Source organism: Durio zibethinus, chromosome 5, assembly GCF_047325235.1.
Source record: "Durio zibethinus cultivar Kanyao isolate XHJ-2024 chromosome 5, ASM4732523v1, whole genome shotgun sequence".
Classification (NCBI taxonomy): domain Eukaryota; kingdom Viridiplantae; phylum Streptophyta; class Magnoliopsida; order Malvales; family Malvaceae; genus Durio; species Durio zibethinus.
The window spans coordinates 31,683,277-31,753,243 of record NC_143166.1 but is presented as its reverse complement, the minus strand read 5'-3'; the positions used below and the strand labels follow the sequence as shown (position 1 = coordinate 31,753,243).

Genomic DNA, 69,967 nt, shown 5'->3' with positions numbered 1-69,967 from the left:
TATTTTTCAAAAATTAACAAATACAATATTTTTAAAATAAAAAATACAGTTTTTGTTTAAAAAATGATATTTCTAAGATAAATATACAGTTTTTGTTGTAAACATAAAAAAATATTTTTTAAAATTCAACAAAAATGATGTTTTCGATATAAAAAAACACTCTTTGTTAAAAAGATGATATTTCTAAGACAAAACGCAGTTTTTATTGAAAATAAAAAAAAATTCAGAATTCAACTAAAATAATGTTTTTAAGATAGAAAACGTAATTTTTGTTAAAAAGATCACATTTTTAAGATAAAAACACTTTTTTTTTTTGTTAAAAACATGTAGAAAATATTTTCAAATTTTAATAAAGATGATATTTTTAAAATAAAAACACATTTTTTGTTGAAAAGATAATGTTTCTAAGATAAAAACATAGTCTTTGTTTAAAAATAAAAAAATATTTTTTAGAATTTAATAAAAACAATGTTTATAAGATAAAACATAATTTTATTTTGAAAAAATTACTTTTCTAATATAAAAAACATAGTTTTTATTTAAAATATGAAAAAAAAATATTTTTACTTAATAATTTACAGATAAAATTTAAAATACATTTATTTAATATTATTACATATAAAATTTGTTCTGAAAGCCCTCGAAAGAGATGGTATCCAACCCCCACATCAACCTTATCACAAAAGTCGATGCCCATGTTTTTTCTGTATAGAGACAATCGATATTAGGATAAAAATTAAATTTATAAGATTATATTTGTTGAAAATAAAAAAAATATTTTTCAAAATTGTTTAGTTTTAACAATAATAACATATTATTCACAAATTACGTGTTATTCACATGTCAATATTATAAAAGTTATGTACTATTAAAAGATAATATAATAAAAAAATTTATTAAGTAATCTTACAATTTTATGAACTAAATACAAAAATTTTACATTCCTTAAATTAACAAAATTTAAGAATCACAAATTTATTTTCAATATCAATTTTCTTCTAAATCATTTTCACTTTCAAAATCTAAGAATCCACGAGTCGAATGTTTCCTAAAAAGTATTTGGATATGATAGTGTTAATATATATGGTGCTGGGACCAGAGGGGGAGTCCTTCGAGAGCAAATGCAGCAGCAGTTGTTGCCATGGCCCCCAAAGCAATCAGAAATGGAGGCCCCAAGCCACTGTCAACTGGCCTTGCATTGCACATCATTTACGTGAACCAAATAATTGTGCCAAGTCCTTCTTGCTACATCGCTTCTGTTATATAGTTAATGTCGATACTACCCAATCGGCATCCAATGTTTTGGCAGTGGTATCTCCATGAAATGCCAAAATCATAAACAATGTCGCCCAAGCCTATGTAAAATAACCTTATCTTGAATTTGTACAATTTGCTTCATTATTGTGGGAACATGTCATGTTAGTCATCTAACTCTATTCAAGTAAAACTTTTGGAATAAAAGAAAAGAAAGAGGTAAAAAAAATTTTGTTAGAAACATTGGTCCTATGTTACCACATTGATACATTGAAAAATTTTAATCCAACTATCCAAGTCCTTTTTTACCACATTGGCACCACTTTAATAATGAATGTTTCAATGATTCGAAATTATGAATTACTTGTATATGTGACAGATTAGGCATCTATCTACCTTATATGAGTTGTTTGAATATAACGGATTAATTTTGATGATATAAAGATGGATGGACTATATTTTTTTTTTGTCTTAAATTTATCGAGATTTGGTATTTATTTTAAATTTTGACTAATTCAAAATCAAATCGGGTCAAATCTTAAAAAAAAAAAAAATTTTTTTAAATTTATTTTTTTCATTTATAAAACTCGAGATTAAAACGTTACTTAAAAAAAATCAAATTTCTTATCACTCGAGTTAACAAACATTGATGATTTGACTATATTTATTACGAGATAATATCCCTTTTGAGAGCTCAAAATTTGAATTCACAATTTTATCTTTAAAAAGCGGTGCTGTGACAGATGGAGAACAGTGATCCTTATTTATAAAATTACAATTCAATCTCTAATTATTAGATGCGGAATTATATTTTCTTCAACACTTATCCTCTAATCAAATGTATTCGATTTTGTGTTTCTTGAGAAGCAATACGGTTTCTTATAGATAGCGTCGTTGTTATGAACAAATGAATACCGTTGATACAAGGATTGCCTGCTCTTAAGATTAAAACTTTTTTAAACCTGATTTATTATACGGTCCAAAAACACTATGAGGCCTGCCTGAGCAATAGGACATTGCATCACTCATAAAAGCTCAGCAACAGCTCATCGGTGAGATTGACTTGTTTGATTAATAAACAAGCCTATCTAACATACTAAATGAACTGATCCAACTTGTTCATGACCACTTGGTTTGTTACCTAGCTTACTACTGCCATGTCCCCGAGAATAATGGAACTCCATTAAACCTTGACCTAAAAAATCCCCAAAAGGCCACCTTATTGAATAATATCTTCAATGAGGTCCAAGACTACACTTAATATATTTTTGGTTTTGGACTAATGTAATAAAAAAAACCCTAAACTTTACCACTCTACTTCAACAAATTTTTATATTTTATTACATTCAAATAAATTTTTAATTTTTAATTTATATCTAAATAAATTTTTAAAATTTAATTTGTATTCAAATAATTTTTAAATTTTTAATTAATATTTAAAGAAGCTTTTAACATAAATCAATTTTTTATTTAAAATAAAGATTTATTTGAATATAAATTAAAAAAAATTATTTTAATTCAATAAAAATATAAACACTTATTTAAAATATGAAATAATTTAAAGATTTTTTTTAATATTTTAGCATTTGTTTTTCATATTTAGAAAGAGATATCTCAAGTTAATTGCGCAGCACTAGCTCAAATAGTATGGATATTGTACAGATACTTAAATTTTAATATAGCTGAGAAGTGGTGATGGAGACAAGAAGCATTCAATGTAGAAATAATGATAAAGAACATGGTTATGGCTGAAGGGATGGGTGGTCCTTGGAAGGGTAAACTCAAAGTGCCGATGGCTCTCTTATTTCACCCTTTTCCCTACTTCTTAAAGCGGTAAAATTTATTGCTATGCCATGTAGAGCTGGCTCAAGAGTCCCTTTCCATGGTCAGAGAAAAGGACAATTGGAGTTTTTGATGCTTCCAGGGTCAGCCATGTACCAAAACCTGTGAAACTTGGCTGTCCCCCCTGCAAGTATGTCTGCTTCTCAGACAAAGATTTGAGTATCTTTTGGCAGGCTAAGGTGAACCAACCACAACCAGCTAAAATTTCAAAGAAGGCTACAAAATTTCAAACAGAGTCTCGTACAATAAGGTTTTATAACTATGTTCATGTTATTTGACCTACTTCTTCTCTTTTAGTAGATATGCTTTTTAGTGAACCATGAACGTGGATTTCGATGACAGTATAGATCAGATCATTTTCCGACAAAAACTTAACCATAAAAAGACAAGGAAATCTCCAAGCCATGAAATTCTATTGCCCAACCGTTCTACTCAAAAGCTTTTAAGCAATTATTCTTGGCAAGATAATTTTGTACGGTACAACGATTATGAAAATTCTGATGGCAAAAAGCAAGGGGAGTCCCTACTCATTTATTAAAATGACATTAAAGCATAAAATAGGCCCTTCGTGATTAACAATTCTGGATTATAGAGATGCCAGTAACTGTGCTTCTTTTGGTTACATATGGATGGTAAGAAAACTGCAGTAAAGAGCTGTTGAATGAACTTCCCTTAGCTCATGGTAAGAAATGTAGTGACCTCTATTTTCCTTGAGTTAAATTTACAGGATATGTTTTCACTCATGCATGTCTCCTTTGCCGTCACTTATTGTAATAAATTTGCAGTAACATCATGTTTGTCACTCTCACAATCTATTAGCAGTTCATTGCTACTATACTCAATTAGTTAGAATGTCAAAATCCCAACTGACCACAACACTACAAAATAGATTTTTAAATTTCAGCCATGGTTATAAAAGCTCACAGACAGAATTTGATCCTCCCAATATCTCCAGAAGAAGGCACAATAAGGAAGAGGCTTAAACACAAAATGAATTACGCCAACTGATGAGAAAAGCACCCAAAGAGGTAGCAATGGAGTTGGAGATGATGGAGACATCACATTTCTAGTTTTGTTTGATATAAAACTAGCTACATATCTGGTAGGCAGTGAGATGGTGGCTTTGGCCATGCCTGGTTTCCATGATGGCAAGAACTTTGGACCACCTTTTTTTTTTACTAAATTGAAGTCGAACCCGTGACTGTCTTTCACAGTTCATTGAAAGTACACTACACGCATGAACCAAAATGCATGAAGAATTAATCAGAGAAACATAGTATTTGAATGTTAAAGAAACTGATAGAAATTACTGATTTTGGCAGAAACAAGGCCATGCATTCTTTGAGTCGTAAAAATCTTGGGTTTGAGTTCCATTGAGCCACTGCTTTTCTACAAAAAAACCAAAAATCCAGTGTTGTTTTATGAAATTGTTTTTTTTTTTTCAATACAAATAAGTGGTGGATTAAACGATGTACCACTAATGAGATAAATTTGTTGAAAAATAAAATTCGAGTGATTGAAGCGGTACAATGCCTGGTGATTGGCATGGTGTCTATCGGTAGTGTACTTGATGGAAAAATCGTCAGATCTTCCCCTCGGATGTCACGGGTGTTCAGCATTCCCATTTCCACCACACCATTTGGCTACGGGCCTAGACTTTTTCTGAGCCTGGACCGGTGCGTGCTCCATGACAATTTAATCATGCATGTCAATTCTCGTGACTTAATGATTTTACAAATTTGCAGGGAAGTCAATCATATAAAAATCCATTGGTCTCCTGCCTGGACCCGCTTAAAGTGCTCTGGACAGGAAGAATATATTACTAATATTAATATACGAACTGTTCAGCACAAATCACGATTATGTATTCCCAAATGATAAAAGAAAACACTGTATCCCAAATTTTGGGCTCCCATCTGAAAATCGAATGCCAAATGGTTTGTACACCATCAAGGCCCATCCTTGTCTGATACTGGGGCTTGACCCCGTTGGTTTGCGGGGTGTATATTTCCGTAGCCCAGCTCCTGCAAAGCACCTGGGTCCAGGGGTCCTTGAAAGGAAAATTAAACCGAATAAATATCAAAAGAAGCTGGCCCATCATTACAACCGGAAAATCTTCACAACTCGAAAGAGCCAAGACCTCCTTCATTTTTTCTGCCAAGGAAAATGGCCATTCTGTAGCTATTTAGCTTACAGAATAACTGCTGAACGGAAAGAGGTGAACCCTAAAATGCAGAAACATAAATAGGCTGATAGTTTGAACAAAGTAAAAGCACACGCTAAATAATTTGTCAGTCCATACTTCACAGGCTTTTAAGTTTAAAAAATAGATGGCATATGTGATGACAAGTTTCACGAAGAAAAACAAATAGTCAATTCTTTGCTACAAGCGGATCATCCTCCTCGCATATGGGCACCTAGTTCACCAAACTGATCATCAGCTTCCACAGTATCCTCAGACAGGCGAACTGCATCCAGCTTCTGTTTGAGGATTTCTATAGCATTAAGTACCAACTGAGAAGCTTTAATTGCACCAGTGGATTCAACAGTAAAGATGAAACTGTCTTCTTTGGCATATATCTCCACAAGCCCTGGCTTGCCCATAGCTTCAGCTTTCTTGATCACTTCATCATCATAGGTATATGCCTCTGGATCAACCACCACAACCTGTCTTCAAAAAATTCATAGTTAGCAACAGCAGCAGTGAAATAGAATAATGGCTTCCAATACAGGGACTCAAACAATGTTATTCAAAAAACATGAAGCATTCGACACTCAATCAAGTCAGAGTGGCCATCAACAGAAAATATGACAATAAAATAAGCCTCTAACCTGCAAACTATTTCCTAAATACTTCAACAACGTAACAGGCATAATAATTACTAAATACGAGATTGTATAATCCAATAATTCTAATAAAAACAAGAAAATCCTGATCTTCAACATCATTGTAGCAGTGCAGGAGGGCAATTAAACAAAAGGCTACATATAATGTAGTTTGACAGCTCACTTTGTTAGCCTATGAGATAAGAACAGCGTGGGAATAGCAGCCCTACTACAAAGATAGAAACCCCATTCCAGAACCGAAGTTCAACTTCCATCAATATCCTCATGATGCACAAAATTAAAGATACATCATAGGAACTTTTGTAAGAAACATATCCAAGATATCACACTGCTAAAACACATATATATTTGTTCAACTCATTCAAACTTGTAACTTAGAAAGGAAGTAGATGATGTAGTTAGTAATTCTAATATCCTATTCAAAAGATGAAATTAATCAAAACCAACAATTTCTTTAACAGTTTAGAACCTAGTTTGATAGCCATACAGAGCAAATCTCAGTTTATTAGAATTAATGTAATTGTGAAAAAAGAAAAAGAGAACCTGTTGAGTATTAGGATCAATGTCAAAGACTCTAGTAGGACTACTCTCGACAAAGCTTTGCTTCTCCTCAAGTGTCAAGGTTTCCATCAAATCTTCATTGATATGAATCTCAGCTTCATACATGAAAGTCACAGTCGCAGCAGGTGACCATTTCGCATGATCTTTCCCTATCCCTTTCCTCGCAATAGCCCTCAGCCTCAATTCTTGCCCCCGCCGCAACTTCACAATGATAATCCCCCTGAAAATAAACAGTTATTTTCTACAAGTCTCTAACCTTAAAAGGGTAATGCAATATAAATGAGTAATTTACAATTTTACCCCCAAAAACCTTAAATACCTTTGCTCAGAGGAATCGTAGCCAGCGGAGTCGGTGAAATCGACGGGAACAACCGTATGATCGGAACTGTACAGATCCTTGCTGGTAACATCGAGGGTTTGATCGTTCATGCATTTGGCACGAAGATGGAACTCGACGGAGCAGAACTCGCACTGGCCGTCACCGTCGCAAGCGTCACAGTCACGCGAGAAACGCATAGACATGGCGCGTTCGCTGGTGAGAGGGATGAGCCCAAGGCGATGGGCGATGAACTCGTCATTAAGGACGGAGGAGTTGACCTCGATTTCGACGAGGTCGATTGCTATGGTGGGGACCTCGGCAATCATGACGCGGCGGAGGGCGTTGGCCATGGAGGCGTCAGTGTCGCGAAGCTCGAATTTCGCGTAGTCGTCCTTCAGTTCGCGAATTTTGACCTTGGGGAATCGCTGGTAGGAAACTCCTTCCATTTTTCGATTATTTTTATCTTTCTTCTTTTTGATTGGATGGGTTTTTGTCTCTGCACCTCAGAACCCTAAAATGGATGAGAGAAAGACAAGCTTTGTCGAAGCGAAGGGCAACTGATGGGAGCGCATAAAACCCAATAGGGGGGCTTTTGCTTGTTTGCAGTGTCGGCTTGTTATTGGCTTATTCATTGGAGAACGAAGCGGCGTCGTATCTTGTTTAGCTAACATCTACGGACAAAACTTACATAAAATTATTTAGTAGGAATTTGTGAAAATTTTTTAAAAAATAATTTAATAAAAAATTTAAACTAATAAATTGATAAAATTTAATATAAAAATCAATAATATATAAAAAATTATTTATAATTCAAATTTGATGATACTTATTTAACGACAAAAATTTGATGATACTTAATAACAATTTTATTAAAAATATTATCTAAAAATATATATAAATTTATTAAATTTGTTTCAAAATTTACATACTTAATCTATGTAATGAGATCAAATTTAATTTTTAATTTTAATTTAATCATTCTTTAAAAAAAAATTTATGAATTTCATCTAAAAAATTTGATCTAAATATTTCTCTAATACTAGTGCAGTACTTAAACTCACTGCAAATTAAGTTTTTTTTTGTTGTTTTTTTTTAATTTTTAAATAAAATATGAAAAAAATATAAATAAAAAATAAATTGTAAAAAGTAAAGAAAATAAAAGTAAAACAAAAACTAGATTTATATATTTGGAACTTATAATTTAATTTAATTGATCTATACAATTTAAAATTTAAAATTTAATATATATAATTTCTTCTCTTTTTCTTAAAATAAAATCTTTTTTATAACAAAAATACATATTTTCAAATTAATACGACGTTGGACACTACTAACATTTCTACATCTAGAAATACTATATTATGTATAAAAAAATCTTGACCAGCAGAGAATTAAATCTTCTGTTTTTTTATTAAATTCAACGTCAATAGTAATAAAAATAGCAGTAAGAAATGCAGTAGTAATAGGGTATTGGCGTTGTGTTTTCCCTTTGAGCATGTTTACATTTTTTTCTTATTTACTAATTATTCAATTCAATTTATAATACTAATTGCCAACCATTAGTCTATCTCTTGCAAACAACTCCTCGCCCGTCAATTCCACTGCCACAGCTTAATCCTGGCATCTCCCAACTATTCAAAGAATCATGTTCATTGATTCCAGTGAACCGAGCAACAGCACAGTCTGGGGCAAACAGGCTTGAAGCGTGAAAATCTCTGTACCCTCCCATTACCGGCATTTTTGCACCAATGTTTAGGTGACTCACGTAGCCAGGCTTATAAGTTTGTCCCAACACGCCATTCACTTCGTCACTCAAAGAGTAGAATTTGAATCCAAGATCAAGATGAGCAAAACAGTCTTCTTTTGTTATGCCATAGTTGTGAATCCTGGAATCTTCTTCAGTGATTGGAACCACCTTGGCTGTGATCTTGAAGTTCCCTTCAACTTCAACAATAATGTTGTTAGCGTCACCAGCTCTGGTGATAGAGACAATCGGAACATTTAGAGATTGCCACTTGGCGCCTTCGGTTTCTGGGAGAATAACAGGTTCTCCATCAAAGGTGAGGCTGAGGCGGTCGATGGAGTCATCCCATGTCAAGGTTTTCAGGGCACCAAGGAAGAGTTGGTACTTGTCAAAAAGGATGACAATGGATTGCACCCAAGTGAAGTCTCTCTTCATGTTTTCATTTCGCTTGCCAATGAAGTGGCCATTAATGTGTAAGTTGGAGTCAGAAACAAGGCAAAAGTCTTGGTCTTTCTTGCCATGGAAGTAGAAGGTGGTGCCGTCGCCACCTATGAATCGAGGGTCCTGGCACACTGCTCCTGACCTATCACACTCTGCCATAAGCAAAACATAGGGGTTAGAACAATTGTCAAGATATACATTGAAAATAATAGTGATGACGCACAAACAAAAATTTCTATAAATCCATTATAATACTTTCACGGTTTCAAACAAATACTGAAAAAATAAGCAATGCCCTAAAGAGCATTACATTTATGTAGTTTAAGGAAATGGTTATTATGGATATATTAGTACGGATTGATCATATATGAGTGGGTATGTATGTTTTCTCTGCAATTATGATGAGGTGCATTTAAAACTTACCGCAAACAGGCTTGCAAGTGACGCAATCAACCTCACATCCACCGGGACAAGAGCTGGGGCATGCATGCTTCATGTTAAAACATTGAGGGTAGTTTTTGTTCTTGCATTTGACAGTCTTAGGTGAGATATATGAAGGAGGACTCTGTGACTGAGTGGGAGGATATGTGGGAGTTGGAGGTGGAGGAGGGTTCTCTGATTTTGTGGGTGGAGATGGAGGAGGATTATGTGACTGAGGGGGCGAAGATGGTGGGGATGGAGGAGGATTCTGATATTTTGTAGGAGCAGATGCTGGAGATGGAGGAGTATTCTGTGGTTCTGTTGGAAGAGATGGTGGAGGGGTGTAAGTAGTCGGTGGAGTTGAAGAAGATGGAGGAGGGTAAGTAGCCGGTGGTGCTGCAGTAGGAGCGGGAGTGTTGTTATCATCGCCTGGAGGAGAGTCAGGAACTGATGGTGCCTTAGTAGGAGCGGAAGCGTTGTCACCATCGTCCGGAGGAGAAATAGAAACTGATGGAGGACCTGAGGTGCCGTCGGCACATATAGGTTTGCAAGAAACACAATCAACTGTGCATTCCCCATCAGGGCAAAACTTTGGGCATACATGCTCTAGGTTATAGCAGTACTTGTATTTCTTGATCATGCATCTTGCACGGCTCAGGTTGTTGGCAATTCCTGGTGGAGTTGCCCCAGCTATAGCAAGCAAAACAAAGAGGAGAATCGGCAAAAGGTGCATTTTTGGTTGAGCCATTGAGGCCATCATCAAGCTGAACCAATCTTGAATTTATTCCTAAATGGTTGAAACTTCAATGGCTTGTTATTTTATGAAATTGTCATTGCCAATGATCACCCCTTTTATAGACTTTCATTTGGAGAATTAATGAAGTCCAAAGTTCCTAATATTTCGGATCGCCATTTTTCGTTAAGTGAACCTTTTTCATGCTTCTTCAGCAAGTCAACCAAAAGGCCAAAAAAATAAGTCGGCAAGTCAGCTCAATTATATTAATTTCGATTTTGTTGCTTTGGCTATAAATATGGCATCACTTAACCGCGAAGGGGGAGAGGACACTTCCAGCAAATGCTGCCTTACATCACCTATATTATTTTCAACATTACAAAGTCAAACCAAAATGAGAAAAAAAAAACACAGAATTACATTACTAACTGAAGCATCAAGCTTTCACCCGAACAGCTGATCTAAGGTAAGAAAACAATTTAAAATATCTCAAGGGTTAGAGCACAATAAACCAAAATATAGATAGAGGTTGTATGTGAGGAAGTTTTACCGGGGGGCACTTTTCTTGTTCTAATGGTCATCTATGTTTAACCTAATAATCGGTAGACTAACCTTTACAACCAATGTATTCTTGTAGTTGTAGTTTCCTCTGTTGTTTTAAGCATGATTTCGGCCAATGAAGTTTTGGCTTAGTGCTAAAGAAGAGGTCCTAGAATTCTGAAATTTTAAGGTTTAAGTCTTGCTGTTTTTGTGAGTTTGATTATTTAATTGTCATAATTTATTAATTGATTATTTTGGAATTATAATTCGATTATAATGTAATAATTGATTATTTAATTAATTATATGGTTCAATATTTGATTATGAGTATAATTTAAAAAAAAAAAAACGTAATTCCTTAGCAAATCAGCTTTTCTTTGATCTGATTATCAACCAAGTCAAGAAAAAAAGAAAAACTGCCTTTGGTTACCTCTACGGTGTACTTTTATACAAATTATCAAAATCTTATCTGATTAAAAGTTTTTCATTCAATTGATGTTGTTCAATTATTTAAATTAGAAAGTATTCTTATTTATTTTAAAATTTTTAATTTACTTTTATTTCGTGTCTCTATCTATTTAATTCATCTAAAGAAGTCATTATGTGCTTAAATTTTAAACCCTCTCATACCCACATCTTTCAAAGATGTGTTCAGCATTATGATGTTAATGTGTAGGGAGCAAAAGCATGACCAATACAAGTATACTGATAAAAAATTAAAAAAAAAAGTACTGGTTATCTAATTAATCAGTCTCTAAGCTAGGGCGAAAGGTAGGAATTTGAAAAAGAAAGACAAGGCATTCCTTACCTAAGATTAGGAAAAATTTGTCACATGACTGTTATATCAGCATTTTTATCTTAGATGAAATCAGCATTATTCGTTGGGATATTTAATCTGCAGCCACTTCCATCCCCCAACAGATTTTATTTGATGATACCATACTATAAACCATCCTATCAAGAGTAGCTCAGTAGTTCATGCCTGTCAACCGTAGAGCAGAGCAGCTCCTTGAGCATGGATTATCAATCTTCTTGCACTTTCATGGGTAATTCATTTAATTTATAGAAGCATTTCATTTCTATGTTTATGGTGATTGCCCCAGTGTAGGATCGAAGATATTAAGGAGTAGTTTGGATAATTCATTCAACATGTGCTCAATAAACACCAGCTCAGCTTAGGGTCTTGACAGCAAGAGCAACAACAGAGTACAGTTGACTGGTATGATATTCACTTGCCAATTGAAAAAATGAAATTGCTCGACTAATTGTCTGGTATTTTTCTTCTTCTTGAAGCCTAAACATGTCAATCCCGTTGAGTCTCTTACCATTAGCCTACGATTTGTACGTAAAACATGTTTCTTGCTAAAACATGTACGTGGGATAAAATGTTCTACGAAAATAAAATTTGAAAATCTAATTATGAAATTTTCATTTATAGATATCCAATTGTGAAAAGTAATATAATTTAGATTAAAATTAAACATAAACCTATTTTTAAAATATATCAGTGCTTTTTTAAAATTTAAAAGCTTTTTTTTTTCTATGAAATTTTTAAGTATTGATGGAGAATGGACAATATCTGGTGATAGATCATGGCAAACAAATTTATTTTTAATATCTGGTGAGAGGAATATATATTGCAGGACAAAAAAACAATGGGTTTGCTAAAGGCAATTTCCTTACAAAAACTGAAGCAATGATTTGCTGTTGGGATGACAAAACAAAGCACATGCCACAATCTCCGCATGGTTTGTTCGATTCAATTCAACCTTTGTTTTTTGTTTTTTTTTTTTTTTTTTGCATTTGTATGTCTTCCCAAAAAGATTTCGTCAGCATTTGTCTACTATTCTATGTACTTACATTGTTCTGGGCATTTTCCTGATGGAAATCAAGGGAAAAAGAAAAATCAAAGAAGAATTTGAAGATTGAAGCCATCACATTCGGCTCAAAAAATTCCGTGCAGATTAAAGGCCTATAAACCGTAGAATACAAATTTTCCTTGGATTGCAAAAAGGCCTAAGAAGGTAAAAAAGATAATCCCGTTGCAGGCTGAGGCTCCTGGTGCTGGGTTTTAGACTTTGAGTTGGCTCTTTTTCTCCCAGCTATCTTCTTTGTAGTTCAATAATCAAATGCTAAAACCTTAACTTTGGTTCCTCCATTCTAAGAATAACTTTTTCAAACATGGGGAAACCAAGCTCACGGTGAATATTTTTTCTTGTGTTTTTTGTATTTCTTTTTATATTATCTTCCCTGATTAATCTTTTAAACTTGGGGTTTCTGCAATATTGCAATTTTCCTCTTCTTTTTTGGCAGACCAGATTCTTCTTCTAAATCCGATAAAAGTTTGAAAAGAAGGTCCAGTTCTATGCCAGTGAGTTTAAACTCTTTTTTATCTAATTTTTCAATCAAATTTATGTTATATGTAAACCTAATAGTTTCATTTGTTTTCTATATGCAGAGGTTAAAGATTCTGTTGCCTCCTTGACTGCCGTGAAGGACATAACAAAGGTGACAAGAGTCTTACTGGCAAACATTTTTTTTTAATTTGTTTACCCTTAGAACTATAGGCTACTAAGCAAATCTAAATGTATTATTCTGTGGGACTTTGATTCAATGCATGAATTTTTTATAATCTCAGTGTTTAGTGCATAATAATATCTAAAGCATGCTATGGAAAATTGTTTTGAGCTAATATGGATGGATTCATTTGGTGCAATTACCTTTCACTTTTGCCTCATATCTGTGCATTTTATGTCAATTATGTTATATGTTATTGGGATATATAAATTTAAATGATATGGTTCTTTTCTTTTTTAAACTTTGCAACTGAGATATGCAATTTTAAACTTTTATAGCATTTGTAATTAGAATGTTGCCACACTCAGATAACAGTATGATTGTAGCAACATTACTATTGGAATGGTTGGTTTTGATGATCGGAAGTAGAAAAATGAGAAAAAAAAAAAAGAGAGCTTTGTTCTTCGTAGGCAAGATGATGAATTCTTTGGAATTCTAACATGCTTTATAGAGTACGACCTGAGTTCTGTTGGATCAGCTGTGAAATGTGGATTTGTGGTGGGGTTGGGAAGGAAGAGGGGCTTGGGAGAGGTGACTTGGTGGCAATAAATCTTGTCAAATTTCTTCCACTGACATTATTTTGAGGATAGAAGTAAATGTTTCCCCTAACTAAAGCAATGGCATCAGTGATGCCTTTGGCATTGCTCTCTTCTATTTTGGGTTAGAAAATGAATGAAGATGTACACTCTTATTTTGGAGTTAAGAGTTTGCTAATGAAGCCCTTGTCTCCTACCAGAAGAAGAAGCTTCAAAGCCGACAGAAGAAATTGAAAGCATATGATCTGTCTGCCCTGTCAGAGTTTCTTCCTGAGTTGAAAGCTCCCAAACAACCAACTACTGCAGCTGATTTCAAGCTCAATTGCAAATCTAGGCAACGATAAATGTGCGTGCTTCGATTCTGTGATTCTATCTTGTTATAATGCTCGATTTTCTCCTGCAATAAAATACCTGATTTTAATGAATGAATTCTTATCAGATTGAAAGAGGGAAAACAATTGAGTGCAGTTCTTAAGCATCCAGCTTTCCAAGCTGATCCACTGGCTCCCATTCATCAACGCTTACAGAGCACACAGCCTGTTTTAGATGAAAAACCAACGAAAAGAACCAAAAATGGTGGGAAGAAAAAAAAGAGTAAAACATCAAAGGCTTCATCCGGACCTCAATCCATGGATATAATTGCTGGGCTTTCCTTCATCAGCTTTCAATTTGTTTGCATTGAGTTGCTCAAAGTTTGTTCTTAATTCTTTCTATCTTGACCTCGTTGAAAATTTTTAACCCTTTCTTCCCCTTCCTGAAGCGTAATGTACTTCACCATTCTCTTTTTTATACGAATGTGTTCTAACTCTTTAGACTCTTCAATATAGAATACTAAATGAAAATAGGAGAAATTTTGGTGAATTATCTAATTGCTGCTTGTATATATATCTTCAATTTATTATTTACGGATGAAAATTAAATTTGATAATTTATATATTTATATAGTATAAAATATTAAAATTTATATTTTTATATTATATTTTATATAAAAATTTTGTATCATAATTCATATTTATATGAAAATATAAAATTTTTTTAATTTTATTAAATATATATAATTATGATTAAAATTTTAAATTATATTATTTTATATTTTATTTTTATATTATATTTATATCATATTATTATATTATATTTTAAATTATCTTTCTCTGCTGAAAATAACCCTATAATCTGTGAATATAGATGCTTAAATAAAAAGGCCCAACCCGCATTTTATTTCCTTCGGAATTTTGTTTTATAAATTGTTCAAGTCGGATTCCATCTTTTTTTTTTTTCTATGTTTGGGTTCCATTTAGATTCCATTGCATTGGATCCTTTTTGGGGACAATTGCACTGTGATGCATTTAAATAGCACATCGCTGAACACTTGAGGTTCCTCCCAGAGCAGTCGACTGCCCTTCGATAATACATAAAAAGTCCAAGGTTAAAAGGTTTTTTTTTAAATCATGCAAAATTTAAAAAGAAAAGAAAAGGATTCTTAGGATATCTAGACAGGACACGTGATCAACTTCCAACTCACAAATATGTCTGGTCCTCTTCCAATGACCAGTGTCCAGAAAGATTGGATTAGAGGCGGTGTGGCGCCACTCCAATTCCCCTCAAACAGTCAAACTCATCCAAACATGGCCTTGGCTCAAGTCTCTGCTTCTCTCTCTTTTTCCATTCACGGTACTCTCTCAATCTTGTCCATTGACATTGCTTATTAAAAAGTCTGTATTGCAATTTTCACGAAGTACAAATTACGTTGCAGATATCTGTCTCATCAGCTCACCAAGAACCCATACAATTTCTCGTTTACCCATATCGAGTTTTTCACGAAGCGGCTCCACTTTTGCCACTGGTTCCCGTCTCTGTAGGCAAATCTGAATTTTTTCATAGTTTATGAATATATTGTTTTTCTATGCTGTGGGTTTTGTCTTTTTCCTTCGTGATAAATGCTATAGTTAAACCAAAAACTTGGGTTTTTAATGCAAATATTGGGCACTCTTTGAATTTGTTTGAAACAATTGTACTTCGTAAATGGAAGTGGGGTTTTATGGGTGTGTTTTATTGATCCGTCTATTGCAAAGGACAGTGTGAAATGTGATTTATTAGGAGCAGCAGACTATGGTTTAATTGCGAAATATGCATTGGAAAGGAATAGTTTTTGGACTAGCAGAAAAACTACTTTTAATTTTTTTCTGTTGTTCTTTGCTTATGGTTGTTCAGTTATGATTCAATATTATAGTCTAGCTGTTTTGTTGATATTTAGATGCCTCCTGGTTCCATTATTGCTTTGTCATTTTCTTTGCCTAGATTCCCAAATTCGGCTGGCAAGATTGATTCGTATAAACATTTAGTGTTTTGATCTTTCCTTTTTACCATTTTATGCACTGTTTGGTTTTGGTTGATGAAATTTTATACGAAGATATGATTCTATTCCATTTGTTACCCAAACTTTCAAAGCTTCCTTCCTTTGGATTCATGTTCTTGCAACTAAAGGAGCCCAATGTTTAATCTGAAATTAGTAGAGTGAAAGATAGTGCATGCTTTTGCCCGCAGTGATAAGGAGAACATCTAACCAGAGGAAGCCCGCATGTAAAGCAACACCAGTTTCCATTAAATGTGAGCAAAGCACCAAGGAGGGCAACAGTTTGGATGTATGGCTAGGCAGACTTGCAATGGTTGGCTTTGCAGTGGCTATTACTGTTGAAATATCAACCGGCAAGGGACTTTTGGAGGTATAATCCAACGCGCCTTTGTTTTCTCATTTCTATATGTATGTTAGGACAAACTACCATGTTAAAACGCGTTTCCCTTGGTCTTGCAGAATTTTGGCCTCACAACCCCGTTGCCGACGGTAGCCTTGGCGGTGACAGCGTTGGTTGGTGTTTTGACAGCTATTTTCATCTTCCAGTCCGCCTCTAGAAGTTGATCACTGGTGAGGTCTTAGAATTTATCATCGTGAAGATGTTTACAGCTGCAATTTAATTTGTTCATTGACAGTAATTCATCTGTCTTGCCAACAAAAGGATATGTTTAAGATTGTACAAGAAATTCTTCTTTAAGTTTCCTTGAATGCCTTCCTCTCGTGGTGGTTCTTTTACTCTGTTTCATATAATTTTCTGTTTTTTACAGTGATGGTAAAGCCCTAAAACAAAATTGGTTCAATCTTTCTGTATTTTAATGGCTCATTTCTGACATAGGAAATGCTTCTATATCTCATTTATTAATACAGGCTTTAGCAGTATATCTTTTTAGAATAGGAAAAAAAAACAGTTTTATTGAGTAAAAGATTTCTTTTGACGCAAATAACATTCAGAAATGCTAAACAGCCCTCTTACTTTAACCTGTTCGGGTTGAAAGGAGGTGTTGCGAATAAAGTCTGACAATTACCAAGCAAAGCACATCCATGAAATCGGATGCAAATCTGAATCAAACTTAACTCAATAATAAACGCACTCGTTGCAAAGCTCAATTATTCCTTCTTTCCCCTTGCCCTAAAGATACGACAGAACGCACTCTGACAATTTTCAAAACTGAGCATCACAATGTCGTAAAATGCCAACCCAACCCAATGAAAAAAAGATGCGGTAATTATGCAGCCACCCTACAACTTAAGGAAAACAAACTCTTCAATGGCAGGTACATCACCAATCCTCTTTAAAGATTCTTTACTAGGTTGCTCGTCTACTCCTATGGCCATCACTGCTTGCTTCCTTGGAGCAATCCTCCCAACACTCATGAAGTTCACATTCACATTCTCCTCGCCCAAAATACTTCCTACCTTACCAATCATACCAGGCTGATCAACCTGTCTGCAAAGTATAATACTACCCTCTAAGCTCACATCCACTCCAAACGAACCCACCTTAGTCAAATGGGGAATTCCATCCTTCACCCGTCCTTCAACCTTAATCTCACCAGTCACTGAGATGGCGCTTGCAAATTTTGATTCGACATTGGCAATCTGAACTTGAATGGACTCTAGTGGATTCTCAGATAAACCATCTAAAAGGATCCGTTCCTCTGTAATCCGCAGCCCTCTCTGTTTAGCAGTGTAATCAGCATTAACTAGGTTCACAAAAACACTGGTAATGGGCTCAATTATGCCCTTGGTGATCATTGCACGGAGCAACCTTGTATCAAGGTCGTCAGGGGCTCTAGAGGAAGCATATGATACTTTCACATTTTTAACACCACTTCCACCAGCTACCAATTGGACAGCCAGCCTCCCAAGTTTCTCAGCAAGTTCAACATATGGTTTCAACTCTGTTAGAACCTGCGGGAGAACAGATGAGAGAAACAACAATCATGAATTACTAGTGCATAAAGAAGAGAAACTAAAGGTTATCAACAGGAAAGAAATGAAGAAAAATAGATGGCAAAACTACAAGTCATTGTACCTCTGCAGGAACCATTGGTGCATTGACTGCAGTTGCAGCAAGCTCCCCTTTCAAGGCTCCAACAACAGCTTCAGCTATTTCAATAGCCACTCCTTCCTGAAAAACATACCAATGCTTCATTTGATAGTCTCATTCGGAAACAAATGAAACATGGATATAGGCATCAAACAATTAATTCACCTGAGCCTCAATTGTACTAGCACCAAGATGTGGAGTGACAGTAACCCTCTCATGCTGCACCAACTTGCTGTCCTGTTGTGGTGGCTCCTCAGTGAAAACATCAAGAGCAGCCTGAGCTACAATTCCAGCATCCAATGCCCTCACAAGAGCCTCTTCATCAATCACTCCCCCACGAGCAACATTGACAATACGAACACCTTTCTTCATCCTAGCAAATGTCTCATCATTGAGCAACTTAGAAGTAGCAGGGGTGAGAGGCATGTGTAAAGAGATAAAATCTGCGGTCGCAATGGCTTCATCAAAGCTCACTAGCTCTACCCCTATAGCTCGAGCACGATCAGCCGGGGCATAAGGATCATGAGCAATAACATGCATGCCAAGTCCCTTGGCTCGCCGAGCTACTTCTGATCCAACCTTTCCGAAACCCAAGATAGCAAGTGTTTTTCCAACAAGGGATACACCCACATATTTGTTCCGCTGCCACTTCTCTACATCATAAAAATATGCATTGGTGATTCCCTCAGGCTTGAATCAACGGAACCAATTACTCACAAATTATAGATCCACATATATTCACCGAAAACATTTCCCATATTTAATCATAGCAAAAAGAAAATCTAAAAATAAAATTGAGATTTAACCAATCCACAAAGAATATAAAAAGTTACAAAAAAATAAAAAATAAAAATCAGTTCTCACCAGCCTTGACGGAAGCATCAGCCTGAGCCACGTTTCTAGCCATAGCAGCCAAGAGCGCGATCCCGTGCTCAGCTGCCGCAACGGTATTAGCAGTAGGCGCATTGACAACCAAACAACCATGCTCGGTGGCGGCAGCCAGATCCACATTATCAATCCCAACACCAGCTCTCCCAACTACCTTCAATCTCCCACCAGAAGATTCAAACACCTCGCGGTTCACTTTTGTTCCGCTGCGCACAATCAAGGCATCGCAAAGCGAGATCTTGGTGCAGAGCTCTTCGGGAGAGAGGTTATAAGAGCAGTCCACGTTTGCGAACTGCTTGAGCAGCGTTAAACCCGCTTCGCCAAGTTTTTCGGCAACGAGTACTGTGGGTTTGTTGGAGAAAGAGGCAGCGGAAGCGGTTATGATTAATAGGCGGCGTTGCGGTTGGGAGCGAGAAAAACGAAGATTGTTAAGAGAGGTGGCGGAAAAAGCGGAAGGAAGGCGGGATTTAGAGGTAAGGGAAAGGGATGGGTTTTTTAGAGTTGGGGTTTTGAGAGAAGCCATGGTCGACATGCGCAGAGGTGAGATTGACGAGGTTTTCTTGCAGAAGATGCAGCAAGCGAGGGAAGAGAAGAGGGACAGTGTGGAATTAATATTTTGGTAGGTTTGCTGGATACAACGAAGGGAGTCAGAAGGGTTGCACGCGCACGCGCACGCGCTTATCCGTGGAGCGGGAAAGTGGGAGCGTGTAACTACGCCAAGTGGATGAGACTGGGGGATTATAATTATTTTTTCCAATGAACATTACCAAAAATAGCTTGGCGTACGTGGTATATTTAATGCAATATTGAACACTTTTCCCTATTATATATTTTTTAACTCTATTTAATTTTTTTATCATGTCATTTTTTACTTTTGAGGTCAATTACCGTAACTTATCTATATCATTATCATTTATTACTAGAATGAAATTGAAGCAGTCCTAGAAAATATTAGTGAAAAGTGAAAACAGGTAGGCATTCACTTTCACATTTATTGAAAACATTTTAAAATTTTCATGGAATAATATATAAATTAGAGTCATCATTAATCAAACCCACCAATCCAAATCCTAACCACCTTTGGCAATTCCTTGATAAACAAATTAAGCTCGCTTGGTTCAACATTTACACGTAAAATTATATTGGCTTAACATATTATTTAGGGTTTATTTAGATAAATATTGAGATTAATTTTAATAAAATTAAAATTAATAATTATTATTATAATTATAATTAAAAAACTTATAATAAATAAATTTTATTAAAATTAAATTTTAAATTTAATTAATAATATAATAAATTTAATTATATCATTCTAAAAATATGATGAAATCCAAATCTTCACTTATCATGTCAACAAGCAGGACTTAGAAGTATGATAATGCGTTTTAGGGTTGGTGGAAGAAAATTGATGCACTGACCACGTTCTTTGAAGTCGCGTGTGTGGTAGTTGCGTGAAACTTGCAAGGTAACTGGAATATGCTGGAGCAAGAGTAAGCCAGGCAGAATCCTTGATAAGATTCAATCATCCAGCTACCTGAAATTGAGTCGATACAATAAAAAATTTAAATTTAAATTTAATTTTTAATTTGAATCTCGATATTCGATTCGAATTCGATTGAATTTTAATTTTTTAATTCAAGCTTAATTCGTGATCAAAATTAAATTATTTGAACTCGCTTGATTAAACTTGATTAATATGTTAAAATAAGCTCGATTCTTATATTCAATAAAAATTTGATTATTTGTGCTCGAGCTCAAACTCAAATTTGAGATATTTTATTAATTAAAATAATAATAAAAATTTAAATATAAAAACTTGATTAGACTTGTGAATTACTCGAGTCTGAGTATAAAAATATTAAAACTCGACTCGATCGATAAATCAAATTACTTAAATTCAAGCTCGATTCAAAAATAATTTAACTGAATTTAAATTTTATTAGAATTGAACCCAAATAATTTATGAGTATTAATGTATAATTTACAACTCTGAGACCGAAGTTAAGAAAAACCTGATAAAATCTACTTGGCCTCTCTAAAAATGCCACAACCTAATGTAAAAAGAGATCTTTTAAGTTTTTGATTCTTTCTGCTCCGCATACAGCAGTCAAATCTTTGGTTTTTTTTCTACCATGCCATTTAATTAAAAGTTTTGTCTCCATGATTTTAGATTTTTAAGTTTTATGTTTAAATTTTATTTAATTATATAATGTTTATTAGATATTAATTTGATTTGTTTTATTAATTTTGTTTTTTCCATATTAAAAATTATTTAGTTGCAATTTTTAATTTACATGTAATTTCATTACAAAAAATTAAAAATACTTGTTTTATGACAGATTATCTCAATTTGTATTAACTTTAATTTTTAAAATAAAAAACATAAAGTAACAATGAAATTAAGTAATACATTTGATTATTTTATCAAAAACAATCTACTATTGTAATATAAAATTAATTTTTATTTCAATTCTGTATTAAAAAAATCTGCTATCTCAAGATTTTAACAAGTCATTATACTCTTCTGTCAATTGAAAATTGAAAGAACAGCCAGCTTCCTTAGATGACATCAAACCAAAGCATGTAAAAAGATTATGAGTTCACATTACGCTTCCTTATATGATTATCACAAATCCAATCAGAACTGAGAGTCGACTTCAATAGATAGCAAAATTCGAATTTAACTCACATTTCTCAAATTCATAATTTGGGCTCTCATGCTTCATCTTCAAGATCCCTAGCTAGATGGAAAGGCAGATGATGGCAAACATCCAGAGGCACAGTGGAGCAAATAGAAAACTACGAGTTCAATATCAAAGAAGCAAATGGAACAACAAGATAATGAAACCTTGGGATTAGGTACTTTGGATTTCACACTCCCTTGGATTGGAGTCAAGCAAGGGAAGATGATTGTGATGGAGCAGCATTACAATGGATAAGAAAAGCATCAGCCAACATGTGCCCCAACTTAGCCTGGGCCTCAGTTGTTAAGTGAAGGTGATCCTCTTTGAGAGTCAACCCTTTGGCATCCACACATACTACATTTGGCAGGTTGATCCCCATCTGTGCTTCCCTCACTTTCTCCATGTACCTCCCATCCCCCGATGCAATTGCAACCTGCAAATTATGCAGTATTATTAAAATTCGTAACTCATTCCAACACTTGATTCAATGATATACATAGTTGATAAATAATGCGAACCTGAATTACTGGAAGCGAAGGCAAGCCCAGATCCTCACGCACATTATGAATCAACCTCTCCATATTTCCCTTATAGGCTTCAGCATCGTGCTGCGACGACGTATCGCTCTCCCCTTGGTACCAAAGCACAGCCTTGATCTCCCCTTTACTCTTCAAGCTCTCTTTGGTTCTCTTCAGCATACTCTCATACAAATGTTGCCCACGAGCCCATTCTTTGATGGCGGTGCCACCCACGGCGCACGGCACCAGGCCCACGCAGTCGCTCCCCAGCTGCTCCCTCACAGCATTGGCGAACGACATTCCGGGGCCCACTCCGCAGATCTTGCGGGTATCAATGTCGTAGTGAAGCGGCTCTCGCGCCTGCTCCCACTTGAGCTTGGAGCTGAGGCGGAGGATGGAAGGGTGCGGCTGACAGTCTAGTGGGACGACGCCGTCCCAGTGGTGGTGCTTGGAGACGCCGCCTCGACCAGCCATGTTGCTTTGGCCTGAGAGGATGAAAATGTGTTTGGGAGTTGGGGAGGATTGATCTTGTTCTGGAACAGGGATGTCTGTCTCCATGGTTTCTGGAATTTGGATTTTTTAAGATTTGGTTTAGTTGGGCACTTGAATTTTGAAGGAAAATGATGATGCACTGGACGGCAGTTTGCCGTTTGCGTAATATCAGCGCAGTTTCCAAAAGGGGCCTGTTTGGGAAACTATTTTTTTAATTTAGGTTTTAGCGTAGGTTTGGAATACATCGCACTACCCGGTGGGGGTGCAATTTTTACAAAAAGTAGAGTCCATAGTGGTTTTTAAATCCAAACGTATTTGGTGATGCGAATTAAATTTTACTATTTGTTTATTGAAGGTTGAAGGTATAAATGAAATGGATCGAATTTAAATTAATAAAATTTTAATTTTAATTTTAATTTTAATTTTAAATTTTAAATTTTGATTAATTTAATTAAATTTATTTTTATAATTTAAATTTAATTTGAAATAAAAATCAAATTATTTGAACTCATTTAATTAATATATAAAAATAAATTTAATTTTTATATTCGATAAAAGTTTAATTATCATACTTAAATCCAATCTTAAGTTTAAGATATTTTATTAATTAAAATATATTAAAATATAAAAATTGATTAAATTTATGAGTTATTTAAATCGAATATAAAATTGTTCAAATTCAATTTGATCAATAAGTTTAGATAATCGAACCCAAATTTTATTTAAAAATAATCGAGTTGAATTTAAATTTTATTTGAATCGAATTCAAATAATTTATAAGTATTAATATATTATTTATACCCTTACTTTGAAGCTTCATTCTGCCACAATTGCAATTACGCTTTTCATTTCTTTCATTTAACTATTATTAGCTTTTAACATTTTATTTTTTTAACTTATAATGTATTTTTATTAATTTAATATAAAACTAAAATTTATTATATAATAAATTAATTTTATTATATAATAAATTAAAAATATTTTTGAATTATTTATTGAAACTATTATTTGATTTTTAAACAATTTAATAATTTTTAATTATTTATTAATTTGATAAATATTAAATAATTTAATATTTTTATTATATACTACTTTTAATCAATGTTCTTAACAACCGTTTTTTATTTTCATTATAATTTATCTCACTATTATATTTATTTTTATATATAAATGTATATCTCATTTTTAATTTTAATTTTACTACTATAATAATTAATTTTATTTTCATCATTATTTTTAATCTCATCGAAGTTAATCTTACCATTCATCTAAATAACTATTACTTATTGTTTGGGTTTTGGATTCTAGATTACGTATTTGGAACGGTTCATAGCACAAATCAATCCAATTTAGTTCCTCTGATCTATACACAAAAGAGAAATATTTTTTTCTTCAATTCTAATGTTGTTGAGTTTGATTCTCACATATGAAAATGTTTCAATTCTAATGGGTATAGTGTTCAACCACCATTGAAAACATTATGAGAAGCAACCAAATCCATTTAACGTCAGATTATAAAATTAATAAAGAATTTACTGACAGGAGAGACCCGTTAAGCAGATTTGTGGACACATTCTATACCTCAACTGAATTGAAACCGCTAGGTATTTACTTGAGAAATAGTTACCCCTTAAAGAAACAATAGTTAAGTTCCGCAAACGAGTCAAATGTTTAGGTACCTTCCTGGCCAAGGCATTGTCGGAGAGATTCAGGAGCTGAAGACTAATCATGCCACTAATGGACTCAGGCAACCGACCAGAAATTACATTACCAGACGAAGAGAGTACCTGAAGCTCAGTTGAGTTAAAGATAGAGCTTGGCAAAGTTCCATTAAAAATGTTGCTTGAGAGATCCAATTGGCGAAGGTGCTGCATGTGGCCAAGGTCTGCTAAAAATGAACCAAGAAGATGGTTGTTTGGGAAGACCAAGCTGGTTACCCTGAACATGTCTGGTGCTCCTGGAATGCCAATTTTAGTGCAGGTCACTCCATTCCGTGCACATGGCATTTCATCATCATAGTTCCAGCTTCGCAAGACTGATAATGGGTCACCGAGGATGGAATATTTGAAAAAAAGTAAAATGACCCTATAAGTGTTAGGAAAATGGGTCTAGCCCCATGTAATTGATTTTAGACCAATCAAAGGTCATGAACTTTGGTCTTTCTTTTTACATAAAGTCCTAGCTACTTAATAAAAATAGGTGAGATTGTTTTAAAGTAGTGTCACAAACCAAGAAGAGAAAGAAGAAAAACCAGGAAAAGTAAAGAGAAAAAAAGAGAAGAAAAAGTTGGTTGAACAGAAGTTTATCTATGATCCGATTGAGCTGAAACTTTGTCAGTAGATTTATGATTCAAAGTTCTACATTTTAAACGGTGAAGATCGTGTTTAAAGCTCTCTGGGAATAAATCTAGGGTGTATTTGTTTAGTCACTTATTTAGTGAGATTTCTCTAATTGTCTCTCTAGTTGTTGATTAGCTTTAGTTTTAGCTAGAGAAGAACTTAGTATATCTATTATTTGATAGTAGTAATTTTTTTCGTGATCCGTAATTTTTTTCTCTGCACTAAAGGGTTTTTCACATAAATCTTAGTGTGCTTTATTTTTTCCTGCATTGTTGATTATTGATTGTTATATATTACTATGGGTTTATTGTAATATATTACTTCTGTATTGTTATGTATATTACTTCAGGCCCAATAAATGATATCAGAGTAAGGGTTATTTTTAAGACAACGATACAAAAGTAGCTCAAAACAGAAGTAAATTTTATTTGAGAGCATGGAGGTTGATACAAGTTTTATGATAAAATTGATAATATCAAATTATTCAATTTGAAAGCCTATGATGGAAGATCATTTATACTGATAAGATTTGTATAAACTAGTATTGGGTGATTCGACTAAACCAACAGATATGAAAGATAAAAGCTAAAAAAAATTAGGCAAAAATATGCTGGCTATAATCAGAAAATAGGTTAATATCAACGTATTTCATCATGTAGCGTAAAAGACAGATGCCCACATTATTTAAAAAAAATTGGCAACATTGTATGAGAAAAAAATAGGTATGAATAAAGTTATACTTGTTAAAAAGCTTACAATTTTATAGTACACGGATGGACGATCGATTACAGAGTACTTAAGTGATTTTTAAGATATATTTAATAGGATAACTACTATAGAGCTTAAGATGGATTATGAAATAAAGGTATTATTTTTTTTGAGTTCATTGTCAGACAGTTGGAATACTTTAGTTGTGACTGTTCTTAATTCAATTCCTGATTGCAATGTGACATTAGAGATGGTAAAAGACAGTATGCTTGATGAAAAAGTAAGGCAAAAAGATATAGCCTTGAGAATCAAGCTCTGGTCATAGAGAATAGGAGTAGAAACATCGATAGAGGTTAGAACTCAAAAGGTCATAGTAAGTCTAAACATTGATTCAAGTCCAGAGATAAAATGAAGTGTTTTCACTGTGGTAAGGTAGGTCATATAAAATGACACTATAAAATTTTAAAGCAAGAGTGAAAAGATGAGAAAGGCAAGAGTTCATATGATGACAATGTTGTAGCAGTCAATTCAGATAGTGATTCAGTTACTTTGATTTATACACATGGTGATTGTAATCATGTTGGTGATCTTGGCATTAAGTGGATAGTTGACATAGGAGTGACATATCATTGTGTTTTGAATAGAGAGTTGCTTACAACTTACAAAGTAAGAGATTTTGATTATACCAAGATAAAAAATAAAAGTGTGTCACAGATTATTTAGATTGATGATATTATTATATAAACTAGTACAGACTGCTTGTTGACTTTGAGGGATGTCAAACACATTTCAAATATGATAATGAACTTACTTGCTATTAATGTCCTTGATAAAAAGGGATATAAGAGTCGATAAAAGAATGAGCAATGAAAACTTCTCAAAGGATCTATAGTAATTGTAAGGAAAAAATTATGCTGCATAATGTATAAGACATGGATGCAATTGAATAACTATTAGGTAAATGCTGTTGAGAATAATGCTTCAGCAAACTTATGGCACAAGAAGCTGGCACACATGAACGAGAAGGGGTTACAAGTTTTGGCAAAACAATTTTTCATTTCTTTGACTAAAGTATGTCTCTCGATTCATGTGATCATTTTTTGTTTGATAAGCATCGTAGAGTTTTTTTCATAAGAGTTCTCAAAGAAAAGAAAATAAATTAGAATTGATTTATTTTGATGTATGTGATTCTATTGAAGTTGAGTCATTAGATGGTAGCAGATATTTTGTTACTTTTATTAATGATGCTTCACATAAGACTTGGGTGTATATGTTAAAATACAAAAGTCAGGTACTACAATATTTTTAAAATTTTCATACTATGATGAAAAGGATGACAGAATTATCTTTTAAGTGTATTCGGACTGATAATGGTAAGGAATACACATTCAAAGACTTTGAAGAGTATTATTCAAAGTATGGGATCAAGTATGAGATGACAAAACCTGAAACACCACAGCATAATGGTGTAGCCAAAATGATGAACCACACCATTATGAAAAAAGTCATATATATGTTGAAGATGATAAAATTACCAAAGCTATTATGGGGTAAAGCAATCAACACAGATTGTTATTTGCTTAACAGATCTCCATCAGTTTTTTTAAGCTTTGACATTTTAGAAAGAGTGTAGACAGAGAAAGATGCTTCATACTGTCATTTGAAAGTTTTTGAGTGTAAAACATTCATACATGTGCCAAAAAAGTAAAAGTCAAAGCTTGATAGTAAAATCACATAGTGTGTGTTTATGAGATATGGTGATAAGGAATTTGGCTACAGGGTATGAGATCCAGTGAAGAAAAAGAGGGTCAAAATCAGATATGTGATCTTTCATGAAAAAGAAACCATAACAGACTTTGAAAAAAATAAAAAGACTACATGGATTACTGTTGAGTGTGATGTTTCAATATTGACAAAAGTTTCACAAGAAAGAGCCATAAATGATAGAAATGAGTAAAAAACAAAACTTGAAGATATGAATGAGCCAGCCACAGTTAGTAATGAGCTAGATACAATCAATTTTAAGCAAAAAAAGTAATCCTATCTACTTAAAAGTGTTAAGCAGAGGGAGCTACCTTCGGTATTAAGTGATGTAGAGTCTTAGCCTAAAAGATCTACTAGAGAGCGTAGGCTATCTACCAGGTATCTAAATTTAGATTTTATTTTAGTTACTAGTAAGGAGGAGTCAGAGAACTTTCAAGATATGTAGACTACTCCAGATATAAAGCACCGGTTAAAAATAATGAAAGAAAAGATTGAGTCATTATGAAAAAATGATACTTATAATCTTGTTAAACTTTCAAAAAAGAAGAGACCATTGAAGAATAAATAGGTGTTCAAGTTAAAAAAAGATGGTGACAAACTAGTGAGGTACAAAGCTCGTTTGGTGGTAAAAGGTTTTTCTTAAAAAAAGTACAATTTTGATGAGATCTTTGCTCCAGTTGTAAAAATGAGTTTCATTCGAGTGGTACTGAGATTAGCAGTTAGTTTGAATTTTGAGCTTAAGCGACTTGATGTTAAAATTGCATTCTTGCATAATGACCTGAAGGAAGATATTTATACGAATTAGCCTGAGAGTTTTGAAGTGAAAGGGAAAGAGCACTTAGTTTATAAATTAAAAAAAAATTGTATGGCTTGAAACAAGCTCCGTAATAGTGGTACAAGAAGTTTTATTCTTTTATGGTGAGTCATAGCATAAGAAAACAGCAACAGATCCTTGTGTGTATGTCAAAAAAAATTTTGATGGTAACTTCATCATTCTCTTATTATATGTTGATGATATGTTGATTGTAGGACAAGATACTAGTATGGTTTGCAGGTTGAAAGAATAATTGTCTAAGTCTTTTGACATGAAAGATTTAAGTCTAACAAAGTAGATTCATGGTATGGACATTATCTAGGATAGGAGAGCTGAAAAGTTGTGATTATCACAGGAAAAGTATGTTGAACGAGTGTTTAGTATATTCAATATGCTAAATCAATTAGTAGTCTACTTGTCAACTATTGTTATTTGAGTAAAAAATCTTATCCAGTGTCTAAGGAAGAGCAACTAGCTATGTATAGTATTCTTTATTCTTTTACAGTTGACTCTTTAATGTATCTTATGATTTGTACACGACCTGACATTACTCATGCAGTTGGTATAGTGAGCTGATTTCTCTTTAATCCGAAAAAAGTTCACTAGGAAGCAGTGAAATAAATTTTTAGATTTTTGAGGAGTACCTAAAAAATGTACTTGAGTTATATAGTTTCACAACCAGTTCTAGAAAGATTTATTGATGCTGGCATGGTAGATGATATTGATGGTAGAAAATCTACTTCAGGGTATTTGTTCACTTTTATAGGAGGAGCTGTGTCTTGGTAGTCTAAATTGTAGAAGTGTGTTGCTTTGTCAATTACAAAGGTTGAATATATTGCAACAACCGAAGTAGGTAAAGAAATACTTTGGATGAAACGTTTTCTTCTTAAATTGAGGTTAAATCAGAAAGAGTATGTGGTATTTTGTGATAATCAAAGTATTTTAGATTTAAGTAAGAATACCGTGTACCATGCTAAAACAAAGCACATTGATGTTAGATATCGTTGGTTACATTCAGTGATTGAGAAACAGTAGATGCTATTAAAAAAAATTTATACTGATAAGAATGTAGTAGATATATTAACTAAGATACTTCTCAGAGAAAAGCTTAAGCTATGCAGTAACTTGATCGAAATGAGTTCTTTAGCCAAGGTAAGTTCCAAATGAAACTGCTATGGTGCTAAATCTCCTTCTAATGGTGCTAGAAGGAGAGATTGTTAGGAAAATGGGATCCAACCCCATGTAATTGATTTTGGACAAATCAAAGGTCATAGGCCATGGTTTTTCTTTTTACACAAGCCCTAGCTACTTAATAAAAAGATGTGAGGTTGTTTTAAGGTGGTGTCATGAACCAAGAAGAGAAAGAAGAAAAGCTAAAAAAAGTAGGAAAAAAAAAAAGAGAGAGTTTGTTAGATGAAAGTCGATCCATGGTCCAATTGAGTTGAAACTTTATCAGCGGGTTTATGATTCAGAGTTCTATATTTTGAACGGTAAAGATCAGGTTTGAAGCTTTCTAGGAACAAATCCATGATATATTTATTGAGTCACTTATTTGGTGAGATTTCTCCAATTGTCTCTCTAGTTGTTGATTAGATCTAGTTTTAGCTAGAGAAGAACTTTATATATCTATTATTTGATAGTGGAGATTTTTCTGATAATTCATGATTTTTTCCTTTACATTGGAGAGTTTTTCACATAAATTTTAGTGTGCTTTATTTTTTTTCTGCATTGTTGATTGTTATCTATTATTATGGGTTTATTGTAATATATTATTTTTGCATTGTTGTGTTTATTGCTTGAGACCCAATAATAAGTGCTGATAGCTATTCAAGGAACTAGAAGAGGAAAAAATTGAAGAAGAAAGGTGAAGCATTGGAAATGCTCCTGTTCAAACCCAAGGATCTTTCTTCGTGAGATGATTTTGCATCTAAGCTACATATTCATCTTAAGCCAAGGAAGCAAAGAAGGAGAGAGAGATGGTGACGCACTCAGCTAGACTGGTTTTGTTTACCAAATCTATGATGAGGATTTTAGAATCAAAGGTCGAGCAGCTGCTAAAAAAGAGATAAGAAATGGGTAGAGAGTAAAAGCATGCCACTGATTCAATGAATGGAACCCAACTAAACAGCAGAGTTGATAGTAATGGGCACTAAATTGAAGGAAAAGTTGGTTTTTTTTTCTTTTTCTTTTTTTTTTTTTTGCAGAAAAACAAAGAATCTGCTCTTACTGGAAGTGGAGTTGATATAATGATGAATGGAATTAGCTTATTATTGTATAGATAATAAAAGTGGCTGACATTTTACCGCCTCGACTTTAAGTAAACTGAGTTTTTGCTGCTTATAATTAGGGAAGACAAGGCCGAGAGATGAATCTCCTATCTGGTACTAAGAGACAGCCAAGTGAGTCGAGGTCCATCAGGATGCAGAGGATCCCTTGGACTCTCCATTTTTGTGCTGGTTTCCAACTCTTACCGTAGGATAATGTTTAGTTCAATGCATATAATTCTACATCCTCCATGAAAGAAGCCAAGGTCCACTTCAACAATTCCAAAAAACTAAATAAGAAGACAGGGGGTAAGGCTAAGGACTAAGGACTAAGGAGCTTAGGGATGTGAAATAGGTAAAATTATTGGGACTAAAGTGCAAAAAAGGGAAATAGGGGGAAAGGGAAAGATCAAATTTCGACCATCACTTTTTCTCCACGTGAAAGTTGTCTTTTGTTAAAAAAGGACTAACCGACATCTACCACGGGCGATTCTCGGCATTGAATCAAGAAAAATTTTATCAAATCAAGAGGATTGGTAGCATTCTGGTTCAGGTCTGCTGTGATGAACATCTCTAATTGGTCTACTTTCCAATCATTCTAAAACTAACCTTATTAACACTCGAAATTTTGTAACTTCCTCAGCCAATCTACTCCTCATTCTCTACCTTCTTCCTTTCACAATGGTTGCAACTAATCTCATTTCATTATAAAGAACAATAATCCCCCATTTGAAAAAAGTGGGTTATGATCAATCTCACTGCATAAAAGTTACCCCTTCTTAGTTTCTGAATGTGCTTTTCTCCATCTGTTTGGAAACTAAGAAGTTTATGCAACACAACAAAACTTCCTCGGCCCCAAGAAGAGGGAAAGAGAGAAATCAAAAACTGGTCTGCTTAGGTAATACTTTGAACTTCAGCCAACATTATAGAAAATTCAAGTGGTCTTGGTTGATGAAGTTTTGTGTTCCATCTGCATCCAGAAATCAGAAAAGGTAAAGGCTATGGATGCCTGAATAGAACAAGTTTCCCCCAATTCCCCAACGTTTAAACCTTCATGGCAAACATCATGGGATGATCCGTGAATCATTTGCAGATTTTACCTGTCCTCATACTGAGCAACATTAGTCCCAATTCCATCGCTAGCTGCATTTCCCAAATGGCATGAAAATTTTAAGTTGTTTAAAACTTGTTGATTTTGTTAACAATTTGCTCCAATTCTAAGGTTGTTGCACTGTCGCCAGCAATTTTGACAAGAATCTGTCCTAATCTTTTCCTGGCTGTTTAGCATTTTTTTGTTCAATGATATATGTAACCAATATACAGCCTAGAAGTACCGATATTTTACTCTCTAAAAATGAGATACAATCCTCGAATTAACTTTTAAGCAAAATCTTGTGGGTGAATTCACATGCATATATCTACTACGGGCACCAGGGACTTCATAATTTTGTACTGTGAAAGTCCTTGTCCAACTGAACCTGCCGTGGCTCCTTTTTCATCATTCGCTGACCGAATTCATCTTACGCATTAACTCTTCTTTTTAATTAATTTAAATATAAGTTTGTTTTGAGTAATAAAGAGCTTGATTATTTTTAAATAAAATTTTAATTTTAAATTTTAGAAATAAAAAATATTTTGAAAAAGTTTATTTTTTACTAAATCTGAATCGATTCAACTTTTAGATTAATCAAAATTTAAAAATGATAATAAAAAATTAAAATATTTCAGATAAAAATATATATAATATATAAACATTTTGTATTTAATTTTTTTAATTTTATAAACGAATTATTAAAATGCATAAAAAAGTTAATTTAAAAAAAATATGGAAACAGCTTGCTAACCCGAGTTAATAATTGCATCGTCTAGGAGAAAAACAAGTAGTTTCCATTCTATATCAAGCAACCTAGTACAAACAAGCGAAACTACAAATCAGTTTAGCCAACTCTGCCCCGCTCCCACCTCCCAACCGACGCTCTCCAAGCACCATCTAATCATCATGCAAACGCAATTGCTGCCGGCAACTCGAGTCGGCATTTGTGCGGTGGCGGTGGGTCCCCTCCACCCTCATCGTCACCGACCACCTATCACTCTCTCTAGTCCAAAGTTTCCCACTTCACTCAAAACTTTGAAACCGAAGCCTCTATCTCCCCCCTTCGCTTCCTACGATCCTCTCAATGTTAAAAGATTTAAGCTTTTTTTAAGCAAGGTCTCTTCTTCCTCAGTTTCACCGAGTTTTGCCTCCCCTAATGATGATACTGACAAGGCAAAGCTCGCCCAGGTACTCCTCCCCTCACTTTCGTTTTCTTAATCTCAGATTTTACCCTTTTAACTAATAATTTTTATTGGGTTTGACTAATTTGGTGGTGAAGTTTCAACTTTATTGAATTGGGTTTATGCTCTTTGGTTTAACTTGGTCAAATTTGCCTGATATATTATCTTCTAACCTCATTGTTCATGTAATCAGTGACATCAAAATACAGATAACAGCTACGGCATTAGAACTAATAGAAATGTTATGGGTTAATTTGGATTGTTTAATGGGGTTTTAGTTTTAGTGGACTGTAAATGAAGGTGTTTTTAGGGATGAGTTATAAGGATTTTGAAATGAAATGGTGCAGGTTTCGAAGAGGTTAGAAAGCACGTCGAGGTACTTTAAGCGATTGGGCAATTTTGGGTTTTGGGCACAGCTAGTATGCACTGTGGTATCAGCGGTGATACTCTCATTTTCTGTTGTTATTACTGGGAAAATCAAATCACCTGCTACTTTTTATGCTACTGCTGGTGGAATTGTGGCTGCATTCATATCAGTTTTTTGGTCGTTTGGGTATATTCGGCTTTCCGAGAAACTCAAAAGAACTGCTAATGATCCTTCAAAGGTAGTTTGAGTTATGAGGGTGTTAACAGTTTATATGTTTGTTGTTATATTTAAGTCCTAGGAGAAAGACTTACATATCTGAATTTTATCTATGTGTTGTTCTTAATCTTCTTATGTTACCATTCGTTATTTTTTAGGATGAATGTGGTACGTGAACCTGATTGATTATGTGTTATATATCCAGCTATGCATTTCCCTTAGACACGTGATCATTTTAAGGACAGAATACTGAGAGTTAAAGGGGAGCAATTGTTCCAATATTCTTTGTCATCACTTTCTAGACAGTTAAGTTTTTTCTTGAGAGTACTCTCATATAATAGGCACAAATTGTGTTATGTTACCTAGATGTTTAATTATCATAACATTTCATATTTGAAGTAAATAAATTGGCCCTCGCTCAAAATAATTAAGCTGGATAACTTTATTCATTTCTTCTCGTTTTTGGTTTATTCTTAATCTAGTTTGTGTAATCTGCACAGAGGAAGTTCATCAGCTTACTTGGAAGTAAAGGGTGACATTTCTTAGACAACTTAGACAAGCTATAATAATTCACTTCTTTTCCTGTTTCTTGTGCTTCATTTTATAATTGAACAATGTCTAATCCTGTTAACAAAGGATTTCTTATGCTTCATATGAGAAATAAGCTGTACAAGGATTGGCATGAAGACAAAGGACAGAGTTGGTTTGCCTCAAAAGGAGCATTATTTTTGCTAATGTTCAAATCACTTGGAAAAGTAAATAGTTTAACCACTTCTCCTCAACAGTCATTGGTATCCATGAGAGACAGCTGCTAAAATTTGGAATTTCAGTGTTTTATTTCCTGGTTTCTGTCACCACATTTTCTTCCTTCAATTCGAATTGTAGTGATTCATTTGAGTTTGATCTAGATTAATCTGCTTATTATGTGTAGGTCTGCTTTTGAGTTTGGAAGATTAGATTATGGTTAGATATATGCCCAAATTCAGGGCTTATTTGGGCTTTTGATTAATGCTTGTTGATTTATTCAATTTCCAATAAATCCTAATTTTTCCCTTGGGCTTTCAGGCTCCTCCTCGTGCTGATGTTGTGAAAAGCTTGAAAAATGGCATAGTTCTGAATCTTCTGGGAATGGGTGCTGCTATTCTTGGCATGCAAGCAACAGTCGGCTCACTAGTCGCCAAGGCTCTTACTTCCTCCACAAATCCTTATTACCAAGGAATTTCTCCTGGTTATAGTCCAGTTCTTGCATTGGATGTATTTTTGGTGCAGGTACTTAATCCAATTTGAGCCTTCTAATAGAATATCATTTATATTTAACTGAATTAGACTCATGTTTGAGAAATTGGGACTTTAGTTACTTCATTAGTTCGACCCCCTACACACCTCTTCCTCTTCCTCTTCCTCTTCCTCTTCCTCTTCCTCTAACAGGAGAAGAAAGAAATTGGGAATTGAAAGGAAGAGGAGCCCATCCCCTAAAAAATATGAAATTCCCGTTTTTCAGTTAACAATCAATATCTAAAAGAACCTGCAAGCAATGTATATGTAGTTTTGTATGTAAAGAGTGATATAGACTAGGCCTGTCAGATTTATAGCAACCAATTGCAGATGCCTTAAAGAACATGGTTCTCCGTATAGAGGTATAAATGCATGTAAAGTTAGAGCTTGCAGGTCTCTATACGTTTACTACACATAAATTTAAAGTTTGCTTTTTCAGTCTGATATTGATATTCATGGTTTCACAAACTGAGGAACACTTATGCTCATGAGGTTGCAATTATTCTACTGGGTTCTTGATTCATAGTCAACTGAATTGAAAGATGTCATGACTCATAACTAACAGCCAACATAAGACTTATTGATCAAAGACAAACTTGTAATGAGAAATAGCCTTGGTTATTGCATGCTCTTATGAATCTCTTGCTCATGCAGGCATCAGCTAACACTATCCTTTCTCATTTTCTGGGGCTTGTGTTCTCACTGGAACTGTTGCGCTCAGTGACATTACCTCCTTCAGACGGTATTCCAATTCCCAGGGTCGCATAAATTCTACTTTTCTTGGTAAATATCATGAATTTGAAGCTTCTGTTGGAACATGATTTTGTAGCCATAATTGTTGAAATTCAGAATAGTTTAATTCCATTTTACAAGCCGTTTGACAGGTGTTTCAATTCTAAGATCTGACAGCCCTTTTACAAATAGTCTTTGGATTTTTTTTAATGAGTTGATATCATGAATTGTCCCTAAACTAGAGTCGAATGTTCAATGTGATACTTAAACTTTAAAATTTTCTAATGTAGTTTTTGAACTATCAATATGTTGACTATTGTGATACTTATTTCTAACATGACTAACTTTAAATAATGATATATGATGAACAAACAATTTTTCAAATATTATATTAATTAACAGATTTATAATTCCGACATCATATTACAAAATTTTAAAGTTTAGGTATCAAATTAAATATTTTACTGTAATTTAAAAACATTAATTCTTTTTTAATAAATACATTATACAGCATGAGACAATGATTTAGTCAGAGGCTGTGTTTTCATTGGGAAAGAGGAATATTATTTCTTGACTGAAGTCGTGATAACCTACAATCAACCATCACGGTTCTAAGTAACATGTTAGAGAATTTTAAAATTGAATATTTTATTATAATTTAAGAATTATTTATGACATTAATTCTTTTTCAATAAATACATTATGCTGCATGAGACAATGATTTATTCAGAGGTCGTGTTTTCATCGGGGAAGAGGAATATTCTTTCTTGACTGAGTTTGTGATGAACTTCAACCAACCATCAAGGTTGGTCAATCCTTTAGCATAGTCATTGTCTGAAAGGTGTTTTCCTAAAGCTTACTTCTTTTTAAAGTATTGCTAGGAGTTAGTACTCTAAAGGAAAGAAAAGCAAGCCTTTGGAAAACAGGTTTCTTGAATCCAATCTTTTACTCTATGAGGACAAAACGGTATACCATGACAGCCAGGAAATTCACCTCAATTGCAGGGGTTTAATTATGCAAACAAAAAATGCCAACATTGGACCAATCCGATTTCTCTTAGAAAATAAAATAAAACAAGCACCGCACAAGAATTCTACATCTCCGAGCAAAAAGATATCAAAAGCTTCACATCTTGAAAAACCAATCCTATGCCCCTGGTCACACTTAACCACCTGATCACCCTGTATAAAATTAAGTACATATGCTTTAGTGAGAGAGATACAGAGGCAACAAGTGAATCCAAACAAGACAATTGGCTTTAACAATTTAACATTTTTTCTTACAAATGCCGCAACCAAAACAACTAGTTTAATCTGTGTCGATGTTTATCACATCAAAGGTCTCAAAACTTGACTACCTTTTCTGGCAAAACATGAAACATTATAAGCCTAGATGACTTCCTGTTTAAATTATTCAATTTTGAAACAATGAAAGTACATGATTCTCACTTCGTGCACACTGCACCCGAATCATAGAAGCAACGTATGCTAAGAATCATTGGACTGAAGAGTCAATTCAGAACTTACCAAATTATGACCACAGACTAGCTCCTGGTTAAATGTTACTAGTCACATTAAGTTTATAATCTCTACTCAGCCCTCAAAACAGGACCTGTCAGAGGCTGATTGTTTGCTATCAGCAAGTCATGGTTTGATCAAAGCTCCCTTGGATAGGTTTTCCAAATGGGTAAACTGACTTTTTGGCTAAGTTTGCTCAAGGTGACATTACTGTTTTATCATATAGGGTCCACATCCCAAATTCAATACATAACATGGATAATTTTTAAGACCAGAATGATATATTCTACATCTAAAACTTTCATATTTTGGAAAGCATGTCTTCTGATATTTGGATGATGAACCGTTTTGCCAGGCATTAGTTCAGTATAAAGCAAATTATTGCATGTATAATAGGCTAAAATCTCTTTGATCAATCCTTGTTCATACTTGATTCCATAAAATCCAAAATTCCGAATAAGATGCCCTCTTGACAGTATGTCCATGAGCGCCAAACCAAGAACATATTGCAGGTTTGAAATGAGTAAGCATTGCAAAACAACTTCAACCAGCTTAGAGTTATCTAGATGCTTGAAACTATTTTGTACATTTAGCAGATCCAATTGAATGAGATTAAAATGCATTCATTGACTTAATAGAACAACATCCAATTAAAGAAACCAGTTCAGCATTAGTAAAACGAATGCATTTTAAAATAGGGCTTCAAGGAAAAACAGGATTGAAATCACATGCAGCGAACTACCAATTTTAAGATCAGGCATTATGCATAAATTAGCAATCAATTATAGGAGGAAGAAATCCAGGTAGGTAAATCATGAACAGCCCCAAATGAAGCATAAACCTAAACAACATGAACAACTATAACCTTAAATTGTAACAGAGCAATATCTTCCCCTAAAAGGTGAATCTAGACAGCAAACCATGCTTGAGGGATGAAACATTAGAGGATCATTAAATCCTTAATATATGCTAATTCTCTGATTTGGCCATTACATAACCTTTTCTGTGACTGATCACTAAATATGCATTTATTGGAGCCATATTTACTATGTGGTATATTCAATCAGTTCAACATAGAATAATTAAATGGTTGAATAACCCAAATTAACGCAACCCAAACAATGCCCAAAATGCTTGCATCTTGGTCATGAAACAGAAATCTTCCTGATTGTCACTGGTTTCATACCTTCACTTCTCACTAGTATGCACACAAAGAAGACCAAGCTCAACTCAGTATACATAAGAACAACCAGACTACAATGTCTCGTTGTTGGTATGTCTAGTTCCTTCTAATTGGAGCCAAGTTCACAGGACCAAGGTCGGAGCATAAATATCAAGTAAAAATTTGTTCATTGTGTTGCTGCTTCATCATTTTCTGAGTCTCCTTCATCATCCGAAGACTCTTCCTTCTTATTTTCTTCTCCCTCAGCACTCGATTTCATCTTCTTCTCCTTTTTCCTTTGCTTTTTCTTTTGGCGTTTCAGGCACTTATTTGCAGTCCGCTTCTCAGCAGCTTTCAATCTTTCTTCCCTTCTTGTGTTAAACTCAGCTAGTTCCTTCCTTTTCTGGTAATCAGCATCCATTCTTGCAAGCCTGTCTTGCTCTTTCTGTCTCATCAGTCGATACTGTACCAACAGAAAGAAACTAAGCTAGTTCCTTCCCTTCCTGGTAGTCAGGATCCATTCTTGCAAGCCTGTCTTGCTCTTTCCGTCTCATCTGTCAATACTGTTCCAACAGAAAGAAACTCAGCTAATTCCTTCCTTTCCTGGTAGTCAGGATCCATTCTCGCAAGCGTGCCTCGCTCTTTCTATCTCATCTGTCAATACTGTTCCAACAGAAAGAAAACTTACTTTGAGAGAAAACTTCATACCAACTGAAGAAAATGCTTATACTTTAAGGCATCATATGCTGCACCAATCTAAAAGAAACAAAGATAAGATTCCATTATAAATTGAGAATGATGATGTGTCAGGTAAGCTAGAAGATTTGGCCAGAAAAAAAAAGGGTAAGCTAGAAGAAACCTTCAAGCAAAAATTTATTGGGGAAATCTGAAACATGAACCATAGTTTCAACAATTATGACAGAGAAACTTCTCAAAGCTTGGCTAACCATCCTCTGTTGAGAGGAAGCTCTCGTATTACACTTTCAGAACTCTGAACTAAGTGCAGCATAAATTTACTGCCATGGTTGATAAAATTTGATGCCTAATCAACAATCCTACAATCAAATTTTCCATAAAACCTAAAGATAACCAACACATGCTGATCGAAAAACTCTAAATTTCCGCATATGCTAATATCAATTTCATCAGCCAATCTACTAACAGAGCAAGCAACAGTTAAGATTTAGAAGGCAAAACATTAGAAAAAAAAAAAAAGATCAATAGATAGTTAGAAAAATAATATACCTGGTGGAAATCACGGGACACAGAACCAGCGGAACTTCCGGAGGTGTTACTAACGCGACGGAGACATTATCTATAACGCGGCGGAGCTTCACCTCTAGTTCCTCTTCGACCTCCTTGAATACCGGCTTCTCGTACTCTACAATCGCCGTCAATGCCGCCGACGGAGGTCGCGGTGAGAGAGCCGATTTCTGTTCCGCTAACGCTAACTGAGTGTCGCCATCATTTGGCCTGCCCATCGACATTGTCGTGGCAAAACCCCAACGATTTTGGAAATTTGGTGCTCTCGGCAGATTTGAGATTCCCTCTTTTCCGTTTGAATCATACGCTTATAACTACGACGTCGGTTCGATGTTTTCCTTAATAACGGGCTCTGCTACAAATGGACCGCCTTGTTCAGCCTCTTATTCTTTTGGGTCATTTGATGGATTTTAAGTTTTTGGACCCAAACATAAATAGCTTGACTCAAAAAATAAAATAAACAAAAGGAAAAAATATATATTTTTTGTGTTACATCTCAATTTATGACGTAATAAATAATTACCTACACTTCAAAATAAATAACCTCACATTCGACTAATCACGTCATCATTTAACAAGTATAAAAATAAGAATCTAACAAAATACAACACTCTTTTACCTACTCTTTGATTTTTTATTATTTTATTTTGCCTTTACTTTTTATCTTTTTTTAGAAAATTCGACTATTTTAAACATCAACACACGTTCTAAAATACAACCTCGACATCTCCTAAGTTTTTTTTTTTTAATGGTTTGAAACATTTTCCTACAAACTCCACTTATATTGGACCAAAAATTACGTCAGCGATAATAAAAGAAAAGCAAAATGTATATATTTTTATTATAGTATTTGTTTTATGTGATATGTTTTATTTTTAAAAAAATAAACAAATAAGTTAAGCAAAGTTATTTTTTGACCTTTTTAATCAAGAAAAAATAATAACTCGAAATCAAATTCTTAGACTTTGTGACTTGTAGTTTATTTGAATGTATGATAAAATTAAAAATAATAATAAAAATTATTATCATTGCGATTAAAAAAAATTATTATAACTATAATTAAAAAAATATTTATAAAAAAAATTTTTATTGAATTAATTTTATTAAAATTAATATTTTGATTCAATTAATGTACGATAATTTTAATTACACTATACTAAAAATGTGATGAAATTCAAACTACCACTTACCAATCATCAAAATTTTAATGGGTTTTGCCACTAAACTTTTATGCAAATACATTAATAAAATATGTAATTTCTTTTTTTTTTTTTAAGTTCAAGAGCTAAGCATATCGAAAAGTGTCTCTTTCGGATTTAATTAATGCAGAGACACGTGCAGCATCTTGAAAAGCATTTTTATTTCATAAAATGTATATCGTAATATTATATATTGACCGATTGATTTAATTATCAATCTCTAACATACATCATATCAACTGGTCAAATAGGAAGATCATTTGATCCTTCACTGTCACGTGTAATATTGTTTTTATTATTATATTGTTATTTTTTTCTCCCATAATCTTTACCATCTTCCTAATCCATGCTCAGATTCAAAGATTCTAACATTCGTAGTAATATTCCTTTTGTTTCATTTTTTTTTTTTTGTCCAACTTTGTTTGGGTAACTCAAAACAAAGTTATCTGTTTTCATTTTTGAACATATTTTATTCTCTTTTTTTTTATTTAAAATTTATTTTTTCAAAACTTTTTAGCTTTTGACAATAAAATTTACAGTACATCAATGTCATAAAAATTTTAAATTTATAATATTACATCAATACCTTAAAATTTTAAATTTATAATATTAAATATATCAATTCCATAAATTTTTTTTTTTTAATATGTATGAAAGTCAAATGGGACGGAATGAATATATCAAAATAAAAATCAATGAATTGTTGAGAAATACTTGTTTACTTATTGATACTTATTATGTAACGTCTCAATTATATATCGAAATATTTTAAAAATTTATTATGATATAAATATGTAAATGTTTAATTTCAAATATGTGAAGTGTTTTTTGTGAGATCAAATTATAAAATTTTATGATCAAAATAAACAATATCTCACAAGTTGAGTGCAGATCTCACAAATGATTTAAGAGCAGTTATTAGTCGAATTGAAGTTAAGTGTTACATCGAATGAGTCACCTTTAAAATCTTGCGATAGCTAAGTGCTATACCGGAGTAAATACTTCTAGAATTTCAACATGATATGATTTGTGTATACTTTGTGTTGAGTTTACCTAATGTTTAGTGTGATTCAATGGATCTATAATTTTGTGTTGAATTTGCTCAATATTTGGTACGATTCAATAGATCTATGTATTTTGTGTTGGGTTTGACAAATACGTCAAGTTTTAACGAAAATGTTTGTGACGCTCCAATTTTACATTGAGATAAATTGAGATTCTACTATGATATATATGTAGAGGTTTAAACTAGAATTTATTATATTTAAGCCTTTACATGTATATCATAGTAAAATCTCATATTATCCTAATGTGAGATTAGAACATTACATATTAAGATAGTATTTGTAGGAAAAAAAACTTATATAAAGTTTTATAGGTAAAATTCGTGAAATTTTTTATTAAAAATAAACAAATAAAATTTAAAATCAAAATTAAAACCAATAATTTGAAATATCTCATCACATAGATCAAGCATATAAATTTTTTTAAAAATTTTAATAAATTTTGATATATTTATTAAATAAATATTTTTAGTAAATATATTAACAAAATTTTTACCGTTAAATAAGTATTGATTAAATTTGAATTATAAATAATATTTTTAATAATTATTTTACATATTATTAATTTTTTTGACTCCTTAACTTAAGTTTTATTTAGATGGTTGGTAAAATTAGTTTCAATGAAATTAAAATTATCAATAAAAGTTATTGTAGTTATGATTAAAAAAAAATCTATTATTGTGATTGATAAGAAAATTTATATTAAATAAATTTTATAAAAATTAATATTTAAATTTAAATGATGATATAATAAATTTAATTACATCATGAAATCCAAAAACCCATTTGACAATCATCAAAATTTTCATGCCTTTGGCGGCTAAACTTTCCTGAAAATACATTAATAAAATAAAGAATCCCTCTTTCTTTATTTATTTATTTATTTAAGTTCAAGAGCTAAGCATATTGAAAAGTGTCTCTTTTTAGATTTAATTAATACAGAGACATGTGTAGCACATGGAAAAGTAATTTTAATTTCATAAAATTTTATATTATAATATTATATATTGTTCGCTTAATTTATCAATCTCTAGCATACATCATATCAATCACTCAAATAGGAAGCATCCTTTGATCCTTCGCTATCACGTGTATTATTATTTTTATTATTATATTGTTATTTGTTTTTCCCCTATTTCAACTTTTTTTTTTAATTAAAAAGATAAAATTTTAATACAAATAAAAAAAATTTAGTTCGAAATCATGATTTTGATATATTTTCAAGCGCTTTTAATCACTGAACTAAAGGCCTTAAGACATATTCTAACTTTTATAGTTATATTCTTTTTGTTTCTTTTTTTTTTTTTTTGGGTAACAAAAAATAAAGCTATTTTTTTTTATTTTTTAGTATCATTTATACTCTTATTCTTTTCTATGATTAAAATTTAATTTTCAAAACTTTTTAACTTTTAACCAAAAAAAAACAATACATTAATGCCATAAAAAATTTAAATTTATAACATTACATCAATGCCAATAAATGCATTAATACTCTAAATTTTTTTAAATATTTAAGAGAGTCAAATCGGACGGAATGAATTTATTAAAATAAAAATCAATAAATTTTTAAGAAGCACTAGTTTATTTATTGACACTTATTAAGATGGTTTTTATAAGTCATATATTATTTATTTATTTTTATGATACGTTTGGTATATAAAATTATAATAAAATATAATAATATGATATTATGAATATAATTAAATTAAATATTATTATTATATTTTATGTTAGATATATATAAAAATTATGACAAAATAATTTATTTATTAATCAAATTTTTTTAAAATTTATACTATTTAAATTATTAATATAATTTTAAAAAATATAATAGGAATAGAAATTTAATTTTATAAATTAAAAATAATTTTTTTATTTTAAGATGATTGAATTATTTTATATCAAGAGAATAATTAATTTTTTTATAATTTTATCTTTTTTTTTTATATAGAGAACAAATATAATATAAACTAATTAGTATTGTATCCTATCTATCATATCATATATTACATATATCGTTAATATATTAAATAAAAGATATTTTAACAAATTTTCTATATGTTTACAAATGATTTTAACCAAAAAAACTAAAGACAAAGTTGATAAGACCTTTTCCAGAGAATGATTATTGTGGAATGCCAAGTGTAATTCTCCGCCGCATGTGCAGTGCCTTGGGAAAAGCAATATTCATCTTTTTATTTGTTTAAAAAAAAAAGGTTAAAGTTGGTAGGGGAAACATCCTCTATTATTCTTTATCTTGTCTATGCTATCTTTGAGAACAAATTATGTTGCTAGATTAATAGGTCCATTCCATGAATTTTTATGTATTTAAAAAAAAAAAAATTTGTTGGTTTTGGGTATTGCAAATGAGTGTTTAAAGTAAATTTTGTTTAAATTTTTGTTTAAATTTAATTCAATAAATTCATGTATAATGCATTTAACATTTAATTTCAACAATTACTTTTTTTCTAATTTTAAATTAAATTTATTTTATTTTAACAAAATAATAATTATAGCATCTAATTAAATACATTTCTTGAGACTTTAAAAAATCCTCTTACGAGTTTTTATTTACGAGATTTTACTTAATTCATAATTTATCGTATATCGTGTTTATTTTATTATGATTATTATGTATAATTTATCATATATCGTATTTATTTTATTATGATTATTATGTCCAGTACACGTCAAGATACACTAATAATAAAGTTAAATTCAAAATTTTATTCCTAATTTGTATATTTTAACTAAAAAAAAGAAAACATATATATGTCAACTATATCTCAATGTATCTAAGTATGATTGTTTTTTTGAAAAAAAAATTATTGTTGGATTTTCACTTTATAAGGAAATTGTAAATACATAACTACTATCTCAGATACAGTATTTATAATATAACAATATACATCAAAATAGTATTAAGCATGGAGTGATTATTTTTAAAATTACGATGATTTGTACATGATGATCTAATCACCATGTTTGATAAATACTTTGTGGTCTTATGTGGAAGTGATTTTTGATAATTGAGAACTATCAAAATACTATTTTAAAAGGTGATTTAATTTATATAAAAAAAGTAAAAAAATTTTGTCACGTAAAGTGATTTATAAAATTAATAATAGTCAATATTATCAATTTAATATGTGAAATAATAATTTTATTATTTTTATTCACATAGTAATAATATGTAAAGTGATTATTTTATATTATAAATTATAATTATAATTGTTTTATATTATAAATTTTAAATTATAATTATTTTATATTATAAATTTTTATATTTTCAAACTAAAATTCATCATAACAAGTTCAAAAATAATTTATGTATTTTTTATTTTTTCTAATGTTTTATATATAATATAATGTTTTTCTTTTTTATTATGATTTAATACATTCATTTCATTTTCTAATTCAAATGTTTTTACATAACTTATATTATAAAAATTGGTTTATGTAATAAATAAATATATTTATTATAAAATAAATAAAATATTACTATGTTTTATGAATTATTATATTTAAACAACATTTAAATTATTAACTTGCATAATTATTACAATAAAATTTGTTATTTTCGTACTTTTAAATAAAATAATATTTGATTTTAACAATATCAAACATAGTGATATTTAATTTGTATGAATTAATAAGAGTTAACTAAATAAAGTAATTTCAAATTACGAGTGATAAGATTACATTGGTAATAAAATCACATCAGTGATTACATTACAATAATAATTTTGAAAATGATACTAAATATTACCTAAATGCAACAAAAAAAATTATAATACACCGTTAAGCATTATTTCACGATACTTTCGGCCATCAAGTCCAATATTTGTTAAAAAAAAAAAAATTTACTTGTGCATTGGTACAATATATCTTGTAACATAACCAAGAATATATTTTGATAGATAATGAGATTAATTTCGGTGAAATTTAAAATAACGATGACGATAATATTAATTACTATATTAGTGAGATTGGTTACTATAACAGCAAGATTAATATTAATGGTGAAATATATATTTAAATAATAAAATAGTGGTAGCAGTGAGGTGAGGTGAGAATAAAAAATGACTATTAAGGAGTTTACTCTAAAAGTATATTGATAAATTATTTGTATATATTTTTTAATATTTGTATACTATTTATTTATTGTATAATAAAATTTAGTTATTATGTTAAATTAATTAAAATGTTTTAAAATTTTAAAATAAAAAATCAAAATGAAAAAAATGAAAAAATAAAAATAATGATATATTAAATCATATGAAAATCTTTACAACTTTAAAAGTAAAAAAAGAAAGAAATAAAAAATTTGTAGACAAAATTGAGATAAAATGTGCAGTCAAAATGTAACAATTTTAACCGGAGCTTTCATTTCCGGTGGATAATTGGAGGCTACCGTACCTCTACGATGTTATCCAAACATTGCATCAGTACGTTCGATACAACATTTTATACTAAACGAAACTCAACTAGGGATACGTTGGCATCAAAATCACTCATAAATTAAAAAGCATCAAGTCTTTATTTATTTATATTTCATTTTATCAATATATTTAGTTTTTAAAAGTTGGATTGTACCATCAAATTTCAAAGTTGTCAAGATGGATTATACGGACTCCAAACATGTCATTGCTAATTGATCAGCATCTTCGAATTGGAATTCATTTTGATTGTATGGTGGGAGAATTCTTATCACTTGTGTAGGTTATTTTCATTTATCGAATTTTAAAAAAATTTAATCATAAAATATAATTCATATTTATTTTTTATTAAATGCATATAAATATTAAAATTATATTATCATTTATATTAACACATTAAATATAAAATATATTTTTTTATTTTTTTAAATTCATATAATTTTTATCAAAATTTAAATCGAATTATTTTTATATATAAAATCTCTCCCTCTTACCACGTGAAGAAAGGGACCCGAGTGTTGGATAACCTCAAGCTAATGTTAATTATTGGAAGTTTAGTTGCGTGGGGTTTTACATTTCACAGGTTTCAAAGTTGTGCCACAATTTTGACTCATATGAATCCACCTAAGCCGCAACGAAATTATTCATTTATTTATTTATTCTTTTCGCCCAAGTAAAGTGATCATTGAACAATGAAAGCGGCGGCAACAGGAAAGAGCACACCAACAAATCCAACGTTTAGATTAATTTGTTAATTAAAAACAGACACGTTTTTGTTTTTCCAAACAAGTCCTTGATTTTTCTTAAATTTATAACGTTGACCTAGTGGGAAAGAATTCAAAGTGTCCATCGTACCCAAGACGAAAATAGGCAACTATTAGGTTGTAGACTTGTGGTAGGTACCACCAGAAAAAGAAAAAACATCCTGTGTTTGACCTTTGCTGCTTGTCCTTCCTTTTTTTTTTTTGATAATTTGTAACGTGTTATATTTTATATTAAATATGATTTCAAATGTAATATAAATGATTTTATCATAAATATTATATAAATATTTAAATGACATAAATAATTAAAATATAAATATAATATTTTTATAATACTTATTATATATAATATGATATAATTAATACGTTTTAATTCATTTTAAAAATAAATAACATAATATAATATGATTAACATAATTATACATAATTAATAAAATTTAATATTATTAATATTAAAATATTTAATTAATAATTCAACATTAAATTAAAATAATAATATAATAAAATATTAAAATATAATTATGTACTTGTTATAAACATATCATTTGTACGTGTTAACATAATAATATGATTAATTAATTAATTATATTTTAAATGTATAACATGAATAAAATATAAAACATGACAAGTGTAATATCATATTTTAAACGTATTGATATTATTAAAATATAAAATAAAATTATAATATATTTATGTATCATTTTAATATTATATTATTATATCATATCTAAAATTATTAAATCTACTTCTTTCTATTGATTTATGAAAACAATTTTAAATTTTAAACTACTAAACTCCGCATCAATTTAAGGAAACAACGGAACCGGTAGGAAAATGTGTTACGAAATGAAGTTCGTTTGGGTCTGGAGGTTCGATGGTTACCGCCTCGTGTCGGTGGGAAGAAAGCCGTTAACATGTCATCTCCGAAACAAATATACAGGCTGGACTGACAAGTTGTCAATCAATCTCTCAAACAACTCTTGTCGTTTTGTCCACGTCGGCAGTCATTTCACACGCAAAACGAAACAAAACGACAAAACCAATTGGAATAAACATTGAGGTCCCCACGTAATGGTTTCCAGCCTGGCTGAGTCAAACTTATCCTCTTCCCAATTTCTCCTTGAATTCTCGCGATTTTCTCACACTCCAGAACCTACTCGGCTACTCAGCTCTTTCCATCTCAGGAACTTCCATAACTGTATGAGTCAAATCAGGAAACTACCATATTGAAATTCCTATACTATCCCCAAGGAACTTCCAATTCAGTGTTTGCCTACGTGGCCGCCCGCAAACGTTATACAAGCTGTATCACCATTCAATCGGTTACTGGTCAAAACCAGTTCACTTAACGCTTATTACCTGTATTGGTTAACCGGCTCTATCAGTTACCCTAACCATCCCCTATATAAATCCTTCTTATTCCTCTCTTGCATATCACAAGTACAAGCCTCCAAGGCTCCACCCAACAGGCCTTCTTCTCTATTTCTCTCCAACGCTTCTCAAAAACAAACTAAAATCTCCGTTGGGATTTCGAGACTGTTACTAGCAAACCAATGGATCAAGACTTTGATCGAGTCAAAGGACCATGGAGTCCCGAGGAGGATGAGTTGTTGCGCAAGCTGGTGGAGCATCACGGTGCTAGAAACTGGTCCTTGATATCGAGGTTGATCCCTGGTCGATCGGGGAAGTCATGCAGGCTCCGGTGGTGCAACCAGCTGTCACCCGAAGTCGAGCGCCGCCCCTTCACGCCGGAGGAAGACGGGATCATCTTGAAAGCCCACGCCAAGTACGGCAACAAGTGGGCTACCATCGCGAGGCTCCTTAACGGCCGTACGGACAACGCCATTAAAAACCATTGGCACTCAACCTTAAAGCGAAAACTCTCGATGGAAGATGGAGATTCTCTTCAGGAATCAGAGAAAAGATCAGCAAAATCCCCAAGAACAGCGACTAGTAATAACACTGGGAGTCCTTCGGGTTCTGACGTCAGCGATTTAGGATTGAGCGTTGCTGAGTCGACACAACACTCTGGCGTTTCAACTAAGCTTACTCTTGGACGTTCGTGGAACGAGTCTATCGAGTTCAATAACAACAGCTCGCCCGGGAAGAATGAGTCGTTAGCAGAAAAGCAAGAGAGTGGGAGAAAGATGACGACGCTTGGACCGGACCTTTTGGCTGCGATTCAAGAGATAATTAGGAAAGAAGTGAGGGATTACATGGCAGAGTTTGGTTTCCTGAGTGAAAGTACGAGGAATGCTGGGATTAAGAGGATTGGATGAGGGGATAATTTGAAACTAGTGATTATTAAAAGTTTGATTAAGATCGAGCGATAAAAGATCTTAGCCTCGTAGGATTTGATAAAGTTAGCAAATTAAAGAGAACCATAAAGAAATCAAGAACGATAGAAAAACAAAATTCCTTTGTTTCTTCAGTACAATAATTTCGAGGATGTACAGAAATAAACGAAAAAAAAAAAAGCAAAATTAGGAATTTTGATTAATTTTGTCAGATGAATTAGCTTTAAATTTACAGGCCGACAAAGTAAAAAAAAAAATATTTATTCAATGGCATTTCTGAACATTTTTACTGTTTTTATGGGTTAAAACTTCTATTTCTTTCTTTCTTTACTTGTTTTCTTTTTATAGTTTCATTGTAATGATATTAATTCTGATGAAATTAAAAACAAAAATTATTATAGCTACAATTGAAAAAAAATATTATAGTTATGATTGAAAAAAAAAATTAATGAAAATTTTATATTGAATGGACCACATTAAAATTAACATTTAAATTCAAATGATGATGCAATAAATTCAATCACATCACATTAGAAGTGTAATGAAATCCAAACCTAATTTAAATGAAAAGTTTGGTTTTACATTCAAATATTTGATTTAATTGATTGATATACAAACTATTTATTCCAACAAAAAAAAAGGATTTGAATTTCTTCTCAAATTAAAAATAAGCCTATGAAGAATGGTTCAAGCCTTAGTTTTGACTTGATTTGAATCAAATTGATAATTAATTTATTTTATATTTAAGTGCGTTAGGGATTGAAATTAGTCATGAAAATAAAAAAAAATTCAAACACTTAAATAATAAATCACATCAACATCAAAACAATTTTATTTAAGTGTTATTTTATATGTAACCAGTGACTGCATGACATTTATAAATGGAAATAGGATATTCTGTTAGCAAGGGAACCAACTTAAACAAAACTACTCATCTAAACATGTAAGTATAAGAAACCAAGTAAATAAAAAAAAATTTCCACAATTAAAATGGTATATCAAAATTCAAATTAACAAACAAAAAATATATCTAAAAGATTGAAACTTTTAATCACCGGTTGTTTACTTGTTCATAACGAAAAATCCCATATAGGCCTTTCCCTGGTTATCTTTAAGGATGGGAACTCGTTGGTTTAGACCCAATTCAATTTTATAGAATTATTTTTTTCAATTAGATTTCAGGTGGAATTAAAAAAAAAATCGGAGTCAAAATTGGATTTTAAGCAAATTCATTCCGATTCAATATATATATTATTTTTTATTATTTATTTAATTATATATATATGTATTATATTAATAACATTTTAATTTAAGATATTAATTTAATAAAAATATTATATATGTATAACTAAGATATAATTTATATTAAAAATAATATTTTATGAATATTAAATAAAATTAAAATTATTAAATTAATTTCAGATCTAATCGATTATAAATTTATACATATACGAGTTAAGTCAAATTGAATATAAAAATAATATTTTAATATAAAAAAGAGTCAAAATCAAATATATATATATATATTTTATGAAATCATATCGAAATCAAAGTGAGAAAAACCAATCCGACCATTGTCATCACTAATTATCCTATCAATATATAATTCATGGATTTGTTCCTGAAGCCCGTGGGCTCATTAGTCAAACCCCAAGTCGAAGTCATCCAACCCGAAGGAAAATGAGTTTCGTTTCCCTAAGCTCAATCGATCTGAAGCCCAAAAACAGTCCATGTTAACGTATAAGCAATTGGGCAGTGCGGTGGCGGGTCGGTGCCTCGTCAGAAGCGAGAGCGAGCTGGAGACGGAGAGAGGCATTGTCGTTTTTACTTTTTCGTCTTCTCGTCTCAAGTGAGACTGACTCAGAACTGTACTTTAAAAAAAAAAAAAGGATCCCGATAGATACTCAACCAACGAAGTAAATCGAACAACAACAAGAAGCAGAAAGAAGAAAGAAAAAAGATGTTACCTATAGTTAGCAAAACGCATTAGCCGTCCTCCACGCTTCGACCTAACACCATTTTCCCTCAGTACCTCCGTCGAATTGTCAAGGTCCAATCTCTCTCTCTCTCTCTCTCTCGATGGATCTGATCTTCATTTTCATCTAATTTCTATCTATAGCTCGAATCATGATCCAATTAGGAATTGAACTTGTCTGTGTTGCTTCTTTTATCCATTTTTGTTGTCAGTTCCTGATTTCTCTTTGCTCTAGTGCTTGATATAATTTCCAATTACCTTTTAATATATTATTATTTTTTCAATTTAGGGTTTAGTTGCCGGTGATGTCTGGCATCAAGGAGTAGACTTAAGCGTCGGTAATGATAAGAGAAGTGATTAATGTGAAATCCAAAATTCAATTCTAATTGCAATAGGGGAGAAGTAAGGAGGAGAGAATTAAGTAAATTTTTTTTATAATAATACTTTGGATCCATTTGAGACTAGGAGTTTCCTCCAGGAGATATGTCAAACTAAAAATAGCTCAGATCGTTTATCCTCGAATCTCTAATAGTTCAGTATTAATTTTCTAATCAAATGAATAAATTGACTTTTGACTTTGGTGATGTCTTGGCCAAGCTAAATTTGAGCGCAAGCGGTATTGTTTTTCTAAGTTTTGAGCAGTTTAAACGTCTTAATGATTTTAAGTCTCATGTGAATTCTTACTTATCCTTTTAATATATTCTTATTCATTTCACGTAGATTTGGATGTATGCATCTGGTATAGATGCGTGTAAGCAGGTGATTTTCCATTGCCCCAGTCATATTATGTGAAACTTTTCAATTTTCTATATTCTAAGTATTATGTTAAAATTTAGCAGCCATTGATGTTGAACATCCAATGAAACAAAGCATGAAGTTAACTTGGCTTAGGATGTATGGGGTCATTACCATTATGTCGTCTCAGCAGCATCTTTGCTGTATATAGTTGCTTTATCTTATCACGTTCCTTATTCCTTTTGTCTGTTCTTGTAGTGGCAACAAATGGATATTGAATATACATTCTGGCAAATGCTTCACCTATATACTGCACCAAAGGTCGTGTGAGTATCCACCCATCATCATCAATCCACTTGTTTCTTATCATCCTATAATATCATCATCAACTGGTTACGATTGCTAGATACATATAATTCCAGCATAGAAGAAAAATACCTATATTAACACACCATTTTTGCTGACTGATTTTAAATTCTAATTGCTTCCCTTATATATGGTTTCAGAGATTCTAGAAATAAATTTTCATCTAGTAATCCACTTTATATCAGAAGGCTTTTGAGGATTTACCATTTATTAATTTTTGCTCCAGAAATTGTTAGTGTTGAATGTTGAGTACGTTTTTTGTTTGGATCTAGATCATAGGATTGTGTCATATTGCTTACTTTTGTATCCAATACCGGAACCTTGCTATTGCTTGGTTGTGTTCATACCTATTAAGTGTGTTTTTTGGGGCTTTATTAGAGGAGGGAGTGACAGGGATTATCTCAGGAAAAATCTTTCAAATGTGGAAATGTGCTTTTCTAATTATTTTTGTTTTATCGTGCATATGATTTCTAATGGTGGATGCAGATATCGGCACACAAAGTATCACAAGCGTAAGTTCATTTCAGTTTAATAAGTGCTTTGTTTATTTTTATCTGTTTATGTCAAGTTGGAGGAGCAATATTGTTAATCATGCTGCTTTTGTTCCTAGAGGTATACTGATTGCAAAAATAGTTGTGTTTTGAGACTTGTAGCTCTATCAAGTGGTTAATGCTTGTACTGCTGATAATTAGCTCTCAATAATGTAAATATCTGTGCACATTGTATTTTCTATTTCATGATCACTGCCATCATCCTTTGGCCTATACGGCTATAGGTGCTACAATATATTGTATTCACTACATGTTTCAACTGACTTCTACTCTGTCAAGTGGTTAACTGAATGTTAATGCAGTTGGGAAGTGCTTTGAGCTTTTAGGTCACTTTCCCGTGCCTTTTCCTGCCCTCTTTCCCCCCACCTCCTCTCCCCTCCCCACCCCCCCCCACCCCCCCCCCCCCCCCAAAAAAAAATAAATAGCAGCACATAGAAAGCATGGTTAAGTCAGTAGGAGTTTTGGCACTTGGTAATTCATATAGCTTTAAAATTAATGGGTAAAAATAGTTTTTTTCCCTTTCCCTTTTAGGTTATAAGTTTCATGTCCACGAACTCATTAAAGGTGTGAAATTATTAAATTCTTTCCATTATCTCATGAGCTCAAAAAGTTGTTTATTTGTCTTTTGGTTCAGAAACCAAGAATCAGTGGGCAAGTGACGACCCTGCTTTTGTTGCAATCTGTATCCTTCTTTTGGCAGTTGCAACAGTAGCTTATTGTGCTGTGTAAGTTTATTTTTGCTTAAGCATGGTTGCATGTAGCAAAAATTGAATTACTAAGTAGTGATTCTTTAAAAGTGGTCCTTGCCTTTACATTGATGGGGCATCGGTTGGATTTGGAAATAGTCTTAAATTCAAATCTTATTCATCTCAAATTGGCATGCTTTTGATATGGTATCTTTGTTCTAAGAATTTCTTATGTTGCTTTTATAAAAGTCTTGGGTAATTTTTAGTCATAACATCACGAGAGCGCTAAGTTCTTCCATGCACTAATATCATAGCCCAAATATCGTATTTATATATTGCAATTCTTTTACTTTGCCTTTTCCTCTGAACTGCCAAATATTTTATGTATCTAGTCATTTTAATGTTTTGCTGTCTTCCTTTTAATTCAGGTATGATCACAGTGCTGCACATGCTGTTTTTGTAGTTATTTCAGTATTGGTTTCTCATTTTTTACTTGCTGGAGTATTTCTGGCTACATGTTGTTGATAAGAGCCGATATGTCTTTTGTTTTTTGAACTGGAGCTAGCATCTCTTTAAAACCATAACTCTCAGTTAGCTCAAAATTGACTTTAATTCTGAAGCTACATAAATTGAGCAAGTGCCTGTTGTTCTTTTTGAAAGCCTTGTTGCTTTTGGAAGTAGACATATATCTGAGCAGTGCTATATTTATTTACACACTGATGTATCACTACAGCATGGCAGCAACATGTTGTATTATCATCTATGATCAGTATAATCTAATTACTAAGAGAATGAAACTTTTTTTAGTGGTTCGTATTAGTTGATTATTTGATTAACAAGAATCATCAATTGCTTGATTGAGCAAATGACAATCTTTACTCTGTAGTGTAAAGACCTCTATGTTCTATAGCCACAAACTTGATTGTAGGGTTATCTCTATATTCTTGCAGATATATCATTTCAGAGGTTGATATTTAATGTTCATTCAAACATGTAAAATTGTCTTTAAATGAGCAAAGATGGGATGGTTGAAATATGATCCATAACATTATAATATGTCGACTTCCATGCTCTACTTAAGCCAATGGCGTAATCCCAAAGGGTGGAAAAACTGATATAATACATGATGCCATGATGGTTCTTTTTAATGGGCCTGAGGCCGAAGCAGAATGCATTAGTTGTTTCACTGTTTTTCAAATGGGGTTTAAGGTTTGGGGAATCTAGTTATGGTTGTGGAAAAGGCCTGGTAGCAGTTTCTTGCCTAGAAGAGATTAATGTTACCAAAGGGGGGGGGGGGGATCAAGCTTGCCATAATTTCTTATTTCTTACTTGAAATTACTCCCAGGGCTTGAGATATCCATGGAATTGGTAGCCAAAAGTCTAAATTGATTTAACTTTATGCGGAGGCTATAGCCTTTATATTCTTAAGTCATTGCACTATCCTCATTCCCATAAGAAAAAGGGATTTTAAGAACTGCAACACGAAAGTAACTCAATAAGATATATGAGAATGCTGCAAGCTTCTGGCACAAATGTAAAGATACGAAATAAGAAACTTTTAGCACCTGTTCTGGCTACGTAAAAGTACTCTTGTTTGATGTTGACTTGGATTCCCTGACTCCATGCAGTTTTCTGACAAATGCTTACCTTTGTGAAGAGGCTCCAAATAGTCATGTGGTTAAACAACAGGTTGAATGGCAAGTCTGGAGATTTCTTCCTAATTTTCCTGAAATTTAATATCTCTATGTATGAGCTGTTGTGTTGGTTTAATTGTTAACTGGTAGATTTTGTTCATCAATACTTTAAACTTTTATTTTCCTCAAGCAGTAGAGTAGCTTGTGGATATTAGTATCTAAAATAACTGTGCAGTGCTGACGGTGGTTTCCTTTTTTGAAGGCTGTATGCATTTGATGTGCACTGCAATTCTTTCTTCCCAATGTTTGTAATAGTCTACCGTAATTTTGTGGTTAATACTTTTTTGGCTCTTTTATTTATAATTTCAATAAGTAAATGGATCAAGATGCGACTGATATTGTGGTTTTTGGCAGTAATACATTATTTTTTGTCACCGCTTCTGGTTACCCATGGTTTTATACCTGTACTGCTGTCAAATCTACTTTTCATGGTGGCAGCTTCTTTCTATCACTACCTCAACTTTTTAGGTTATGACGGTAAGCTCATTTGCTTGCTCTTTTTCTTTTATGCGTTTGGTGACTGGCCTATCAATTTTTTATTTGGGTATGAAATTTCTTGAAGAGATGGCTAATTATTGCGTTCAAGAATTGACATATCTATTGTGCTGTAGTACTTCCATTTTTGGAGAGAGCAACATTTTTTCTCTACCCGATAGTTGTTGTAATCGTTCTAATTCCTCTCTGTAAGTGTTCAAGTTGATATCTGATTCTTCTTTTGTGTGGGCTGAAACTAAATTTTATTTGCCGTGCAGTAATTTTAAGTGGTTTCAAGCCTTCATGATATTTTATGAGCATATACTTTAGCCAACGGTTATGATTTTCTAACCCTTCAGAATAGCAAGAATTGTAAGATTAGTGACTAGTTTGGAGACTGCATCAATTTTAGAAGGCCTGATGATTTGCAAACACGTAAAAGGGAGAAAAGCAGCAAAAAGGATAAAAGGAAAAGGATAACTCCAAGCTGAAGAAGCCTTTGTAGATTTCTTCATGGCTTTTTCTTACCATCAGGCACGGATATAAGAACGAAATCAAGTTAGGTTAGAAAATGATTTTTCAGTGATCAAGATGATTGATCAAATGGAGCTATTTGAAAAATAATGATTTTGACCCTTTGTTTCTCTATCCCAAAATCATAGCTGATTGGAAACGCATGTTTGTGTTTTACGTGTATTTGCAAATCCTAGAATACGTGTGGGTTGTGTATAGGTGATAATTTCTCCATTTGATGCATTGGGCCAATTATTGATGAGCTTCTGTAAAACTATTGCTTGCTTGTTAAGGGATGAGTTTGATGATGTATCAGCTGTAAATAAATTCAGGCTCTCAAAAGCTATGGACTTCTGAACTGTTGTTGAGGTTTTGACCTGGAACTTAGTTGTCTGCCTTATTATTATTGAAGGTTGTTGCGTGTAACATCCCCGACGAACCTGTATCTAACATCGTCCTGCTTCAGCCTCAAGAAAGATGTGTTGTGGTACCCCATCTTAATCATTTCAATCATTGAGCTCAGTTCCGTTTCTTTCCACAATTCATCTAGCCCCTCTATTTCCTTCAGGCTTTCTAGCATGGACTCTCTTGCTATAAACGGGTTTTTTATCTTTCTTTCTTTTTTTTTTTTTTTCTTTTTTTAAAACCACTTGCAAAATGTTTTAACATTGCAATCCAAACTTTGCAAGGAGAGATATTGACTCGTCAAAGAAGATATTGGAAGGGGGTACAAATAATGCCATCACAGTCTACTTTCCTTCCATTTTCAACAATTGGGTGAATAAGCAGCCTTTTATGTCTGAGCAGATTAGAAAATCATCAGCACCGAGATGCTCCAAGGCATCTACTCTCCTTGTTCAACGAACTTTCAACAATTTTATGATGTGCCATTGAGTTTGCAATCTTCACTCAAGCCCCAATATCCCCCCTGTTATCAATCCACCCTTATTCAGCCCGAAGTGACACATTGGCGTCTGATCAAAAAAGAAAAACTACTTATGTGATAGAGTTTTAAAGGCAGAGTATCCTCCCAATTTATCCTTTATTGATGCTAATTTACGTGTTAAAAATTCCTTCTTGTACGTGGCATAGTATCTGTGATGGGAGAAAAGTTGCTTCATGCGGATTGAACTGGACGATAGGTGACAATGCACGAGTAAAAGTATGGGGCGATCCGTGGCTGCCCCGACCTTGGAGTTGTAACCAGTAACTCCTTTTAGGCTATACTGCCTGACAATTCCTGGAATGTGAAAATTTTGAAGCAAATGTTTCTTCCCATGGATTTGGAGGCAATTCAAAGCATCTCGTTGCCCACTTTGGTAAAAACAGACTTGTCCATCCAAACCAGTCTGGTTTATACACTTGAAATCTGGATATAGATATGTGATTGACTATAATCGGTTGCGTGGATCAAGTACAAAAAAGGAGTGAAGATTCCTGTAGTGCAAGTTCCAGTGGAGAAGGTAAATACAAAGACGATTTTTTTGCATGGAGAACAAGCCTCGGTGTAATCTAACAATGGATAATTTGCATAAAAGGAAAGTAGTAAATTTTACGGTTGCTGGAAGTGGAACACCTCTTCATGCTTTAATGGGGTTGGATTCTTGGAGAAACTATAGAGCAATCTTGAACTGTGTTTGATGGGGTTCTGTTACCAATCTAAGAAAAAAACTATTTTGGATTTTCTCATACTAGCCTGGAGCATTTGAAATGCGAGGACCAAATTCTTGTATAGGTCAAAAGAAAGAAATTCAACATATGTTTTTAATAGTGGCTTTGGGTTGCCAAAAAAAATTCACTCGAGCAAATTGCAGTAGTTTCCAAGGGTTTACGAAATGTGCTCAAAAAAAAAAAAATCGGATTTAGGACTATGAATCATAACCAAGGTATGGTAGTCGTACTTTTGTCTTTTCCATAACAAATCTGTCATTGTACAAAGCAAATTAAAGTAGAATAATCATGAACCAAGTTTACTGTTTAGGGCTTTGAAAAATGAAACAAGAATGGTAAGTGGCAACTGTTAATGGCCTATCAAGCACAAAGCTAAAGACCTTCACAGCCCCGAGGTTGAAAAATTATTATCAGAATCTGAAATACGTCAATTTAGACGAAGAGAGACTTTCCACTGTGGACATTTTGATTATTGTTATATCCTGACGAAGTTGGGTAATGTTTCACTGTCACTAAACAGACAAAATACCCACCATCGAATTTAGTGGACAGGTCAACAGACACACCACAAACAAATCATACTATAATAATATATGAATTTCAATTTGAAAAGGAAAAGAAACCAACATCTCATATTCATTTTTTTGTTTTTATTGCCATAGGCAGATAAACAGGGAATCCATACTCTTTTCATTTGAACAACAAACAGAGAAAACAGAGCAATCTAAAAACAGATTCATATTAAACAGAGTCATATGATGTTTAGTTAAAGAGTTTTCTTTTTTTATAGTTTGTTCTATTAATCAAGCTTGCTTCCGGCAACATCCACAACGAACCTGTATCGGACATCGTTCTTCTCAAGCCTCTCCACAGCTGTGTTGATATAATCCATCTTCACCACTTCAATCATCGATGTTAAATCTTTCTCTTTACAGAATTTAAGCATCTCCTCTGTTTCCTTCATGCTCCCAATGAAGCTTCCAGTAATAGACTTCCTTCCTGTACAATATTGGACAAAGGAAACAGAGCAAATACAGAGAAGTAGGCTTAGACTCAAGAAAATCCAAAAGCTACAGCCAGAGAAAAAAAACAGAGCAGCCAACATGTGAAGCATTATTCATTGACCTCACAAAAGCAGAAATTCAGATTTCAGACTCAATTGGAAAACCCAAAAAGAATTTGACTCACCAAGCATGACCATGGGGGAAACAAACTGAAGAGGGGTGTTAATAACACCTGTCAAGATCAACTTTCCATCGAGTTTCAACAATGAAAGGTAAGGCTCAAGAGGGTGAAAAACAGGAACAGTGTCAATGATATAGTCAAGTGAATCAGCAGCCTTTTGCATCCCTTCAGTGTCAGAACTCACTAAGTACTCATCAGCACCAAGATGCTCCAAAGCCTCCACTTTTTTCTTATCAGAAGAGCTAATAACAGTTATATGATGTCCCATTGCTTTTGCTATCTTCACCCCCATGTGCCCTACTCCTCCAAGTCCCAATATCCCTCCTCTTAACCCACTCCCCGTTAAACCAAAGTGATTCAGTGGGCTATAAACTGTCACCCCAGCGCATAAGAGTGGTGCCGCCTGTTCTGGTGCCATACCATCTGGGATTGTCACCACAAACCTAAAAGATAACAACAAATATGTCCATTCATCAAGAAAAAGGCACAGCTTTTGCCCATTTGATGATATTTGGTAGACTCTCTAAGCCTCGGTTGAAGGTTGAAGCTAGTTTTTCTTGGACTGTTCGAATCTTATATATCAAAAGTATAAGATTTTTTTTTGTGGGGTTTATATGGATCTGGCTTTTACACCCTAATAGCTAGCTTTTGGGTGAGGTTTTCTGAAAGTTCGTATCATATTTCACAATTTATATTGAAGACTTAGTTTGGCTTGAAAATTGAGCTAGATACTCTAAAAACATGCAATTAAGGAACCTGGGAATTGGGAAAAAAAATCATTTCAGCAATATTGTGATTCTTACTTTTGATCAACGACCATGGCTCCAGCAAAGCCACCTTGAGTGGGTTTGCCATCAGTGTAGACATCATTGTACGACCAGATCTTCTTGAGGCAGTATTGTTCATTGTCTGTGTTGCATGGTCGGCAGTTTCTGCAGCATCCAACAACACAACCAACGCCAACAATTTCTCCTACTCTGAACTTGGTTACGTCTGATCCCACTTCCACCACCTCACCAACCACTTCATGCCTGCAGAGTAATAAATCACAGTCCAAACATTCAGATAAAGAAACAGGCTTGACAACAATAACGGAGTTAGTTATAATACCCAGGAACCATTGGGTAGTTTGACATGCCAAGATCATTTTTGGCTTGATGAAGATCAGTGTGGCAGATTCCACAGCAGATAACCTTGACAAAAACATCTTCTGGACCTGTGCTCCTGCAAATATCATTATTATTAGATAAAAATAATGATGTTCCATAAATCATCAGGTAAGAACCAGAAATAAGCCTTAAAAAAACATAGAAAACAGCAAAATTGAGAATACCTAAGAGTGTAAGTGTAAGGAGACAAGATCCCTGAAGGGTCTCTGGCTGCCCATCCTGTAGTTGTTCTCTCAGTTTCAAGGCTGCCCATTTTCATTTGATCAAATTCTCTTTTAGTGCGTGTTAACAAAAAGAGAATTTGGTATAACGGGGAATCCCAGCATCCAAGTACAGCTATATATAAACAGGAATGATAGACAATTTGAGGTTCAAAAATCATCAGTATGGGGCTTCACCAAGACATTGACATCTGAGCAACGTGTAGGCCCACAGGCACGAGGGTAGCGGTAGGTGAGCCCCGGTGGATTGATATCCTATTTGTCATCACTTCTGCACCATCTTGGAACTCCATTGTAATTGGTCCACATCACCAATACAGTATGTTGAAAGTTCTGAGTTGGGCCCACATATTAGAGGAAAAAATTAAGTTTTTGGACAGGAAATTTGTTGCATACTTGCATTGATCCTGCACCTTGCAAATGTCAGATCGAAATTTATTCTTTACAATCTTTTGACTTTATTGATTTGGGAACAGGGAGTGGATTGTCTTGAGCCTATATGTGGATGTAAAGTAAATTTGATTATTACGAGATTAAAAATTATAATAAAATTTATTATAATTAGGATAAAAAAATTATTGTAGTTATAATTCAAAAAATTTAATGAAAATTTTATATTAATTTAATTTTATTAAAATTAATATTTAAATTTAATTAGAGGTATAATAAACTTAAATGTATCACACTAAAAATACAATAGAATTTAAACTGGACTTAATTTTTTGCATAGGTTTACAACTACAATGCAAAGGAGTTGGCGGCCACATGCTTACCTCCGTAGAAAAAATTAATGTTGATACAAGCTTTTCCAAATTGCAATTGTGAATATATATATTAGTATCTGACTAAGATAATTTTTTTAAATATGATAATTTTAAATATAATATAATGATATAATATAAAAATAATATGATTTAAAATTTTAATAAAAATAATAAATAATGTAATAAAATAAAAAATATATATTATATATTTTTATATTGATATAAATTAAAATACATAATTTTTATATAAAATATAATACAAATATATAAATTTTTAATATTTTTAATAATCAAATTCATCACTGACATTCTTAGAAAGGAATTAATGTCAGCTGGCCTGTTGCTATAAGGATTAACCTAAATTTAAAAAATAAAAGATTACATATATTATAAAAGGTATGGGAAATCCGACATTCAAGCCCACAACTAATCATGATAATCTGTCAAGCAACCGGACCCACTATTCCGGTGTCATCCAACTACTTTGCAAGCTGTAGAAATTTTAGTTTCTTCTGACCATAGTTTAAAAAAAAGGATGTTAGGTTTATGGATTGGTACTTTCAATGTTCATGTATTCAACAAAAAGGATTAGAATGTAAAGACTAGAGTTGAGAAAGGTTGGTGTGTCTTAGTTTTTTAGTTAATGAATATTTTGGAATCAACAATGACATTTTAGAAAAGATTATCATCATCAGCTAGTGGCATCGTATTAACTATGGCATCGTATTAACTATTAAGATTGTGTGTCATGGACTTGGTCTCCTTTTGAGATTGCATAAAAAATTAAGGATTTACCAACAAATAATTATAATAATAAAAAAGTTTAAATTTTTAATTTTTGATCAATGCTAAAAGAAGTTTTTAACTATCAAACTGTTAATATAATATTAAAATTTTAATTTTAATAATCAAAATGCAACCCATATTTATTTATTTTTCTTTTTGTTTGATTATGAGGCAGCAAGTAACGAAAGCACTCTTTATTAAATATGTTAATTTATTGATACTTGATGATGAGAAATTCAAATTTTTATTTTAACGGAGATAAATATAAATATTATATTATATGTATAAAGATAAATATATTTTTAAATTTTTATTAGATACGAGAATAAATATAATAAAAAATTTGAAAATAAAAGAAAATTGTTTTACTTTTTTCATACCTTATGCATTAACATTCCTACTCTTTTATCAACTTAACAAAAGTAAAATATTTTTATGTATGATTCAATTGCAATTTAGTACTCTTTATTAAATATGTCAATTTATTGATACTTGAGGATGAGAAATTCGAATTTTTATTTTAACGGAGATAAATATGAATATTATATTATAAATATAAAGATAAATATATTTTTAAATTTTTATTAAATACGGAAATAAATATAATAAAAAGTACGAAATCGAAGAAAAATGTTTTACTTTTTTCATACCCTATGTATTAACATTCTTACTTTTTTATCAACTTAACAAAAGTAAAATATTTTCATGTATGATTCAATTGCAATTTAGTTTATAAATCGCATTCAAATTTTAATTTAATTTATTTATATAATCATTAAAATTTTAATTTTAATTTAATATTAACAAAATTTTTAATATCTTTAAATTACAAAAATCTGACTTACATGGCTTTATAGTTTATAAAATCAAACTATTTTTTTCTTGGATCATAGGTAAGCCCCCCACCCCCCCTAGAGCAAGGAATTTTCTTTTGGCTGATGTTTCTCCACCATTTATCACTATTGGAGGTTTGAACTGCAATCAGCGTAGGAACTAAAGTCAATCAAAGAAATCAATTGTCAGTGCAAAACATTGATTGTCTGACGTCGTAAACTTAAAACTTTAATGGAATTTGATCGAATACTTGTACAGGTAAAAATGTCATTGAATTGAAAGATATTTTAATTTTTAAAACCAAGTTCCCTGCTGGAGTAGATAAGATAGTACTAACCCAAATAATCAGTTGCATTAAATATATTGGATACTAGTTGAAAACAAAATCTCACCATCACTTCCAATCGGGCATTATTAAGGTAAAAACGAATAAAATTTTTGACAAATTACTCAGGAACATATTCAATTTTTATTTGTTTATTAAGTTTAATAAAAAATTTTAAATAATTTTTAATATTTATTTATTAAATGAAATGAATACGAATAAAAATTTGATTAATTTGTTTATATTTATTCACAAACATAAATGAACTAAATAAATAAAATTTTATTTCGTTCGTTTAGAGTTTATTTAAAACTCTTTTATTTATTATTCATCTGTTGTTCGTTTACAGTTTATTTATAATAATACAAATATAATCATTTTTTTTATTTTTTATCTTAATTCTATTTTAAGTTTCGTTTATATTTGTTTATATTCATTTAAGATTTATTTATTTAAATTTGTTTGGTTATAATTTGTTTATTGTTTATGATTATGTTTATTTATATATATTTATGAATATATTTATTTAATGTTTGTGAATAAACTTGTTTAATTTAATTGAATTGAACACAAATCAAATGTAAATAACTTATTATTTAAACAAACCGAACACGAATGAATAAAGTAATTTTTTTAATAAATATGAATCAAACACAAATATATCTAAAAATAAATAAATAAACCATAAACATATGTTTATTCATTCATATTCAATTTGTTTATCAAGTAACTTGACTTATTTATCAGGACCCAATTTTTTTTGTTTTAAATTAAGTTTGTAACTTGTAATTCTAAAATTTAAATTTCTTCTAACTCTATGAATTTTGATTCATAAATAAATAATTATAAATCATTATTTTCTCATAATGTCCTGACCAAGATAAAAAAAAAAAAAAAAATCTCTTTGTCATTTAAATCAATTAAACTTTTTTTTTATCATTTAAATTAACTTCTTATGGATCTATTGTCATTACAATCATTCATTATATTTAAACCCTGGCTGATGTCTGCATTTAATTTTCTATGTATTAAACTATATGATCTCCAAGATACCGTTAGATAGGTCAAAGTAAACCACACACAATGAATTGAAGCAGCAAACAGATGCCGAAAGCGAAATTTTCTTGGCTACATATTAAATAAAAATATAGACAAGCAGGCTTTTGTCTTGCTCGTGGAAATTTCTTAAGAACTATGACTGGAAACAAACAAATAATACAGCTAGAGGCACCTAACATTGTTAAACAAATAATTGCATCGATAATTCAATATTGACTTTTTTTTAAACACAAAATATAGTAAATATTTTTTAAAAAATTTGTCTCCCGCTGCAACGTGCCAACAAAGTTGTAATAATTAATAATTGATAGCAATCTTGGAAGTTTGAAAGATCCCTGTTCGTAGCTCAAGAATTCAAGATATCCCAGCTTTTTTGCATGTAGCAATTATTTCGAGGCTTTCGAGTTTTGAAGGATCATGATCTGTAGACAATTGCAGATTTTGCAATGCCTGAGAGACATATGGTAAGATCATTTCCCTACAGTGAAGGTGTAGTCGAGGGTGTTTTTACAAGATGCTTCCAATGTCCATGTTTTCCTTTAGAAACTTCTCAATTGAGTCCTTTCTAAGATCAGACTCGAATGAAATAGCCTTTATACTAGACTTCCCGGCAGCTGCGGCCAGTATCTAAGTACCCACTTGAGCGCCGTCGACTCAATGGCGGCTTTCAAATGGGGTTTTCTGGCTATTTTGGCTCCCAATACCGAGGAGTTGCCGGTTTTAGCTAGGGACGGCAAAAAAATTCGTATCCGACGGGTTTCGGTTCGACCCGATTTTTTAGGGTCGGTTTTTTTTTAAAATCGGGGGTCGGGTCGGGGTCGGGTCGGGTAGCATGAAGATAAAGTCGGGGTCAGGTCAGGGTCGGGTTTTAGGCAAACCCGATCCTACCCGACCCGATATATATAAAAATAATTTTTTAAATTAATTTTTTAATTATATATATTTATATAATGATATTTTTAAATATTTATATTTAAAAAATAATATTTTATTAATTTCGGATCAAGTTAAATACAATTTATATAGTATGGGTCGAGTTCGGGTTTTTAAGCATTAAGTCGGGTCGGGTTCGGGGCGAGCAAAACCCGTCCGAACCCGACCCGATGCCAACCCTAGTTTTAGCCAATTGGGTAGCGTGAACCATTTGTTTTGCTCCTTCTTTTCACTATTCCCTTCATCGTTTAGGTGTCCGTCTGACAATTCGGTGGTTGTAATGTAGGGAGATTGGAGTAGGTGGAGGGCTAAGATGATAAGACCAACGCCGCAGCCTGTGGTTGATGGTTGTGACTTGTGATCGTAGGAGGCGGTGGAGGAGATTGGGGCTCAGTCGCCCACCAGCATCGCCATGACTTTCGGGTTGGAAGGAGTTCAAGGTTTTGGGTTTGTTGAGAGAAACGAAGAGTCCTTTAAGTTTTAACTCAACGGGTAAATTCCAGTTTGGGCTCCCCCCAAAAGTGAAACACTGGGCTTTAGTCAATTCCAAAAACAAAACACAGAATCAGGTTTTAGCCCAATTGTTTGTCCAGCTTTGTTGATAGGGGTGGGGCGGCTTTGTTACGATTTTTTATTATTATTAAATAAATAACTGATAGGAATTTAAAATTCAAAACTTCTTAAATCATGAATTAACTAGGCACCAAGGCTTCATCAGTGGGCTTGATGCGAGATTATGCCAAACAAAGTTTTTATATATATTAATGCATATATCGGAAGCCTCAAGAAATCATTAAGGAATCAAACTAACAAAATTTTCAAAATTTATTTGATTTAAACAATGATTTTGATTTATGTCAATAATTAAAAAATTTTAGTTATGATTTTATTTTAGATGCAGATAATCCTCATCTTAATCTCTCTTTAAATCATTTTTCTTAGCACTTCCTTTTCAAGAAATGCTCAAAACAAAAATACTTTTTATTTTAATTTAAAATATATATAATTATATGTGTTTAATGTGTAAGTTTGAAGTCACTTTACATCAAATCTCGCATTAAGACAAGATTGTCATGATAACTTCATGTCATGCCAATATTAACTTTATGTCATGTCAATTTTACGTTAAAATTATGTCAATTTTATTAAAAATATTTTGATAAAAAAAATTCTCTCAACTTTATTAAAGTTATATTTTTAATTTGTTTGTATTGGTTGTTTATATTAAAACTTATACTGTATTAATTCAAGAATATGAAATATTATTCATTTTGAATAAAAAATTTTATGATTTTATTAAAAAAATTTTCACAATTATAAATTCAATGCATCAAATATATGAAATATTATTTGATTTAATTCAAACATTTTATGATTTTATTAAAAAAATTTTCACAATTATAAATTTAAATTTTTATATTATATCATAATGAATTTTTAAAATTTTTTTATATGAAATTAAGATGTTACAATTTTGAAAGTAAATATTAAAGCAACATTTTTATGTTTTCTTATATAGGACATAATTAATAATGGTATCCAATATTTGAGTAACATAAAAGGAGTTACTCTGTTTCTAATATTTCTCGTTATTTTTTTAACAGAGGTGATGATATGTTGAAGTTGAAAAAAAAATTTGAACAACCGAATCTCTTTACCCTAACCATTATTATTATGGATCATCTGTATCAGAAATTTTTGTTAAACTGTTAAACAGATCGTTGATCCCTTTCCCTCAGCCAAAAAAAAGTTATACTAACCCAAGATCATACTAATAGTAAGTTATTATAGTGAAAGACATATTTTCATAAAAGTCAGGCCTCTAGTTCGACGTTAAGCCAAGAAGGAGCCTAAAATCTTGAACACCAACTAGAATACCTTAGTTATATGTCTGATATATGGAACGCTTATGGTTGGTATTATCTTGTTAAGTTTGATTGATCTACACTCTATTTTCATTGTACCAGATAGTATTGTCAGGACTCTACCATCCAGAGAGCCCAAAATTGAAGCTGTGTCAGTTGTCAGAGCCTTGACCGTACTACCTACCGCTGTGTATAGAAATAGTGATACAATTTTTATGCATTTTTATACACAGCGGTAGATAGTACGGCCAAGGCTCTGGCAACTGACACAATTTCAGTTCTGAGCTCTCCGAGTGGTAGAGTTCTGACAATACTATCTGGTACTGTGACAACAGCGTGTAGATCGATCAACTTGACAAGATAATACCAACCATAAGCATTTCATAGATCAGACATATAACCAAGGTATTTTAGCCAGGTTCAAGACTCTGGGTGCTTTCTTGACTTAACGTCGAACTAGGGGCCAGACTTTTATGGAGATATGTCTTTCACTATAGTAACTTATTATTAGTATGATCTTGGGTTAGTATAACTTTTCTTTGGCTGAAGAAAAGAGATCAACGATCTGTTTAACAGTTTGATAAGAATTTCTGATGTAAAGGATCCATAATAATATGGTAACTACAGAGCATACTTAACTTGTATCACTCTAAACTATGGAATAGCTTGAAAAAATCATGAAGCTAAAAGTTTTAACTATGGAAGAAATGAAGATGGAATTACCAAAAGAGAAGAAAAGTTTTTAGTCAAATATATTTTATAAAGAAATGTTTGTTACAAAAGATTTTTAGTTTTTCTTTTGATCTATGAGTTTTTCTTGAATAAGTATCATCTTATTTATACAAGAAAAAAATAAAAAATAGTAACCTAATAGGACAAGGCTAGGACAAGGCATTATTACAACTTTATAAGTGGCTTAAGATAAAGCTAAAGTACAGTGACTTCATCACTTATGGTACGATGACTCATCATTATGACTCATACTTATTTGAATGTGGCTCATAAAGTAAACATAACTTGACTTAGACATAAAGTTGATGAAGACTTGACATAAAGTTATCTTGATGTGGAGGTATCATAATAAACTCTGTGGAGTCTTCTGAAAAAAACTTAAATTATTACGCGTAATTATACATTATTGGATTGGAATAGGAAATCTTTTGTCTTAGAGTATCATGAGTGTCTTTCTTTCATGAACATTATTTGAAAGAATGATGAGTGTGTTCTGGAGAGAGGTTGAAGTGTGAGTTGTCTGTGCCTGGTGTGAAATCATAGCCAATATTTTTTAACCATTGATCTGGATCAAAATCTTCAAAAGGGTCTTGAGATTCTTGCCATTCCATTTGTAAGAGAACTTCAAGAGGTTTCCAGTAAGGATTCCATTCTGCTGATCCTGCATGGTCAAATTCAAATCTGGTAATATCATAAAAAGGTTCTGTCCAAACACCATCAAGTCTGGTTTCATAAATCTTTTTATCAATTTGAGTTGGTAATTGTATTCTGAAGGATAGTTTCCCTATGAAACTTCATCTTGGAGTTTTGGCCAATTTTGCTTGAGAATTTTGTGATTCATTTCATAAATTTATCTCTGAAATTCAGTGTATTCAGTTGGGTGATCAAACTGAGAATCAAATAGTGAATATCCTTGTGAGCTGTAAATTACTGCATAGGGGAAATATTGGAGGTCTTTTGTCAAACAGCTGCAAGATCTGTGAAAGATTAAAACAATATGAGGATCAAGAGAAACTTTTGTATATCTCTCATAGGTTTCAATCCATTGAATCTAAATGGGAATAGGTCTGAACCAGGTGAAAAAAAATTTGAGATGTTGTTGACTGGGGTCCAATTGATGTTTGGTAGGGTTGATGGTTGACTGCTGAAAAAGGTGAAGAAGGATTTTGAGCTATGAGAATGGGAATTCTACAGCAATATAGTGAAGGTGACAAAGGTACCACATAAAACAAACTGTTTCTTAGGGAAACAAAGTGGTTCAGGGAATTTAAAGGGATAGATGAAAGGATAATCAGGGTGTATACTAAGAGATTGAATGGAGATGTCTACAAACTTTTTGAGTGTTTTGGACTGGTATTTGAGCAAGAGGTGGGAGGCTTTTTGGTCAAGGGTTTGAGTGGCAAGAAATCTTGATAACTCTGGACGAAGATTTTCCACTGAAAGGTTAAGAAATTCATCAGGTAAATCAAATTCATCATCAAGGTGAGGTTTCTGAGAAGAAGAAAAAATAAGATTTTTTGAGGATGAGGCTTGTGAAAAAGAAGGTGTTGGGTTCATCATGGAAATGACTGGAATGATTTACAAGGTGTTTGAAGGAAGTTTTGAATGAGGTCTTGTAAGCATATCTGGGATGATGTTATCTTTACCTTTTATATGTGTAGTGGTGAAGGAGTACTATGAGAACCACTGTGATAGCCTGAGTAACTGTGTATTTGGCATTTTCTTCTTTTTAAAATTAAGCATCTGATCAAAGGCTGACATATCTAATTTCACAAGAAAATGATATCCAATGAGGTGAAATTCAAATATTTGGATTTCATACTTTACAGCTAAAATTTCTTTTAGTGTAGAGTGATAATGGAGTTTCAAATCTTTGAAATTTTCGCTCTTGTAATCACAGATTTGTCTGTTTTCATCTTTTTCTTCTAAAAGAATTGCTGACCAAAATTATGATGAAGATGAATTTAAGGAGTTTCAACAGCCTAACTAGCGGCCTAGCTAGGCTAGTGGTGAATACGACTGAAGCGGAGAAACCCTTTTCCCAGGCGTGGACTAGAGCCTTGGGGGCAACCTTGACTTGGTGCTTCACTACATTTATGTCCTGGACCCCATATCAGTTGATGGTCTGAAAAGATGATGTACCCTTCCCTATTTCTACCGGAGAGGTCC

General features: G+C 32.4%; 8 protein-coding genes and 3 pseudogenes across 22 annotated transcripts; 5 read left to right on the top strand and 6 right to left on the bottom strand.

Moving 5' to 3' along the window:
- Positions 1-5,352: 5,352 nt before the first annotated feature.
- On the bottom strand, positions 5,353-7,366 carry LOC111282731 (DNA-directed RNA polymerases II, IV and V subunit 3). The gene is made up of 3 exons (XM_022870968.2): positions 6,824-7,366; positions 6,487-6,724; positions 5,353-5,763 (listed from the first exon to the last, which is right to left on the bottom strand). Exons 1-3 carry the CDS (start codon positions 7,267-7,269, stop codon positions 5,491-5,493), a joined length of 957 nt encoding a protein of 318 aa, XP_022726703.1. The 5' UTR covers positions 7,270-7,366; the 3' UTR covers positions 5,353-5,490.
- An 856-nt stretch (positions 7,367-8,222) lies between these two features.
- LOC111282933 (late embryogenesis abundant protein-related / LEA protein-like protein) lies at positions 8,223-10,176 on the bottom strand. The gene is made up of 2 exons (XM_089761511.1): positions 9,432-10,176; positions 8,223-9,160 (listed from the first exon to the last, which is right to left on the bottom strand). Exons 1-2 carry the CDS (start codon positions 10,174-10,176, stop codon positions 8,388-8,390), a joined length of 1,518 nt encoding a protein of 505 aa, XP_089617637.1. The 3' UTR covers positions 8,223-8,387.
- Positions 10,177-12,882: 2,706 nt separating this feature from the next.
- On the top strand, positions 12,883-14,628 carry LOC111283119 (uncharacterized; annotated as a pseudogene). Its single transcript, XR_016341999.1, has 5 exons — positions 12,883-12,902; positions 13,015-13,072; positions 13,160-13,209; positions 14,015-14,160; positions 14,254-14,628. The product of XR_016341999.1 is annotated as an uncharacterized LOC111283119 (transcript).
- A 697-nt stretch (positions 14,629-15,325) lies between these two features.
- On the top strand, positions 15,326-16,902 carry LOC111282265 (stress enhanced protein 1, chloroplastic). Its single transcript, XM_022870273.2, has 4 exons — positions 15,326-15,485; positions 15,568-15,669; positions 16,359-16,537; positions 16,627-16,902. Exons 1-4 carry the CDS (start codon positions 15,341-15,343, stop codon positions 16,729-16,731), a joined length of 531 nt encoding a protein of 176 aa, XP_022726008.2. The 5' UTR covers positions 15,326-15,340; the 3' UTR covers positions 16,732-16,902.
- Positions 16,903-17,050: 148 nt separating this feature from the next.
- On the bottom strand, positions 17,051-19,687 carry LOC111282264 (D-3-phosphoglycerate dehydrogenase 1, chloroplastic-like). Its single transcript, XM_022870272.2, has 4 exons — positions 19,082-19,687; positions 18,383-18,870; positions 18,203-18,298; positions 17,051-18,078 (listed from the first exon to the last, which is right to left on the bottom strand). Exons 1-4 carry the CDS (start codon positions 19,635-19,637, stop codon positions 17,407-17,409), a joined length of 1,812 nt encoding a protein of 603 aa, XP_022726007.2. The 5' UTR covers positions 19,638-19,687; the 3' UTR covers positions 17,051-17,406.
- A 2,003-nt stretch (positions 19,688-21,690) lies between these two features.
- On the bottom strand, positions 21,691-23,072 carry LOC111282166 (putative carbohydrate esterase At4g34215). Its single transcript, XM_022870147.2, has 2 exons — positions 22,311-23,072; positions 21,691-22,225 (listed from the first exon to the last, which is right to left on the bottom strand). Exons 1-2 carry the CDS (start codon positions 22,866-22,868, stop codon positions 22,001-22,003), a joined length of 783 nt encoding a protein of 260 aa, XP_022725882.1. The 5' UTR covers positions 22,869-23,072; the 3' UTR covers positions 21,691-22,000.
- A 9,497-nt stretch (positions 23,073-32,569) lies between these two features.
- On the top strand, positions 32,570-35,860 carry LOC111282530 (protein TIC 21, chloroplastic-like). Its single transcript, XM_022870641.2, has 4 exons — positions 32,570-32,972; positions 33,313-33,570; positions 34,614-34,817; positions 35,478-35,860. The coding sequence occupies exons 1-4, from the start codon at positions 32,691-32,693 to the stop codon at positions 35,589-35,591; spliced, it is 858 nt and encodes a 285-aa protein (XP_022726376.1). The 5' UTR covers positions 32,570-32,690; the 3' UTR covers positions 35,592-35,860.
- Positions 35,861-37,802: 1,942 nt separating this feature from the next.
- LOC111282777 (uncharacterized) lies at positions 37,803-39,750 on the bottom strand (annotated as a pseudogene).
- An 8,637-nt stretch (positions 39,751-48,387) lies between these two features.
- Positions 48,388-49,590, top strand: LOC111282005 (transcription factor MYB73 pseudogene; annotated as a pseudogene). Its single transcript, XR_016342334.1, has one exon. The product of XR_016342334.1 is annotated as a transcription factor MYB73 pseudogene (transcript).
- A 1,443-nt stretch (positions 49,591-51,033) lies between these two features.
- LOC149518913 (uncharacterized) lies at positions 51,034-56,608 on the top strand. Of its 13 annotated transcripts, none has more exons than XR_016342330.1 (7): positions 51,034-51,310; positions 52,229-52,296; positions 52,823-52,848; positions 53,522-53,612; positions 54,002-55,744; positions 55,879-55,950; positions 56,020-56,608. XR_016342330.1 is itself a non-coding variant. In XM_089761131.1 (7 exons), exons 2-7 carry the CDS (start codon positions 51,981-51,983, stop codon positions 56,046-56,048), a joined length of 327 nt encoding a protein of 108 aa, XP_089617257.1. In that variant the 5' UTR covers positions 51,034-51,310; positions 51,956-51,980; the 3' UTR covers positions 56,049-56,608. The 13 variants fall into 13 exon arrangements, 8 of the variants coding, with proteins under 8 accessions (XP_089617257.1, XP_089617254.1, XP_089617260.1 ...); XM_089761131.1 differs by lacking the exon at positions 53,522-53,612 and adding an exon at positions 51,956-51,994 and having other exon boundaries at positions 52,229-52,291; positions 55,622-55,744; XM_089761128.1 differs by lacking the exon at positions 53,522-53,612 and adding an exon at positions 51,956-51,994 and having other exon boundaries at positions 55,622-55,744.
- A 1,921-nt stretch (positions 56,609-58,529) lies between these two features.
- LOC111281780 (cinnamyl alcohol dehydrogenase 1) lies at positions 58,530-60,590 on the bottom strand. The gene is made up of 5 exons (XM_022869444.2): positions 60,444-60,590; positions 60,221-60,334; positions 59,914-60,141; positions 59,114-59,553; positions 58,530-58,924 (listed from the first exon to the last, which is right to left on the bottom strand). Exons 1-5 carry the CDS (start codon positions 60,536-60,538, stop codon positions 58,725-58,727), a joined length of 1,077 nt encoding a protein of 358 aa, XP_022725179.1. The 5' UTR covers positions 60,539-60,590; the 3' UTR covers positions 58,530-58,724.
- Positions 60,591-69,967: the final 9,377 nt, after the last annotated feature.

Bases quoted from the DNA above. Each gene is read 5' to 3' on its own strand.
- LOC111282933 (XM_089761511.1), bottom strand. From the start codon at position 10,176: ATGGCTCAACCAAAAATGCACCTTTTGCCGATTCTCCTCTTTGTTTTG. The intron at 9,161-9,431 runs GTAAGTTTTAAA...TGCTTATGGCAG, and splicing joins CACTTGCAAGCCTGTTTGCG to AGTGTGATAGGTCAGGAGCA.
- LOC111282166 (XM_022870147.2), bottom strand. From the start codon at position 22,868: ATGGAGACAGACATCCCTGTTCCAGAACAAGATCAATCCTCCCCAACT. The intron at 22,226-22,310 runs GTTCGCATTATT...CATAATTTGCAG, and splicing joins CTTCGCTTCCAGTAATTCAG to GTTGCAATTGCATCGGGGGA.
- LOC111282264 (XM_022870272.2), bottom strand. From the start codon at position 19,637: ATGTCGACCATGGCTTCTCTCAAAACCCCAACTCTAAAAAACCCATCC. The intron at 18,299-18,382 runs GTGAATTAATTG...TATGTTTTTCAG, and splicing joins CTAGTACAATTGAGGCTCAG to GAAGGAGTGGCTATTGAAAT. The intron at 18,079-18,202 runs GTACAATGACTT...GTTCTCCCGCAG, and splicing joins CACCAATGGTTCCTGCAGAG to GTTCTAACAGAGTTGAAACC.
- LOC111282530 (XM_022870641.2), top strand. From the start codon at position 32,691: ATGCAAACGCAATTGCTGCCGGCAACTCGAGTCGGCATTTGTGCGGTG. The intron at 32,973-33,312 runs GTACTCCTCCCC...GAAATGGTGCAG, and splicing joins ACAAGGCAAAGCTCGCCCAG to GTTTCGAAGAGGTTAGAAAG. The intron at 33,571-34,613 runs GTAGTTTGAGTT...TTGGGCTTTCAG, and splicing joins CTGCTAATGATCCTTCAAAG to GCTCCTCCTCGTGCTGATGT.
- LOC149518913 (XM_089761128.1), top strand. From the start codon at position 51,962: ATGTATGCATCTGGTATAGATGCGTGTAAGCAG. The intron at 51,995-52,228 runs GTGATTTTCCAT...CTGTTCTTGTAG, and splicing joins GTATAGATGCGTGTAAGCAG to TGGCAACAAATGGATATTGA. The intron at 52,297-52,822 runs GTGAGTATCCAC...TGGTGGATGCAG, and splicing joins TATACTGCACCAAAGGTCGT to ATATCGGCACACAAAGTATC.
- LOC111282265 (XM_022870273.2), top strand. From the start codon at position 15,341: ATGTCTGGTCCTCTTCCAATGACCAGTGTCCAGAAAGATTGGATTAGA. The intron at 15,670-16,358 runs GTAGGCAAATCT...TTTTGCCCGCAG, and splicing joins TGCCACTGGTTCCCGTCTCT to TGATAAGGAGAACATCTAAC. The intron at 16,538-16,626 runs GTATAATCCAAC...TTGGTCTTGCAG, and splicing joins CCGGCAAGGGACTTTTGGAG to AATTTTGGCCTCACAACCCC.
- LOC111281780 (XM_022869444.2), bottom strand. From the start codon at position 60,538: ATGAAAATGGGCAGCCTTGAAACTGAGAGAACAACTACAGGATGGGCA. The intron at 60,142-60,220 runs GTATTATAACTA...ATTACTCTGCAG, and splicing joins AACTACCCAATGGTTCCTGG to GCATGAAGTGGTTGGTGAGG. The intron at 58,925-59,113 runs GTGAGTCAAATT...AATATTGTACAG, and splicing joins TTCCCCCATGGTCATGCTTG to GAAGGAAGTCTATTACTGGA.
- LOC111282731 (XM_022870968.2), bottom strand. From the start codon at position 7,269: ATGGAAGGAGTTTCCTACCAGCGATTCCCCAAGGTCAAAATTCGCGAA. The intron at 6,725-6,823 runs GTATTTAAGGTT...GTTTATTTTCAG, and splicing joins TACGATTCCTCTGAGCAAAG to GGGGATTATCATTGTGAAGT. The intron at 5,764-6,486 runs GTTCTCTTTTTC...TTTTGAAGACAG, and splicing joins TTGATCCTAATACTCAACAG to GTTGTGGTGGTTGATCCAGA.